The sequence below is a fragment of the Ostrea edulis genome, chromosome 7 (assembly GCF_947568905.1).
Source record: "Ostrea edulis chromosome 7, xbOstEdul1.1, whole genome shotgun sequence".
NCBI classification, from domain to species: Eukaryota; Metazoa; Mollusca; class Bivalvia; order Ostreida; family Ostreidae; genus Ostrea; species Ostrea edulis.
The window spans coordinates 35,389,200-35,454,243 of NC_079170.1; the positions used below are offsets into that span (position 1 = coordinate 35,389,200).

The following is a 65,044-nucleotide window of genomic DNA, read 5'->3' on the forward strand; positions in this document are numbered from 1 at the left end:
AATTTGTAAAATCCAGGAGCTTCCAGGGGCTTTACTCACCCCCTAGGGCTTCGCCCTGGACCTACTGGGGGCCTTAAGGCGGCTCCCAGCCCCCCCCCCCCCGCCTCATGGAGTTGCCCCCCCCCCCCCCCCCCCCTAACTGCAAAACCTGGATCCGCCAAAGGCGTGGGGGAGGGGGGGGGGGGGGCTAGTTGCAGGACACCCCTTTGAAGATGGGTGTACTCATTATTAACCGCATATAATAACAGACATGATTCAACTACGGTTATTTGATAATATATTAAAGAAAAACAATTAATAGTCTATAGACCTGGAATGATTTAAGCATTGAGTCAAGGTAGATTAAAAATACCTGTTCAAAGACCTTTTTGCTGATCATGCTTATCTCATCAATTATGAGCATTTGGCAGGTTTTAATCCGATATATTGTCTCCTCCGAAAGGATCTGTAGAAGATGTTGATATCCATACCTGCCGTCACCGAGTCCGGCCCAATGTAGTTAGAATAATCTAACTGTGTCTCGGGACAGGCCCTCACCACATCGGGTTAAATCGGGTCCGTAGGACATTATCATTTTAGCGATAGAACATTCTATCTAGGCCCAATGGTGAACAGTTGTCGCCTCCCCTAATGTACGTGCAGCTATTCCAGTACTGGCGGTCACGGCAATGTTCTTAGTAGGCTGGCTTCGAAGAATATATCTTATTAAAAAGGACTTCCCCGTGCCAGCCTGTCCTAGAACCACACAATTATGCCCATCCTTTATCATTTGCAGAGCTGCAAACTGCCCTGCATTTAGCGCCATTTTTGTTTTTCTTTTCCCGCACAAGCGTCAGAGAGACTAGACCAGAAAGGGAATTTCCATTTGCATAATGATGTCAACTTCCGTCCCTAGATCAGGAGTTATCGCATTTTGAGAAGCAGTAGACGATAGTTGATGCTTGATTAAATCTGATTAATGGACATTATTTCGAGTTTTCCATAACGATGCGAGAGATAATATATTGACAGAGTTGTTGCTAGATGGTAGGGTTCTAATTATTGTATTATATCGAACTTTTCGCCGAAATTTTCAAGCGATGCAGCTGGTAAAAACGAAACCCAAGATGGCGGCGTGGTATACCTTGTCAATATTATGTTTACAGGAAGACAATTTTTTTTTATTATAGATATTTAAAACGTCAAGTGCCTGTGAGTAAAACTGTAGTCAGGTTTATTACCTGTCTGTCAGTGCTAGGAGACATCTATTTGATGTATTAAAATCTAAATCTGCTAACATTGGGTTACCTGTGAAAGTGTGGTTTTCTCCTGCCTTGTTTCGTTTCATCTGTTCTAATAGAAAACAATCTATGAAATCCCTTATATCCCTTTCGTCAAAACTTGCCCTGTGTTCATCAACGATCATTTTCTGAATCTCGAAGACTCGGGCAAAGTCACGCATAAATTTCTTGCATCCGAACAAATCACCAGAAAGATACTTCAGTATGGGGAAAGAGTTAATCGGAGACTGCAAGGTGTCCCCCTCAATAAAACCATTTAACAACCGAATAAGTTCCGAGGAAGTGGGATCCGAATGTTCGAACCTCTTACCAAATACAACCGTAGAAATACCGTTACCAATAGCCTTAGATATCAGAGGCCGGATATCAAAAGGCTTTCCGGAAAATTTGTCCACCTCTGTTAGGAAATATTCAACCTCTTCGAGAATTCTGTTCTGCATGTTCCTTTTCCCGAAACCCAAATGTCTGAGCGATGTTAGCCCAAAATGTATATGCTCTTTCCATAGGCTCCTGAACTGAAAAAAAATGCCTGGAGCAAATTATGTAAGTTATCAACGACTAACTCGCCGCAGTACAAGCTACAATGCCTTAGATATACATACATATAAGAATTTTTGGTAGTAAATGATGTACTGAATGCATGATGTAAAATAGATTTTGAAAAAAAATGCAATTTAGCATAAGTCCTAAATCCCTTGATTTTCAAATACATGTGTATGTCTGAAGAAACGAAGAAATACAGCCGGTCACCCAGAATATCGCCTCTTTTTACGAGAAGTTCGCGCATTGTGTTGAAACCGCCAACAATGATCATGCGATGAGTTAAAATTCAAAGGCTGAATATGTCACCGTATTCCGTGTGTAGTTTCCTAAATAGAACAACGATCCATAGTAGACTGTTGATTAATGATTCACAATTAATCAATGATTCACAGTTAATTCAATATGATAGTCTAGAGATAAGAGCTATTCTGTGTAGGAGGTGCATGTAGTAGAACGTTGAATACGGGACAGAGTGGACCTACAGTCAATGAGGATGACAATAAAATGTATCAAACGCACCTTCTGTTTAAGTATATTAATAGCAATGTTTAGAATTATAGTATATTAATATCGGAAATACAAAATATTATCGAAAGAAGTATCAAAGTACATACATGTATGTACTAAAGTGAAAACATAAAAAGAATGTCAAATTAGACATGATCCGTACAAGCATCGGAATAATGTGATCTACCAAGAATTCCATATATTTAGTACACGGGCACTTGTTTCTGTAAATATAGAGGTCATAAGTCATTTAGAGAAAAAAGTGCCTGTGATTTAGTTACTCTATTTAATTACTCCTGAATACTTATAATTTACTTAGATTGTGTATCAATCGGATTTGGGTGATGAAACTGTTTATGCGAAACTAACTGAGCACATTCGCTTGTGCAGTGATGGATTGTTGTCCTACCTCCGCATGTAAACAGTTTGTGTTTCGCCCCTTACTGTGTATGAGAGTTCACTACAGGGAAATAACTGAGCGTATCTTGCATATAAATCAACGATCCACAATTAATTAATGATTCAAGTCAATCATGAATCATGAGGCAATAAGTAATTCGCATATATCCACAGTTGATAAGTGATTCATAATTAATTAATGATCCACAGGTAATTAATTATTCATAATTGATAAGTGGTTCCCAGTTAACCAATAACAGTGCGACATTTAACTCTGGACACGACAAAAGTCCGGAGTTTCGCCAACCCTTTTATTAAGGATACAAATAAACCCTTTACAAAAAAAGATGGGATTTTATGTCCACAAGACATGCACCAACATTTACACTTGTAACTATTGTAGTTTTTAAGATATTTCACCTGAAATCAAAAAATCCCATGGGATTTTGGAGGGATTTTTAATCCCACTTGGGGGATTTTCACTCCCACCAAAAATCCCATGGGAGAAAAAATATAATTTCTCCCATAGGATTTTAACTCCCATTTTTAAATTCAAAATGGGATACAATGTCCCATAGGAGGAAATGTCCCATAATGAACATGAAATGGCAGTGAATATCCTATTTGAGCATGAATGGGAATAAATATCCCAAATAAAACACAGGATGGGGACTTTTATCCCATGCATATAGTAATAAAGCAGAAAATTGTATCTTAAAGAGTGTTGTTTGTCATGATTCTTAAGAATGTACTTGCAAGCTAAGGAATGACATTAACTTTATATCTAGTAATTACACTCCTAAATTATGTAGACCTATGTACATGTGTTAATGGATAAATGTCTAAACAACATGAGAAATTAAATTATATTAGAGCTCTGCATTACTAAACTCTTTCCCATGCAATTTTAATTGTATACATATAACCCTATCACAAAAACATTAGAATAAAATTGAACGGTATTAAATTATGCAGTTAGAACACTAACTTATTTACATGCAGCTGTTCACATTCACTATTTACAACCCTTTACAGGTCGTCAGGTGTGAATATTCACAGGAACCGGTATTTTTGTCTGTAATAATAATAGTAGGCCCTATGGTACCATCCCCAATGAAAAAAATAACCCCAAAGGAACGGCACCATTTCTTACTCAAAATCCTAGATATTTAAAGTATTCGAAATGTTAACGTTGTTTATTTCAACTTTCAATATAGTTAGGAAGCTAATATTAAGTGAATAACGCTAAATATTACCGCAGATATCCATTGACTTCATTTACCTAATTAGTAGATCAACACCATACGTCTACCTAATAACTGGCGGTTCCGGGGGGGGGGGGGGGGGGGGGAGGGGGGGGGGGTTAAACTGCAATATCAATACTTTGCTCTTGAAGAAGAAGAAGAAGGGGGAAAAACCAAACAAATAAAAACTCTAAATAAGCAATGAAACATACGAGTAAAGATCATAGGAATTTATCACGTACAAAATCAACTCACGACTAAGTAGTGTCAGTGGCAACATTAACGGTCTGTATTCAATGATGAAGTTTGTTTATTAGAAATACACAATGACTGACCAGTGTTTTACGTTCAAGGGTAATGTCTATCTGGTCAAAATGGGCCGCTTGTCAATATTAGAAATTGAATTGTGCGAAGTAGGGGTGGGGTGTCGTTCTCGGTTATCCACCACTAAAGTTAATAAACACCATAACATCATATGATGAAGGCATGCCTTTATATATATATATATATATATATATATATATATATATATATATAGTATTCAAAATGTTTATATTATATCTACATTTATTTTAACTTTCAATAAGTTAGAATGATAGGTGAGTACATGTACCGCTGTTATAGGCATCACCAGAATTAATTTAGCTAGTGGCGGATCCAGGGGGTTATTATAAGAAGTAGGTATAAAATCGTTGTAACGGTACATGTACTTTGCTTTTTGAACACTGATAAATAAATCAGATAATCCTGATATATAAATGTCCGAAATCATAGAAATGTATCACAATACAAAATCGTTGACTAAGTAGTGTCAATGGATTGATTTAAGGTTTCATGTCCAACGAAGCGTAACGATTATGATTTACGAGGGTAGATTGTTAATTAATTGGGAGTACACAATGACTGAACAGTGCTTTACATTCAATAGTCGTGTATATCTGGTCATTAAGTGGCTGGGGAAATAATTAGTACTATGCGTGAGGGATGGGAATGGGACGGGGGATCCGACCATTCGCCACTAAAGTTATAATTTGAAAAATAAACATCGTATAGTTAAATTCTTTTGCGTATACAAGGTATTCAAAATATTAACGTCATCTATTTTATCATCCAATGAAATTAAAATGATAAGACTGTTGTAACCACACAACTTGTGTAACTAATTAGTGGCGGATCTCGGGGTTAATACATTTGTAAGTAGACCTAAAAATTTGCGATAACATTGCTTTGCTTTATGAGTAAAATAGTCTACAATATTCATAAAACATTGATACACAAATGTCGAAAACCATAGAAGTTTATCACTATAAAATCGCTCGAGATGTTTAGAACACTTAGAGCCGAACTTCCCTAGAGTCGAGACGTCTGTTAACCGTTTATTCGGACACGCCTGTCATTGAAGTCTTTTCGACGCTTAAGGTAATGATAGCAATCGGAGAAAGTACTTTGACTTGAGAATGAATACGATTGTAGAAGGGGGCTTGGTGTAAAAAGCGGAGGATGGAGGCTCCAAAATGGAGTGTCAAAGAGTGCAAGGGGTGGAGCCTCTTATGTCAATTTCAGCACATTTGCCTATTTTATCTGTCATTCAGTTTAAGACCCTAAAACCTACTCTCCATCTGTAATAAAGTGCCTGTCAGAATTAATTGCTGGATCTGCTGTCCCCAAAAAATCATTGCAAATAATTATGTGATGCATAACATTGACTAACTTCATCTGCAAATATATTTACATTGTAAAGCCTGTAATCGCACAATACATAGGGTATTTGAAAACAAAAACAAAAAAAACAAAACAAAAAAACCCAAAAAAAAAACAAAAACAAAAAAAAAACAAAAAAACAGAAAGAGATTCAGGAAAAAATAAATAATGTCCATTAGATATATCAAGAGCAGAGGGGTCAGAACATGGTTCACCTCAAAAATAAGTTTAGATGATCTCTCCCTTAGCAGTTAATTGTTCGCTTTTCAGCTATTTGATACCTAATTAAATCTGTCAAGACTTCATGGGTTACTGTGGGATAGCAGCAGTGGGACATAAATCTTATCAAGTTTAGATGTTAACATCTGTTGTCTAACAAGCACACATTGTACGTTCCCTTTTGTTTTTGATATCTAAAGGTTATTATTTTTTTTGCTGAATCTCATGTTGATGTTTCTTGATCTTTTCTTTCTCTTTTCATTTTTTTGGAGAAAAATGATAACAAATGCTCTGATGTATTGATAAGGTTATTTACTGAATCTATAGAGTTGTTATTTTTAATTTTTCTTATGGTCTACACAAAAATTGAGTATGGGGATAAAATAGAGATTCATTCAGTGAACTTCAAAGGAATTACTTTTTAATTGTTTGGATAATGTGACATTCTAACGAATTCTCACGGAATATCGGGAAATTGGGATGACAGATCTGATAAGCAAGTGCTAAAATTTCAACATGATGCTCCACCTCTTGCATCATCTGACTCAACAGGCTCCACCCCTTGCACTCTTTGACACTCCATTTTGGAGCCTCCATCCTCCACATTTTACACCAAGCCGTAGAAGGGAGGGAAAGATGGACCGAAGCATGCATTTTGTAAAACGATTCTTGTGTAGTTAAATAATCGAGAATCTTATTTGAGATGTCTGATTCGGTTCACTAAACAACTTAGCATCACCTAGCAGAGTTCATCTTTCACCGTAAGCACTTAACACTAATTTTAGAACATGTAAACAAGTTGTAAGCTAGGCCTATTCTGTAATTCAACAACATATCACAGGAACTTTTAATTTAATATGTAGTAATAATACTGCTACCCTTTATAAAACCACAAGGATGGTGGGTGACGTTAATTTTAAGAACTTTTTTGAAACGAAGTTTTGAGTGAAGTATCAGCCCTTGTAGGTTCCTCCCCCCCCCCCTCCATAGCAGCTGATTAGGGGATGGTACGGTATATGGTATATACCCACACTATTATTAATACACTGACAAAATTAACGGTTCCTGTGAACATATTTTAACACCTGACGACATATGAAGGGTTGTGAATAGTGAATGTGAGCAACTGCATGTGAATGCACGGGCAATGGAAGTTGATGTAAATAGATACATGTAGTATCATGTGCATGTGTATATATTTATACATGCACATACTATATATTTACATTAACTTACAGTGCCCGTGTGTGAATGAGTATTTCATAGTGTTCTTGTCTGCTTGTTGCAATAATATAGTCCCGTCCAATTTTATATGAATATTTTTGTGCAAGGGTTATATGTATACAATTAAAATTGCATGGGGAAAAGTTTAGTAATGCAGAGCTCCAATATCCTTTATTATCTCTCATGTTTTTTAGACATTTATTCACAAACACATAGGCCTACACATAAGAGTTTATAATTACTATATATATTTAAAAATTAATGCCATGCCTTGGCTTTTAAGTACATTTTAAGAATCATGACAAACAACACTTTTTAAGATACAATTTTCTGTTTTATTGTTATATTCATGGAATAAAAATCCCATCCTGTGTTTTATTTGGGATATCTATTCCCATTCATGCTCAAATAGGATATTTACTGCCATTTCATGTTCATTATGGGACATTTCCTCCTATGGGACATTGTATCTCATATTAAGTTTAAATATGGGAGTTAAAATCCTATGGGAGAAATTATATTTTTTCTCCCATAGGATTTTTGGTGGGAGTGAAATCCCCCAAGTGGGATTAAAAATCCCTCCAAAATCCCATGGGATTTTTTGATTTCAGGTGAAATATCTTAAAAACTACAATAGGTACAAGTGTAAATGTTGGTGCATGTCTTGTGAACATAAAATCCCATCTTTTTTTGTAAAGGGTTTATTTGCATCCTTAATAAAAGGGTTGGCGAAACTCCGGACTTTTGTCGTGTCCAGAGTTAAATGTCGCACTGTTCAATGTTGTACATTTATTCAATGATTTACAATCAATTAATGATTCGAAGTTTACTAATGATTCAGTTATTTAATTATTCACAGTTAATCAATGATTTTGTTAATTGATTATTCAGAGTTAATTAACCATTCACATAGTTATAATTATAATGATATTATCATATACATGTATGATTCATAGTTATTCAATGATTCGCATTTCATTAATTATTAAAAGATAATCAATGGGACACACGACGTTCTACATGTACACAGTCCGGTAGAGATAGAACATTATCGGGAACTAACACGACGTTGTACAAAGTCCGGTAGAGATAGAACATTATCGGGAACTAACACGACGTTATACATGTACACAGTCCGGTAGAGATAGAACATTATCGGGAACTAACACGACGTTATACATGTACACAGTCCGGTAGAGATAGAACATTATCGGGAACTAACATGGCGTTCTACACAGTCCGGTAGAGATAGAACATTATCGGGAACTAACATGGCGTTCTACACAGTCCGGTAGAGATAGAACATTATCGGGAACTAACACGACATTCTACACAGTCCGGTAGAGATAGAACATTATCGGGAACTAACACGACGTTATACATGTACACAGTCCGGTAGAGATAGAACATTATCGGGAACTAACACGACGTTCTACATGTACACAGTCCGGTAGAGATAGAACATTATCGAGAACTAACACGACGTTCTACACAGTCCGGTAGAGATAGAACATTATCGGGAACTAACACGATATTCTACACAGTCCGGTACAGATAGAACATTATCGGGAACTAACATGACGTTCTACAAAGTCCGGTAGAGATAGAACATTATCGGGAACTAACACGATGTTCTACATGTACACAGTCCGGTAGAGATAGAACATTATCGGGAACTAACACGACGTTGTACACAGTCCGGTAGAGATAGAACATTATCGGGAACTAACACGACATTCTACACAGTCCGGTAGAGATAGAACATTATCGGGAACTAACACGACGTTCTACACAGTCCGGTAGAGATAGAACATTATCGGGAACTAACACGACGTTCTACACAGTCCGGTAGAGATAGAACATTATCGGGAACTAACACGACGTTCTACATGTACACAGTCCGGTAGAGATAGAACATTATCGGGAACTAACACGGCGTTCTACACAGTCCGGTAGAAATAGAACATTATCGGGAACTAATACGATATTCTACACAGTCCGGTAGATATAGAACATTATCGGGAACTAACATGGCGTTCTACAAAGTCCGGTAGAAATAGAACATTATCGGGAACTAACACGACGTTCTACATGTACACAGTCCGGTAGAGATAGAACATTATCGGGAACTAACACGGCGTTCTACACAGTCCGGTAGAGATAGAACATTATCGGGAACTAACACGACGTTCTACATGTACAGTCCGGTAGAGATAGAACATTATCGGGAACTAACACGACATTCTACACAGTCCGGTAGAGATAGAACATTATCGGGAACTAACACGACGTTCTACATGTACACAGTCCGGTAGAGATAGAACATTATCGGGAACTAACACGACATTCTACACAGTCCGGTAGAGATAGAACATTATCGGGAACTAACTTGGCGTTTTACAAAGTCCGGTAGAGATAGAACATTATCGAGAACTAACACGACGTTCTACATGTACACAGTCCGGTAGAAATAGAACATTATCGGGAACTAACACGGCGTTCTACACAGTCCGGTAGAGATAGAACATTATCGGGAACTAACACGACATTCTACACAGTCTAGTAGAGATAGAACATTATCGGGAACTAACACGATATTCTACACAGTCCGGTAGAGATAGAACATTATCGGGAACTAACACGACATTCTACACAGTCCGGTAGAGATAGAACATTATCGAGAACTAACACGACGTTCTACATGTACACAGTCCGGTAGAGATAGAACATTATCGGGAACTAACACGATATTCTACACAGTCCGGTAGAGATAGAACATTATCGAGAACTAACACGACGTTCTACATGTACACAGTTCGGTAGAGATAGAACATTATCGGGAACTAACACGGCGTTCTACACAGTCCGGTAGAGATAGAACATTATCGGGAACTAACACGACATTCTACACAGTCCGGTAGAGATATAACATTATCGGGAACTAACATGGCGTTTTACAAAGTCCGGTAGAGATAGAACATTATCGAGAACTAACACGACGTTCTACATGTACACAGTCCGGTAGAGATAGAACATTATCGGGAACTAACACGGCGTTCTACACAGTCCGGTAGAGATAGAACATTATCGGGAACTAACACGACATTCTACACAGTCCGGTAGAGATAGAACATTATCGGGAACTAGCACGATATTCTACACAGTCCGGTAGAGATAGAACATTATCGGGAACTAACACGACATTCTACACAGTCCGGTAGAGATAGAACATTATCGGGAACTAACACGATGTTCTACACAGTCCGGTAGAGATAGAACATTATCGGGAACTAACACGACATTCTACACAGTCCGGTAGAGATAGAACATTATCGGGAACTAACACGATGTTCTACATGTACACAGTCCGGTAGAGATAGAACATTATCGGGAACTAACACGATATTCTACACAGTCCGGTAGAGATAGAACATTATCGAGAACTAACACGATGTTCTACATGTACACAGTCCGGTAGAGATAGAACATTATCGGGAACTAACACGGCGTTCTACACAGTCCGGTAGAGATAGAACATTATCGGCAACTAATTGCAACAAAATGTTTCATAACAGAAAAATGTACCTTGATGCATCAAATGCAAAGACTGCAAATAACCATTCCAAATGTGAGACTTCTTTCACATTCGAAAACTAAATAGATAAATTCGATTTTACTTCGTGAATGTACTACACGTACTTACTGAAAACATGGAAACATAAAACACCCAGTGATTTTGAAATCCATAATAGTTTAATTACTATTCGCACACGTACACAACAACCGCGATGAAAATAACAGACATGGTTATAAAAGCAAACTTTTCTTTCGAGTTTTTCAAATTAATGTTTTTAAATTGCTTAATGAAGATAATTTTTTTTCTTCATAAAGGATGGGCAGAATCTATCGATGAAAAGGCTATCAACGCTTTTTTTTTTTTTTTTTGGTTTTGTGCAAATGCAATATTACATTCCTAAAACATGCTTGATTTCATAATGTAAAGTGCAAACAACCCACATTTTCCAATAAAATACATGAAATGTTTATGAAAAGCACCAGGAATGTTCTGTCTATTATCTTCTATGCACTTTTCATATATATCAGATGTTTCTGGTGTACAGTATGTCAGAGTGATATCCAAGCATCCAGATGTAGTATTCAATATACAGACGTATTCAGGAAGTGTAGATTCAAGATTGCTTACACCATCTTCCGTGGATCTTAGCGGGGCTACAAGGAGAGTTCGGAATTTCATAGAGGGCTATACTAGTATAACGTGGTTCCTTTAGATCCATCAATGTGCAGGATGTTAAACAACAGTACATGCAATCTTGCGTGTTCGCTTTCGACTTGATTTTCGGATTCAAGATGAGGCTACAATAAGGGACAGCTGTTCACAAAAGAATACGATAGGAACAGTCATTGAAAAATCATCTGATGTTAACTAGATTTGTTGTTGTTGTTGGTTGAATCAACCGAAGATTGCATTTCAAAGATAATGATTATTCTTAGGATAATACCTGACTGGTGCCTATCAGAAATCATACTTATATGTAGGTGCAAATCTTTATAATTCATATAGGTGGATATGCTCTTGAATGGAGTGCATTTAAAAGTTCACTGAAAATATAAGCAATAAAAACTTCCATCAAATAGGACCACGTACGGATGGGGAGGTTAATTCCTCTAAGTAGGTTGATGGTTCATTAATCGCCGTAGTCTAGTTGTTAGGTACGGAAGCCGATAGGTACCAGGGTATAGAATTAATATTCATTTAACTGGCGGCCGCCACTTAATTTTTGCCGCGGCTGCCACTTATTATCTGGCGGCTGCCACTTAATCCATCTGGCGATCGCCACTTAATTCATAAATGGCGACTGCTAATTTAGAAAATAACAACAAACAATTTTAATTCAAATTGCTGAGCGATTATTTTGGAAAGATTTAGAATAGTACGCAAACACGTAGCATCGTGTTTCAAAGTGTAGGGACAGTCGGAGGAGAAATTGTCTTCTACAATCGTTGACAACCAGAAAAGGAACCTAAAAATGTCTCTTTTACCCAAACTTCGTACTCCTAAATTGGAGGGAAGGGTTCCGTTCATCCTTCAATTCATCAGTTCATTCATTATTACGTTTTTACCACTCATTACTACATGTACCACCAAAAGATTGGTATGGGGGCCAATCCGCCAATTAATCTTATTTCACATGTGGAAATAACTTACGTTTGCCTATGGAAATAACAGAAATAAACGTTGTCAAAAAAGTGGAGGATCAGTCCCCTGCTTCTACGTTCTACGCCATATAAATAGTTTAAATTGAGTGGCGGCCGCCATATGAATTATATGGCGGCCGCCAGATAAATTAACTGGCGACAGTCTTATGAATGAAGTGGCGGCCGCCAGTTAATTCATCTGACGGCCGCCACTTAATTCATATGGCGGCCGTCACATAAATTAACTAGCGGCCGCCATATAATAAGTGGCGGCCGCCAGTTATATGAATATCAATTCTATACCCTGGTGCCTATCGGCTTTCGTAGCTGAGTGATTATTTTGGAAAGATTTAGAATAGTACACAAGGAATGAGAGTACCAAACCCCCGCAAATGTAACCCTGACGCAGTTTACCCAAGATTGGGCGGAGGTATAAATGTCTAGGTGTTGCGTGATTGGCTAATATCAAGAGTGAAATTATTCGGAATTGAAAGAAATATTATAGAGGTTCATATTAATTGTGAGGATGAAAAATTATCGCCCAAAGTCGAGAAATGACTTAGGAAATTACCATGGTAGGGGTGTGCTTAAAATGAAGGGTGTGATTTACTGCAGATTGCTATGTATTGTAAAAAAAAAAGTACAAATATGGCCTATAAAAGGCACGGGACCCTATATAATTTTTGTCGTTTTTCATCAACACTTGGAATGAACTTTGAAATGTTTGCGGTCATTTGTTTAAAATTAATATAGTTAATTAGTGAGAGGGCCAAAGATTAGCATTGAGGTATATGGGAAATGAATTGGTACTCTTTTCCCACAAACACGTAGGGTCATTTTACTACGGAAGCCGAAAGGTGGCAGAGTATAGAATTAGTATTCATTTTAACTGGCGGTCGCCACTTAATCCATCTAGCGACCGGCACGGCCGCCATATTAATTAGCTGGCGGTCGCCAGCTAATTCATCTGGCCGTCGTCATTTCATCTATGTGGCGGCCGCCACTTAATTTAACTGGCGACCGCCACTTATTATCTGGTGGCTGCCAGTTAATTTATAAGGCGGTCGCCAGACTATAAGTGGCAGTCGCCAGTTAAATTAAGTGGTGACTGCCACATACATAAAATGGCGGCCGCCACATGGATTATAAATTAACTGGCGGCCGACATATTTGACATACTAAACTAACCAGCTTAGCGATTAGATTTGAAAGTACTATACTGCTGGTATTTACATTTTCAATCATGCTTCAAAAGGAAGTCAACCATTTTGGCGAAGCCGTGTCTCCCCCCCTTAAAACAGAGACTTCTTACATTTATCACGTAGGTGTTGGCATGAGAAATTTAAAAAAAAAGACCAACTGCTACAGTCTGCAGTCATGCATAAGTCTACACTTGTAGCATTTCACCTACAGCTGGTGACTTTTCTAATTAATTAAAAAGTCCCGAAATGGACGTAATATTTATCTGTTGGTTACTCATCTTGAAGAAATTATATCCACGGGCAATTTCATAACGTTATTTAAATACCATTAGTTTAAAAAAAAATCAGCTTCCGAAATGTCGCGTAGAATATGCTATGTTACAAGTTAATATTCGTGGAGTTACATTCTTAAGTCCCGTGAGGATCCGGGATAGAATAGGTCCTCGGTGTCCCTTGCTTGTCGCAAGAGTAGTCAAAAACCGAGGCCCCGTGTCACAGCAGGTGTGTATCGAAAATGATTCCTCCCTGCTCATAGGGCGAAAGCACCAAGTATAGGCCCGAATTTTGCAGCCCTTCACCGGCAATGGTGACGTTTCCATATGAGTTAAAATTTCTCGAGCGGGACGTTAAACAATATAAAATCAATCAGTCATTGTGCATATCATTATATATAATATGTATCATCAAAGTTGTGATTGATTGATCGATGGTGATATGTAAACCACTCATTGAATATTTACAGAGAACATGAATATCACTGATTATTGATTGAAAATCTTAGCCCTAATGAAACATAAAAAAGATCCATGAGAATGGTAAAGTACTTTTATTGCATCATAATATTGCTAGCAGACATACCCTTCCGTCATACAGTGAACCAATAAAATATTGGACAAGTGGAGATGATTTTTAAATCCCCCTTTAAATTTAGTAAAAATTCGTTTTCGACCAATTTTCTTTTCAAATTCATTTATTGTTTAAGAAATCCAAAATTCACAAAAGAGTTACGCTTGATAATCTGCCAAACTGTAGTGGGTTTACAGCGTCCGTGCCTGTTTGTTTCGAAGCGAAAAAAATAAATAAAAATGATACGCCATTGGCACTAAGAATTCAAATTTGAAATTTAAAAAATCCTCAAATGAGACCAAACTACAATATTAGTAAATCTGAGTATTTTGCAAGTTAATGCTGGACATAACAGACTCCTTAATCAAGAAACCTCTCAGAGAAAAGATTTTTATTCGTACAGACGAAACTATTTATTCATTTCTAATGAAGCGGGCGTCGTAGTGCTTGGGACTATAGACAAACCCCACAATTCCCTCCAAAGAAGGTAAGGGTTCCCCTCTCTCGTTTTCTATTTGGTAGCGTTGAACGAGTGACGTCATGAAGAGGAATAACTCCATTTTGGCCATCGATTCTCCCATACACACCCGACGACCTAAATTAATTTTACAAAAGTGAAATATCATACAATGATTGACGTTTTCTCTGTCAGAACGAGGCTTAGTTACTCAAGAATGAAAATATTCACCGAGCCCGGAGGCATACAGTACATCAGACAACGAATTGCAATATATTCTTTGAACCTATTATTTTTCTGCAATTGTAATTCGAATACAACCAATTCTAAACCTTTTTACAGTAAAAATCTCCCATTTCCAGGAACATAAAAATCCATACATACCCAGCGAAAATGAGCCTATCTTATCTGTTCCAAAAAGTTGCCCATGTTCATCAATGAATCGGTCAGGTTTAAAGGTAAGGGGGTCAGAAAATGACTCAGGATCCACATTTATTGAATATAGATCTATATATAGTGTGGCACTTTTAGGAATTACATATCCGTTGAGCTCTACGTCATGTTTCACGGCGTGTGGTGCAGTGGTAGGAGCTACATTTCCGAGTCTCAGGATCTCAAAGCAGACGGCCTCACAGTAAGGAAGTTCCAGTTTGTCCTCTAGTGTTGGAAACCTTCCGGAAGTGATAACGCTGTTGATTTCTTTCCGCATGCGACTCTGTACCTCTGGGTTGTGCATCAGGAATAAAATTCCCCATCGAATTGCTGTGGATGTAGTTTCCATACCAGCGGCAAAGAACTCTGAGATCATGACCAGAAGCTGTTTGTCTACATTTGTCAGTAAGAAATAAAAATATGAATTTCAGGGGATCTAAAAATTTCCACATTATAACAATTTAATAATCATATATAGCACATATAATTTTCTTCTAATTATAATTGTGAAAATGATGCACTAGCTAAGATATTTAGAGAAATTTATGCTGATTTTAAAACTTTGAGAAGTGTTGACATATACAAATGTATATGTAAATTGAAATTAGATTATGACAGGCTAAATCACTTAAAAGGTTACGAATATTTTTGGCATTGCTAACTACCTTCATCATCCGATAAAATGACAAAGGAAAAACCCAAAACCTATGGGTTTTTTTTTTAAATCTTGTATTTATTGCCACAACCTGTTGTCGAACTTATGCTTCTATTTCCGAAACAAACACTATCTAACAGTATGATCACACTTAAATTGAAAAAAAAAATGAGGAAAATTAGAGTAAGGTTGAAATTCATATCCCTTCTGGTAGCCATTGCAGATAACACTGGTCGCAAAAAATAAACCTCATAATATTTCTTCACGATTGAATAAAGAAGTGAAGATAATAAACAGTAATCAATCTCATACGTATTACAAATAATACAAATCTAAGAGTAGGGTAAGCACGTGCACGTTTGGATATTTCTTCAAATAACATTCATAATGGAGCTCTTTTTATACCTTGTTCTCTCTTACAGAAGTAGGACTCATTAAAAATGATTTCTTATTCACCAAAAGCGCTACATGTTCAAATGAATTAATGTAACAGAGATTAGCTTACCTGTAAACGTGTTGTTCTCAGATGAACCATTGTGCTTTTTCTGTTCTTGCAGGAAACAGTCAATAAAATCTCGAATGTTATTTTCATCAAACGTCGATCGATGCTCGTCCAATATGTTGTTTAAAATTTCATGTATTCTATCAAATCGTCGTCTGAAGTCTTTATAGGCGAATAGGTCCCCGGGCAAATACTTCAAAAATGGAAAGAGGTTGATCGGCGACTGCATGGGAATAGTGAGGAAAAATTTGTTCCACAGTTGGAAAAGTTCGGTGAAGGTTGGGTCTGCAAACTCAAACCTCTTACCGAAAACCAGCACAGATATAACATTCACGATGCTGTTAGATATCAGTGGTTTGATATCAAAAGGTTTTCCTTCATATCTATCGATTTCTGCATGGAAATATTCGACTTCCTCAATTATTCTCGTTTGTAGATTCCTCTTTCCAAATCCGAAACTTCTCAAAGACGCTACACCGAAAGCTCTCCGTTCTTTCCACGGTGTTCCCGCACTTGCGAACACACCTGTAATAGAATGAAATAAAGAAGACCTTGTCTTGTTTTAATTTTATGTTTTAATCTAATGGTCGACATTCTAAAAATGAAGTGTTTCTGCTCTTCTATGGCTTACAAATTCGGCCCTTTTCTGTAAAATATCAAAAAGACATTGTAAACACTTACCACAATTTTCAAATACTTCTGATCCGAGAAAAAAATAAGGTTTTTCTCCTAATATATCCCCCTTTTTGATAAGAAATTCACGAGTTGTCCTGTGTCCTCCGATAAAGATTATGTGATGGTGAAAAAGTCTTATGCTGAAGACATCTCCGTATTGATGGTGGAATTTCCTTGAACACATGGAAACAAATTTTGAATATATATAAAACTCTAAACACTTTCCAGAAATATTTCGATCGTGTTACCGGTCTTCTTCAGTCGTGTTTTTCTGCCCTAGAATACATACACAAAAAGTACTATGACGTCACAGTAAGTACTATGTGTATACATATATACTTTATATAGTGCCACATATAATACCGTGTAAAGCTCGGATAGGCCTTCGGCCCGTCCGCGAAGCAAGGCTCTAAAGGTAACACGTATGTAAAAGAAAAAAAAACATGAGAAAATCAGCAAAAGAATACCGATAATCTCTACATACGTTCACTGAAAATATTGTGATCCTTAAATATGATTTAATTATCACTTGGGACACGCCAATGACCATTTCATGCTTCACTCGGTCCAACGGTCACACCGTATACGTATCAAAATCTATTTCAATTAGCTATTTTGTTCTTTTTTTTTTTTTTTTTTTTTTTACAACTTTTTAATTTAATTCTTTTATTTTTACCGTAAATGCCTGATGTTCGTGGAGCCTTATCGAAAAACCACATTGTCAACATCTACTAGAATAACTATAATTATAATCTGTCTGTATTACCTCAGTACGGTTAACATGTCTTCAGTTTTGAGGGTGGTGAGATTTCCTAACAGCGGTACACCTGGTGGACCTGGGGGTACATTTTTCCTGCTTCGTGACAGGTATGCAATCAGCAGAATCATGGCCGGGATTACAAGCAGGATAACCGAAGCGTCCATCGTCCGATGCCTGGAAGTTCTAACGTGTGTATGCAAATAATCTTAAATATGAAAAACAAATCAGGACATCATTCCATTTGTTTCCACTGTTTACACGTTATGAAAGCTCGTTCACCAAAGTGATTGGATTGAATTATACTTTACCATTCAAAACAAAACCCAGAAAAAAAAAAACTATTTTGTCAAGTGAAAATCAGATATTAGCTGGTATACATGTTTTTACTTACTTCGTCTGTCGAATTTCACTTTGAACTTGAAAGTCCGTGTCAATCACTTATCAGATGTGTTCATGAACCCTCTGAATGAAAGCCCACACCGTTCCAGATGTACATTATTATAGATCTGAATATTTCAAAACACTGTCTGTGCTCGTGAACAATGGATTTTACCTGTAGGTAAACTTATTCATCAATCACAAGTAATACAAAAATTAAAATCTAACCAAATCTTTAACAGGCATGTGATGAGATTTACGATGAATAGGAGTCAGCATAAAGGGATCATTATCTGAGAAGTCAAAAACAGTAGGTTTAATGTTTCCTTTGGCCTCTAAATTTTTTTTGGCCTCAACCAAAATATTTTTTCAAATTCAAAATTTTGATTGATTTTATTGATTTATTATTGATTTTAGCTTTTCAAAGTCATAGCATATAAGTGATATGCTTCTGTTGTTTTGTAAATGTGCACTTTAAAATAATCATGAACTACCACCAATCTGATTGATTTTATTGAATATCTATTGATCAGTTTATTGAATAAATCATTTTCTTTTCCCTTCATATTTGTATGTACTAGTACACACCAAAACAGACTGCACAACTAATGAAACAATTGGCATATTGATTTTGTTTCAGAATTATGATTAATTTCATTGATTTATTATTGGTTTTAGTTTTTCAAAGTTGTAGAAATAAAATTATATATGTACATTAGAATAAACATGAAATACTACGAATCTGATTGATTTTATTGATTATCTATTAATTAGTTTATTGACAAAATTATTTGCTTTTCCTTCCTAACTTATGTACTAGTACACCAAAAAGTATACTGATGAAATGATTGATTTATTGATATATTTTGTATTAAATAGAATTCAATTTGATATCAATTTACATATTATGAAAGTGTTACAATTGTGTTGTCATTATAATGAATTCGATTTTAAGAGCAGTGCACATTCAGAACAAAGCATGTGGTCTTAATGTTTTCAATGTGCAGATACCACGCATTTAGTGTTACATGTTTGATTTCCAATGCATGATAAATGACATTTTAAAAAAATCAAAATAAACACAGTGAAGTGTTTGCTAGCATAATGATAATAGCCAATGAACTAAGGATTTTAGATTTCCTTAAATTTGTATTTTAGTGTTCATTTATCTATACTTTACGTAGAATGAACAATATAGATTAAAACGGATATAATGTATCATAAATATTGCTTTCTTGATTTTATAATTAAGTTTCAATATTCATTGCAAAAGTAACAAGTTCCCATGCTCTGAAGGCCTGCCCTGTCAGGATAAAGGGAATATCTATCACCATATTAAAGGATGGTGATGAAAACTTTTGCTGAAGTTGGAAATTCCATTATACAGAAACAATGGAGCAGTCCAACATTTGCAAATAGGGTGTGTTTGATACAACAAAAATATTTTAATTAGTAACTCATCTTATGATTGTGCCTAAACTAAATACGGTATACAAAATTGTCTGTCTGAATTTTCAAAATTGTGAATTTTTTTCTGGTTTTGTGATAAAGCAACAGTAAAACAGAACAAATTACAATTATTAAATTAAATCTGTCAACCGGCCCTCTTCTTATCAAAGCCTGCATTAGTTAACCAAAAAAAAAAAAAAAACAAAAAAAAAAAAAATCGTTTGTACCTCTATCTAACCACTGCAGCAGCTATATCTAAGCAAATATCAGATACATGTAATGCTCATAATATTGTCTTATAATGGAGAAAAAAAGTGTATGCATCTAGAAGTTCACAAAGTGCAGCTTTAATTTTGTTCTTAATGTTTTAGACTGTCATCAAAATCATCTTTCATTCTGATAATTATTGAAAATAAACGTTCGGTGCAGAGCTGTGTGACATTTCAAACCATATATCATAGATTAACCTCAACCTTGACTTCCTGTCAAAACCGGTGCTGTAGAACTGATATCCCATTACAGTACAAGTGTCACATGTTTATTTCAAATAGTTTAAACAGATATGAACATCCTTAATTCATCAAAAGTTGTAGTTTCAATCTGTATGATTTATGGTAGTATTTTTATTCCTAGATATAAAACTCATTGTTCTCATCAATGAGAGCGATTAAGGCGGTACACTATACTTTGCAGTATGTGAAGTGTGATGATTCATCATTAAACTAGTGTGAATTTGTTTTTTTAAATTCATTATCAATAAGTGAAGTGGATCATTAGTAAAATGAGAGTTTCAATGTGCATATTTACAAAACAATACAAACATATAATTTATGTTCAACAAATATAAAAAATCAAAACCAATAATAAAACAATGAAATCAATAATAATTCTGAAAAAATCAATAAGCCAATTATTTCATTAGTTCCGTATACTTTTTCGGTGTGTACTAGTACATATGTTAGGAAGGGAAAAATTATTTAATCAATAAACTCATCAATAGATATTCAATAAAATCAATCAGATTGGTGATACTTCATGGTTATTTTAATGTGCACATTCAAAAAATAACACAAACATATCATTCATGTTCAACAATTTTGAAAAAACAAAACCAATAATAAATCAATGAAATCACTCATAATTCTGGGGAAAAAATCACTATGCCAATCTTTCATTAGTTGTGTATACGTTTTCTGGTGTATACTAGTGCATACAGATATGAAGGGAAAAGAAAATGATTTGATCAATAAACTGATCAATAGATATTCGATAAAATCAATCAGATTGGTGGTAGTTCATGATTATTTTAAAGTGCACATTTACAAAACAAAAGAAACATGTCATTTATGTGCTATGGCTTTGAAAAACTAAAACCAATAATAAATTTAAAAAAATCAATCAAAACTTTGAATTAAAATTTTTTTTTTGGGAGGCCAAAAAAATTTTTAGAGGCCAAATTTGAGGCCAGGCTAACTTTTGAGGCCAGGCCAAAATTTGGAATGGAGCACATTATTAGAGGCCAAAATTGGGGTCAGGCCAATTTTGAGGCCAGGCCAATGCGACCAGGCCAGGTTTGATAGTATGCCGTTTATCACAGGACTGGCTAATTGTAACAGCGTTGTAGGTAAAGAAAATAACTCCTGTGTGGGTTCAGGGAATTTAATAACACAGTGCGGGATATTATAATATACATATGCACAACCCAGAAATGCACGAGAAATTAATTATGATATCACAAAGAACATTAACTAGCAATTGACAATATTATGTAAATGACTTCAATCAAGATACAGTATTACTTATACCAACATTACAATTAAGGGGGATAACAATTAAAGTTACATATACTGGTTAGTACAGATAGTCATAAATTACATAATCATTAAAACTGACATCATATTGTGAATGTGTACATGGACTCTGTAATTTAGTAATTACAAATACAGTGTTTCGAAAAATACTTGCACTTTGAAGTCGAACTCAATTTTTTTTAACAATCAATGAAATACTCAATGATCAACTGATAATCGAATGATTATAAAAGACAATGTACCGTGGTAGATTCTCTGCTTTACTTTTGATAAATATACATAATTGATCAATGCAATCAATAAACTCGATACATGTAATAGAAATAGAAGAAAAAAATCTCTTTGTGTCCAGCTTGTCATTCAGCTACTAGTGAATTTCATTAAATTTGCAAATATATAGACTGGATATAATTTGCTGACATTTAGCAATGAAGATGATTAGTAATGAATTAATTCCAAAAATTAAGAAACATCTAATTTACAATGCCTCCGTCGAGATCTGAAAATGTAGTCTTTCCTCTCTCAAAACAAGAGAAAGAGTGTTCAACTTTGGCGGTGAGAAAGAATGACCACAACAGGAAAACCAACCAAAAGCAATTTCACAAAACACAACCAGTGAAGTTCAAGAACACTATTTGACCTTTGACATACGTCTTAAGGTGATTACTACTTATTTGATTAGGTTTATGCAAGGTAAGTGTTGAAGAAATAAAGAGTGAATCTAAGTGTTTTAAAATATAAAATACATTTAAGCATAAACTTTGTCAAGCACAAATCAAATACAAAATTTATTTCTTAATCCAAAAACTCGATTGATTGATTGTATCTTGTTTAATGTCCCTCTCAAAATTTGTTCACTCATATGGAGACGTCACCAAAGCCGGTGGACGGCTGCAAGCTCGGCACTTTGGGCCATTGAACAGTGAGGTTTCTTTAGCGTGCCACACCTACTGTGACACGGGGTATTCGTTTTTAAGGTGATCTCCGAGGACCAGAGACATTCACACCTGATGCTGAGTGTTTTGCGATGGAACTGTCACTACCTGTTTTAATGTTTTAATGTCGTGGCCGAGATTCGAATCCCGACCTTCCGGATGCGGGGCGATTAAAAACTCGAAACCGGATCGAAACCAAAAAAGTCCTGTTCGATCATGTTTCTATAATTCTGACTTCAGTTTGTGATAGAAGTAATCCTTTATCTAGAATTTTAATGTAAGGCGTAGTAGAAAGTAAGAAATGAGGAAAGCATTATATTTGGGAACGTTTGCATAGTTAGCATTGGAGATTATATAAAACAGTGACCCTGACCTTTTGATTCCAAATAAAGCTAGTAATTTGAATGCTGATTTATTGAACAACTATTTGACTGATGATCCACAATGTTTGCATTGTGGCTACGAATTGGAAAGAAATGTACATTGTTTTCTCGAATGTCCAACATATATTAAGCAATTTCGTGACATTGGTATCCCTTTTCAGATGATACATAACCTAAATAGTATTTCAGAGTATTTATATGATTTGAATTGCAAAATTGTTTCTTATGTTCATAACTACAATAAATTTCCTAAGCGCTTTTTTTTACATGTTAATTTCTGCACCATTTTTTCTCTTCTCTCTTTTCGTTTCTTCTAACGGGCTGGATTGATCTATATTATATGTATGTGTGTCAATTTAGGTGGATGGTTTTGTAAATGTATATGTACGTGTGTAGAACATACTGATCTATAAAAAAAAAAACACCATCGGAAACCCATGGCCATTCGCACTTCTTTTACAGGTAACAGAAGTGTGACCGACCGTGGGTTTCCGACGATGTAAAACATCATTTCATAGCAAAATTCAGAAAAATACTCATATTACACCGTGCACAACGTCACAATCGAGGAGTCGTCACTGTGGCTCACAAAGGCTTGACTCCGAAGCGGAGCAAACGCATTATCACCGAGTATGAGATCGATTTTCTCATAAAATACACACTATTTCTGCAAAGATCATATTGCATAGAGTGTCGTAAATATATCTTGCTCAATCAATTCAGAAGCCCGTACTTACCTCAAACACTTCGTTCGTGTTTCACAAGTAACTCTACAATGTTGAAATTGATGATTTAAACCCATGCATTTCGGTCATTTCATCTCTCTGCCTACTTAATTTGTTTGATAGAGAGTATGTATATCCCGGTACCATGATTGTTGATGAGTATATCGCCCTTTTTCTTACAATTCATATGTAATTTGCACAAAGTCGTACCGATTTGTAATGTGTCGCACGAGGGCTATAATCTGGCATCCCGCGAGGACTATGTTTTTTACTGTATTGTGAGGCTTTAAAGTTTGACTTTTGAGCTTCTATTTAAACATGGATTTTATTATGATCCTTATGATATAACATATGTGTCAGTTTGTCAGTTTCAGAATAAAATATGATGCGAAATCTTTCCATGAGTATGATGAAAAAGTGGGCTATCCGCAAAACTATAACTTATAAGCCACATACTGTACCTACATGTAACCATCGACTCCATGTCCTGTACACAAATCTCCCTCATCTGTTAAAAAGCATAGTCGTTCACCCTTGAAAGGACTAACGCCAACAATAAAAAAATATATATACCAAGTATACATGTACCCACACCTTAACGAATCATTCCTAATATTATCAATCTCTTCGTGATGAAACAAATCATTGTCAACCGCAAAACAATATCTCTTTACTTTTTCCCATCGCCAACTGAATATATACCCTGCAAAAATAAAACCGGATACACGTATATACACTGTACATATCGTTAGTGTATGTTAGCATCTAGTCATTTGTGTGGGAAAGACAAGTTTATCACCTTTACTGGAATTCTTTATTACATCCACATTCTCTAAAGATAGTTGGGTATATTGTTATTATCCTGATCTGTCAGTCACACTTTCTTCTTCCTCAGACACCTCTTATTTGGAATATAAAAGGCGGTGTCCTCTAGATGTGCAATAAACATTCGGAATTTTCATTTTTATCCTGGGGCAAATGGTGTGTGTGTGTGTGTGTGTGTGTGTCCGGGCTAGAATAGTCGTCAGTACCCTATGTCTGTCGTAAAAGGCGACTAAATGGGGCGGTCCTTCAGATAAGACCGCGAAAACCGAGTACAGCAAGTGTAGCACGATAAAGATTCCTCCCTGCTCAAAGGCCGTAAGCGCTGCACATAGGCCTAAATTTTGCAACCCTTCACCGGCAATGGTGACGTCTCCATATGAGTGGAAAATTCTAGAGAGGGACGTTGAATATAAACTCAATCAATCTTTTTCCTTTGAGGGGTAAAAAGGGGTGGAAAAACGATGAACAAAACCTGGTGCTCAGTGCAGCAAGAAAATTTATTTACAATAGGGGTTGTAATTTCAACCATTTTAAAGATATTTGAATAGACAGTTGTTGAGAGTTGGGATGATCCCTGGATACTTGCCCATCAGAAATTTTAATGCATCGTGATATATGAGGCAGAGATATACATGTATATGGTTTAGGGGCCAGGCCGTCAATTGTTTTAAATATATTTCAACAATTATGAAATAGGGTTTCATAGGTGGATCCAGGAATTGTGAAAGGTGGGGTGTAGCACTTCATCTTTTAGCTACTTTTCACAATCTCCACCCCACCCGATTGACACCTTTTGCTTGTGTACTTAACATCTTAGGGGGATCTTGAGACAGTTTATACATAAGAATGTTTGTTAATTTACTATATGTTTTCCGAGTTATAGTAATTGTTATCGCTATACTCAGATCTGATTTTGAATTTGTTTTTGAAAAAAGGCTGATTTAAAGATTACTCCCGATAAGCCAGGAGTCTGCGGTAAATGGTGCAAAATTCTGCATTCTAAGCATTCCCTGGCACTTCTTTTTCCCTTTTAAATTGTCTGCTTCTTAAACAAAACTTTTATGTTACTTACATATTTTTTTTTTTTTTTTTTTTTTTTTTAGAATTTTTGTATCTAACAAAAATATCGTAAATAATGTTTCGTCTTATTTATCGTATAAGTAAATGATATACTGGTGTTGATAAATTTGAATGATGCAATTACATGTAAGTATCCACCTTTCATATCATTTTAACTCAAAGTGTCGTTAAAATTGAATAACTTAAAGTTTTTGGTCCGAAAAGGGGGGGGGGGGGGCAGGACTCCTTGGACCGCCCCTCTGGATCCGCCCTTGGGTTTTGGATGATCCCTGAGCACTTACCTAACAATATACCTAATGCATCTTGACATATGCAGCAATTATATATACTTAACGGTACATGTATATGGTATAGGATATGAAAAGGTGATAATAACGAACAGTGATCAATCTCATAACTCCTATGGGGAATACAAAATTCAGAGTTGGCAAACAAGGACCCGTGTTATATGGTAACTTTTGCAATAAACAGTAAACAAAGCACGCATTACTTATTTGGTAGTTATACAAGTACGACGGAGTCTATGTTGTCACATTGTAGTATTTATATAAGGTGATGGTGTCTCGTGGAGATTCGGATTAGAATATGTCCTCAGTAACCCTTGCTTGTCGTAAAAGGCGCCTAAATGGAGAGGGTCCTTCCGGACGAGACCGCAAAATAAAAACTAAGGTCCCGTGTAGCAGCAAGTGTGACACGATAAAGCTCCCTCCCTGCCCAAAGGCCGTACCCGCCGATCATAGGCCAACATTTTGCAGCCCTTCACGGACAATGGTGAAGTCTCCATATTAGTGAAAAATTCTCGAGAGTTACGTTAAACAAGATACAATTAATCATGTAAGGAGATGGGGGATAACTAAAGTAGTCATAGTGCCATAGTAACCCTGGGAACCAATATTAGCATTTTCAAGAAGCATTGCAATGCTACTAATATATGTTACAGTATGTAAAAATCAAAAGAATTCATTGGTTATTTATATCTCGGGGGAGGGGTGAAAGTATGTCTAATATGGAGAATAATTGGTTTCTAAAATGAGCTAAGCTACTAATAAGCAGCCGTGCTTTTAGTTCACATGGAAGTTCATGGAGATTTTAATGTAAACCATCAATTATGTAATGCATGCCTTATATTATCTTTAATGTAAAATTTGTACCATTCCCCTTATTGTATCAATTTTAAACACTATCTGAAAAATCTGTACTAATTGTTACGGAAGGTTGATAAAGGGGATTACTATGACAACCGTAGCATAATATTTACCATGAAAGTCTTATATGATAGTTTCATAATGAGTTGCAGCTACTATTGACTACGACACGAGTATGTAAAAAATCAAAAATATATATAGATTCATCAATTTTCAATGACCCATGCAGTCACTACCTTAATTATCTCTGGAAACATTTTAAAATATGATGAAAATAATTGATTTTGTTGAATCTTGAAATATATAAGTGTTTTTGAGTAAGTTCAATAGTTGGAAAAGCTGAAGATATTTTGTGGGATGTTTAGTTATTTGTCTTTATGCATTGTTATTACTTTTTATTTCAATTCTGTTTGCTCCAAAGCCTTATCCATCATTTCTAATATGAATTCATAATCTCCTTCTGCTGTAACTGACCCAGTGAACAACAGCAATGTGTCTCATCTATGGCAGAGCACCAGATGCATGCTTGGAAATAATGGATGACCTCCATAGACCTTTAATTTAGAATGTTTAATTGATCAAATCTTGTAATAGAACAAGCAAATTAGTTTCAGGTCACACTATTTAGTTTCAGGAGGTCTTTTAAGTTTACTAAGCAACAACTAGAAGTATTTTTTTTTTCATGTTCACTTTCCTTAAGGTACACAACGTATTCCATGTATAACGAAAGGATATTGAACAATTTTGAAGGATTTAAATCAACTAAATGTTTATTGTTAAATAATGATGAAATTGAAGTAGATGGAATTCACATGACTGGTAAATGATTAGAAATCGACCTTTTTGCACTTGAGACTTTTTTGAAGAGTTATCTGCCCTTTCTGAAAATAAGGAAAATCTAACTTTCTAGAAATGTGTGTGGTGAATGATTACTTTTATTTCATATAAAGAGAAAGTATATGTAACTTTCTACCAAGAGATTTGTATAAAGATATAATTTCTTTGAAAAATAATTTAATAAAACACGCTCTTCCCATACACTTCAATGTAAAATTCTAAGTGAAATGAATCGAGCAGGAATTTTTTTTTGAAATATCCTATGGTGGTTTATTTTCCTTGGATGAACCTACAAAATGCTATCATGATTACAAAAATCTCACAATCCATTACCTAGATATGGAATATCGTTTTACATCGAATCTTCATCTTTCATTGAATACCTTACATGTAAGTAGTTTCCAGACTTTGTTTAATATACAATTTTTATAGACTATGCAATTGGCACTTAAAAATAAAGCGTTATCATGCCTCAATTTATATGCGTATATCTTACATATAAAGCGGATGCTTACTCCTGGGCATGATCCATCTAACCATACCTCTAACTCTTCCAGGGTTCCGTGTTTGTCCTCTCAACTTTGAATTCTTGATGGGATTTACGATATTGATCACTGTTAATTTCATCTTCTTTCTTCTTTCATAGAGCCAAAATTCATGATTATATACTTGTACTGTAGAAAGGAATAATTTTAATGTCAATTATGCATTTTTAATTTTACATTACCACGGTAACATCAATTAGAACTAGAAACCTTAAGTAACATATATATGCCGGTTTTGTCATTGAAATTGCGTTACTACGTATGACAGATAACTCGTGCATCCTCGACATGGGTGCACTCAGCATAACCAATATTCAAAGATGGGTGTTTACTCTGCGCTAATGAGGTTTCACTTCCTGCGCACTGTAGGCTTCTTAACCAGATGACACCAATTCCTCCGGTAGGAGGAGTTCCATCAAGTGCTTGTGAAGGCCTGAAGGCAAAATATGGAGGTACTCAGACATCAACATATACATATTGCACCTGAAACTTTATTCTTAAAATCCAACAATCCTATTCATTATTATCCCAATTATCATAACACACTGTCCCCCAACCTTCTCCAAAATTTACTTCTACTCTCCCGTTCATCGATGAAGATCCGCCATGCAGCCAAACGTACGTCCACTGAAATTTAATGCACAGCATACATTAGTCTGTTTTATTCTTAGAAATGCGCGATAAGAATCTAACTTGTTGACATTGTGGAGAAATTTCTCATATATATAATTATGCACTTCGATAGCCGAGTTTTGCACTCAGGAGACTCGTGATAAATTCTTAATTCTGGCAGCCGATCAAATCTTACACGTTTAATATAGGTATATGTAATGCCTGTCCCATCACCAGACGTCGGATATTACAATTGAATGTCTATAGTGTCTTTCGAATATGACTATTAAAACGAAAATTCCGTGTCGCTGTAGGCGTTGACATGATACATAATCTTCACTGTTATGAGCAAAGAGTCCCTCCCATACGTTCTGAGACATTTCAAATACAGTCGGTGACATCTAAAAATTTTCGATTTAGATTTCAAACAGACAATCAATCCACCAATCATAAAGCACGACCAAACCGATTTCGAGTTGTTTTACATACACAAATTAATATCAAAACCAAACATTTCATATCACATGTACTAAGTACTCTAAATTTTTTTTATATTGAACTCGATGGTGATGAGAAAAAATTGAGATGACATGGGTGTTCGAGATATTGAGGTTAAAACACATACAGAAAATGTAGTTGGGACTTCCAACTCATTTTATTGTATCCACGGTATTCGAAATATCGATGTTCGAAAATACTTTGGTTTAACTTGTAAATACACTTACTACACGCGACTCCAGCATCATTCTTATGTTCATAAAGAGGATTGAGATCGATAGAATGGCGTGTGCTTTCATAGAGGGAATTTTCCCTTCCATTGCATTGTAAATCATACAGACTCATATCAATGTGTCCTGTTCCTCTCCCAAAGTTATAGCGGGATGTACCGAGAATAGCAGCAGCACTTCTCCTAAAAATACGAATATGTAGATCCAATTACGTCTGTATCACAGTACTTGTTCTGTGTGTACGATTTGAAAAAAAACAAACAAAAAAAAACAACACCAACATTTAGATGCATTGAATATCCATCGACCTATCATCCATTATGACACCGAGTTGACAGTTTTGTAATCTCCGGTTTAACGAAGTTTAGATATTATCAGCATTTACGTAAACTTCAAAGTTTTAAAAGTTGAATATACTCTGAATACTAAGGATATGGCTGATCTGAATATATGAACATATATAGCATGTACATGTAATACTTACGTTGGATACGACACACAACCTGGGCAGCCCTGTCGTCAAATGTTGGACCAGAACGCATATTACCGGGAACTGTGGCCCATGAACCGTTATAGGACACCTCCACTCTACCAATCCACGACGTTGGTCCACCAACTAATCTGATTCTACCTATAAGTCAAATTGCCGCGCAGTTGTTTTAAATTCATTTTACCTTGAATGTACTTATAGTCTAGTTTATACATACATATGCAATTTTTTCCGCAGTTGGAAATTTAATACAAAATTTTATTTAGCTCTTTAAAGCCCACTGTGTTAGTAAATATGACCACATGTCCCAGTGTAGAAAATATGATTGCAATGTGATTAGTAAAACAGTTTTTCGCACTTGCCGTCGATGCTTCTTGGTTAGAATGATGACTCAATAAAGTGATATTGAAAATATTAATTTGGCGCATGTTTTAATGAAGCAAGTCTTAACGGTGCTTCGCGATGATTGAATATAAATTGAAATTTAAGGTTTTTTATGGAACAAATTATTCCTACCTGGGATGATTTTGTCATACTCTTACGCTAGTACACGTTCCGAAGTATTTTTCCATAGTACATCCATGGACGCTTCATGATTAGATATCTGTGGTACTGAAGTCGATAACGAGGCAAGCCGTTGGTCAATAGCATTTAGCTTTGCTTTTGAGGCTTTTTCATTCAAGGCGAAAGTAAATTGTCGTACAGAATGTTCAACATTGTGCAGTTTAGATAAAATATCAGTGAAATTCCCATTATTCAAGGAGTGTTGCCGGTCGCTCAATACATTTTCAATGGTAAATTTCAAAACTGCTATTTCCGAATGAAGTTTGTTGATTTCATTAGAGCTACTGATATTTGTTAAGGCGTTTATTTGATTGGCTTGATGTAACAACATTGCCGATTGGTTGGTGACGACACCTTGCAAAACGTTCATGCCATTCTTCATCTGCATCACTTCTTGCATGAGAAAAATGAGAGTCCCTGGACGAGGTGCTGCTGTAGTCTGTGGATGGTTTGCGATGTTCTCCAAAAGGATGCACTGAACTACTATCATATTTACAGCGACAACACAGAATATTCGACCGATGATTTCCATTTTGTCTTTTACTATAACTATGTGTTGATCAAGAAACTACCGCTTAAATATTTTTTTTTATCTAAGGGTGTTTACAAAGCCATCCTATGAATATGAAATATGATAAGTAGAGGGTCTTCAATTTGGGAAAAACAAATATACAGTGACGAAAATGATTATTGAATTAGGTTAATGTTGATACTATCAATACTATTTGGGCTTTTAAGACTTGACAACAAAGATATGTATCAAACTTTTACCATTTTATGACAATTCCCACTCTCTTTATCTTACTGGAAATTAAATTTTATTTCCCCAACGTAACCGTTTGTAAATACATGTACCTTAGTACAGGCTACTAGTACTTGCCCCATCTATCATGCGCTTCTTTTATTTGCTGATCCTATTGGTGTTATGATAAGAAGAGGAATTCTCTTTTACGATAGTTTACACGCTTAGGGATGAGAGCAAAACTTCAATGTCTGACAAAAAAAAAAAAAAACCCACCACAACCACCCCCCCCCAAAAAAAACCCCAACTACATGCACATAATTTTCACCAAGACCCACCCCACCTTGTCTTTTTTTCTATTAAAGTGTAATCGATGTCGGATGACAGAAACTCACGCATGGTTTTACTCTCTCTCCCCTTAACTATTTAAATCTAGATTTTTATCCAACATCGATCTTTTGACCTCGCCCCTTACACTGATGATAGACGCTCTACATTAGTTAGACTAAATCAGAGGGGCCATCTAGCAATTTGAGGCGACCACTGGTAATTAGACAAGAAATTCAAGGATGTTCGGGGTTTCCAACTGATCCACAACCGGTATAATTGTAACAATAGTGATTGTTTATTACATTATGCCAAATTTCCTTTCAGTGTCAATCACATTCAACAGCTTGCATTTATAAACTGAGGTACAAAGTATTAAAGAATGATAAATGCTTGCGGACAATTATTACATGCAATACATATCACAGGAATTATTTTCTATTAGATTACGCCTTCACATATTCTGTACTTAAACCAAAAATTGACTAATTAAAATGCACTTTATTTGACATAAAAACAGATGTTGATGTATAGTTTTTGGTAAAGGACATTTCAAAATGAAATGAAATTTGTACACCACTGATATTCATTCTTTTGATAAATATTTATAGGTGAGATGAATTGTTTGATTTCAATAAATGTAAGAAGATTCCAGATCTTATTTTCCATTTTTGTTTACATTGTGAAAAACTGCTGCCTGTACCCCGTGTATGCATTGGTGCTATATTGCTCGAATCAATTAGCACATCTGCACGCTCTTTTCTATATTTTAGATCATTACTTATTCCGAAATATTTAAATTAATTAAATATTTGCACAAAGAGTGTGTTGTAACAGAGGAAATAAGCTTGCAAACCTGATTGATCTTCTGAAGATGTAGTGCTTGTGTCACACGTTGCTATTTCACATCACGAAGTTTAACATGCAACACAATACCACGAGTTTCAAATAACCTTATAACTTTCTTCTAATCTTGAAGATTATGTCAAGATACACTCGTAATTACTATGAAAAATGAAGATAACGAACATAATTCATCTTGGACATTATGTCAGGATACGCTCGTAAGTATTACATGTATGAAAAGTGAAGATAACGAACAGTGATCTATCGCATAACTTCTATAAGGAATTTAAGATACTTTGAATAAAGAGTTGGGCAAATACAGACCACTGGGCATACCAGAGGTGGGATTAGGTGCCTAGGACAAGTATGTACACCCTGTCTACCGGTTACACCTGCCATGAAACCTATGTTTTGATCAGGTAAACAGAGTAATCCGTAGACAAAATCAGTGTGCAAAGAACGGCCTAAAGATCAGTATGAAACACGTCAGACAACATTTGACCAAATGATAGGTTGTATTGACGAACTACATCGTTATAACGACCGTAGAACTTGCGAAATGCTGACTTTAAAGGAGACTGATGATACCCCTTTATAATCAACTCGTTTGTCAGTAGCCTGCCTTGATTTAAAAACTGCAGAACAAGCTCTTGCGCAACGAATTAGTTGATAGATATAAACACCATATGTATGTGCTAATTGAATATTAAATATATGAAGTTGACGATGGAGAAGCTGAAATCATCCCATTTGTGACAAAGTTGAGTTCTCAGTTTGTCGCTAATGTTCGTTTTCAATAAGTTATTTAAGTAAAAAGAATGTGTTGAGGACTCTGTGGTCTCTTTTTTCACAGGGATATATCGAATCGACTTTTGAGTGAAATAGATAAAACATCGTCGATACCTCTAAATGTCAAGTTGAAAAGATTTTTTCTTTTCATTTAGAACATTCAGAATATACTCTGCTTCATAAGGGCATAAAACAGGTCAACTATCAAAGGAGAACAATTCGTGCCCATGGAAATTGAAACATACTGTTTGAAGACCTTATCGCCAACGACTACAAATATATGTCAATTAGGAACTCTAGTATATTTTTATTGCAACTTTAAAGTACTCGTGCGTGGAATCATGGTGGTGTTTAAAGAAAGTAATGTTTGGATGACTTGGCACTGAATACTAATTTTTCCGTTTTTCTATTTTTGTTGAAGAAGCAACTGTCTACGATGTCAAAAGTATAGTCTTGAATTTATCGTGAGAAATGGTTGTATAAAGTATTGAAAGTGCATACATGTACGTTCTGATGTTGATTTTGTGTAAATTGTTAATTCGTTCTTTACGCATTGATTTCGAGTGCGGATTATTCAGCTTTAATGATGAAGATCTAGGGCTCACCGTGGTTGTGACCGGTCGACATGGGGTGCTTACTCCTAGGCACCTGATCCAGCCTTTGGTGTGTCTAAGGATCCGTGTTTACCTAACTATTTCCCCTTATAGCAGTTATGAGATTGATCATTGTATGTTATTCTCATTTTCATATCGGAATATGCAGAAAATCAATTAAAACAAAATCTTCTAAAAAGTAACAGGGACACATTAAATCATACCTAAATGCAAATGATCCTTAGCTATATGAATTCAAGATTTTTTTACTGCTTCTGTGACTCATGTTCGTGGGCATATTGCTTTTGTCCTGTCTGTCTGTCTGTCTGAAATTTCAACGTTGCTCTGGGACTATCATATTTAATATATGCATTCATAGCAATATTTTTTTCACCTGGTAACCTTGATCTTAGAGTTTGACCTACTTTTACAAAATCCTAACCTATTCAATGAAAGATGAAGAGCACAAACAGTGATCAATCTTATAACTCCAATAATGAATACAAAATAGAGAGTTGGGCAAATACAGATATATGGATCTGGATATACCAGAGATGGAATCAAGTTCCCAGGAGGAGTAAACACCTTCTGTCACAGCCGTGAGTGCTATATATTTTTAACTATCTAAAATAGATGCATTGATGTCCCGCGTTGTATATAGATATCTTATATGAAGATATTTTATTTCATACTCCGACCCTGTGAACTTAAAGTTCTCCAGAACAAGGGGAATTGGTATTGAGACATTCCTATATTGGGTGAATTCAAGTTTGGTTATATCATGACTCTTGGAATAGGTTGGAGTAAAAATATCCATGGGAATAAAGATTGAATAATATTCTTTAAAAATCATAATAGCAGGGCCAAGGTGACTCATATGAGCGAGTTTGTGCATGGGCCTCTCGTTTTCCTTTGAAATCGTAGAAAATTCTGCCAAGAATTACAATTGTTAAAGATGCAATGGGGACAATTTCTCTCAAAGAACACTACTGAGATTGTTGTTGCCACACCCAGATTTCAACATTCTAGATTATGTGATTTTCTAGAGGAATTCTTAGACAATTTTAGAAACCGATCTGACAGAAGTTCTCCTAAGAAAGATTCATATCACTGTATAGATTCTAACTCGTTTTGGCTGTCTTCACAATATACAGAAGAGGGGTAAAAATTTCGTTAAGCATTGCTATGAATGTATCAACATTTACATGCACATTGTAGTACATGATATTCAGATGCTCACAGACGTTCAATGTTAATGCTGATTTGGTACCTCTTCTCCCGATGACTTGTTGCATTCTTTTTACTTGCATTTTCTTCTTGATTCATTTGATATTTTTATGTAAAACTTTCTTGTGACTGTTTTATTAATGTTGATTTGTCAATGATTCTTAATTTTGTAGACTGTGCTCTGTCGTGTTGGTAGATATAGTATTTTTACATTAGTAGTAAAACTACATTTATGTAAAAGCTTGGTAAATTGAATGAACATGTATCCTACTAGTATGCTGTATATATTAAGGAAAGGCCGTACTTTTACGTATCTGGTTTTAAATGTTTGAGGTCGAGATCGATATTGATGACATTGATCCAGAGCCTCTTATGATTTCTCCAGAGAGAAGCTGCTTGCTGTATTTTGATTTAAAAACTACTGAACCTAGTAAGATCTTATCTCTAGTTTACCTTTGCCCTGTTCACAGTTATTATATTCTTATAAATATTCTTTTATTTTCTTTGGACTAAAATATAATTCTTAGTTTTGCTTTCAGGTAGATCATTTGACATCATACATATTGCTGCAGTTTGTGAAGATAGGACCATCAATATTTATCTCAACCCAAGTGTACCAGTCTGTAAAGAAGCATCAGCTGCAGCAGGTCTCAGATGTGACATGGGACAACTCACTCTACATAGGGAGAATGCGACTTCAACAGATCAAGTCAATGGTTTGACCCAGTTTGTAGACTTTATAACAGATTTTCCTTCAAAACCTGTTATTATGGGCTTCAATATTCAGAACTTTGATCTACCAATTTTTTCAATACCATTTGCAGAGACTTGGCCTTCTTAAAAGATTTGGAGACAATGTTTTAGGTTTCTTAGATACATATAAACATGCACAAAAAGTGTTTGACAAGAAAATAAGTGTGAAATTTCGAACAAGAAAACTTGGTCGGATTATGTCTTGGGAAAAGTTATGATGTACACACTGCTTTGTTTAACATTTGCAGTTTACGAAAACTGCATGAGTCAAATTTAGCATTAAAATGTGAATCTTCAGATATATTTACCATGGATTATTTTAGTGTCAAGTCCTCACTAGCTCCAATGCTACAAAGCAATGTAATATCTACACTGATCTCTAAAAGGCTCATATCTTGCAATCTAAGCCTGAACAAGTTAAACATCTTACATAGGCGTGACCCCCACAGTGGAATTCAGACTGTTTTAGTGAGTTTGTGTCTGATTAAAGGAAACCCAGAATTACAAAATCTCAGCAAAGTTGTTGAATATTTGAATTCCTGTAAGTTCTTCATAAATATGGGTAATTCCAGCCCACAAAAATCCACGGGTAACTCAAACCCACATAAAATTATGAGTAATTTTGACCCGATTGAAAATTAAAATGAGTATAAAAACTAATTCAGAAGATTACCATGTATAGGTACGTAGTAACTGACCCAGAAAGATTCGATATGCATTGAATTTAAATTACTGCTAGAATTCTATTGGACTGTAACAAAATTGAGACATGCATAAATATATTGCATAAGACGCATTTAAATGTCATTATACATATGCCTTGTTTGTTGGGCAGAAAGCAAATAGTACCTGCATGTGGATGTTGAACATGATAATTACAAGAGTCAATCAATAGAGCATAGGTACCATATTACAAATATGTCAAATACAACTCAACAGATTTTGATTTGATATGTACCTCTGCGTAAGAGTGGTTTCCTTGAAATTATAAAGGTCAGTATATTAATATATTCTATTATACACTAAATTTAAAAATTATACTGGCCTAAGGAATGTTGGAGCCTGTATTACTGCATTTCTTATACTCCGAAGATATCTCCTCATAGGCTGGCCGTGGGAAAGGGGTTCTATCTAGGTGTAAAACATCTGGCCCACGATAAGAGAGGGAAGCCCAGAAACCACGAGGACGCCAAAATACCACTTCCGATAAGAGTTTGTCATCATATCCAGCTGGATGCTGATCCGTATCACCATTTCGTTGTATCCCGGACAGGTGGCAAACGGGAGTCTACAAATTGGCAAACATAAACTAAGACACCTAGCACCAAATATTCCGCCAAGGAAACAATATCTTTGGCCAGTTGAGCATAGTTTGTAAATCCTGAGATGTCATTACCCCCTAATTGCATGAAAACCAAGTCGGGGACCTCGTCAAAACGAAGCAATACATGCCTTGATCCGCCCGCTAAATGTCCAATATGACGTACACGAAGCTCCCCTTTTCAACGAAAGTTTATCGAACAAAATTGTTCTTGTAACCTTAGATTTAACATGTCCTTCATCTCACAGAATTCCTCTATTATCAAGAGTCTCCGATAATACATATATTTAGTGGTTTGTTGATATCCATTATAGCTTGCGTCCCCTGCATTGACCGACTTTCCCCAGCACATGCACACAAATTGACAAGTCAACAAAGAAAATTATTTTTCACACTTACTGCTTGAAAACTACACAAGCTTGAGAAAACGTTGTTATGATCATTAACAATCACATTAATTTCCAAGGTTTTTAAAAAAATATATATATCACACCTTATTTGCAACCAAGTCTGCCTACATGCAGATCTAATTTGTAGCCACGTGATTAATTACTGAATGTTGATTGGATGATATAGAAAAATAGTGAGTCTGGGAGATTAGTAACAAATATCTAATGTACGTTATGCAAAAATAAGCTTGAAAACATGGAAGTATGCATTTAAACCATAAATGCAATTGTTTTAATAATTATTGTTTAGGTAACAAGAATGGCCGAATATGGAACAGTTGACCGCCGATGCTAACATTCAAATGCGCAAGTAATTCCACTATGACCGAAACTGACTATAAGACAATGGGGAAAATATGAACATGCATACGTAGGACTGCACACGAGTTTCCAAGCAGGGTTATATGTACTAACAATTTAGAGCAGGCAAAGCAATTCTAAAATAATGCCATTCACGATAGTACATGTATATATATATTCCTATGTAGATTAATTAACATATACCTCCTAAATATCAGAGATGGTTGTGGACAGGAATCTCCTTCCTTTCTATATTTTTCAATGTTGAATACCTTGGGTATTTAGTTAATAATTTCACTGGATAGTTGTTATATTAGGAATTCAACAACTCCCACATAGGAACAAGTATTTAGATATCAAAGAACTGATCATAATATCTAAAATACAGGGGGAGTTCTGTATAAAAGCACCTGAAATTCGGGGAGGGAGTGTTTATTGACAACGAATATTTTGCGTTATCTGCATTGGATATAAAGTGTTGGGTAACTGTGTTCCCTAAATATTTGTTTTATAGTAGAAGAATGAAAAGCGCATAGTCTTGAAATTATGCATTAAATGAGCTCGAACTTATACAAAAAGGGATGAGCGTTCCAACCCCCTAACCCCCATGAAAATCAATCAGTCCCTGGTCCTGCTAACAGATGCCACGAGTGAGTCATTGTTGCAGAGTGCTAACGGCATTTCAAAATATATCGTTTAATCAAATAATGAAATGATTATATCAACAAAGGCATAATAAAAGCTCGCAAAAGATTGAAAGAGAAAGCGAAACAATAAAGAAAGAAAAGGGGAAAAGAATAATACATATCAAGTGGACATTAACAGATCACAGTAACCCGAGAGTTGCACATAATAACATGAAATGAAACTCTTAAAATGAAAGTTGTTAAAGACTGACATTTAAGAATAACCAGGTTTTAGCTGGCATAAAGTTTTATTTCATCTGGGATTTGTAATCGTCAGATAACAGTTCCATTCTATGGAGGAAAATCGATCATGGTAATTTATTTACATCCTATTTCTAGCTAATTTCAACATTTTAGCATTTGTTATGGCTGTTTTATTTTTTCTCATAGTTCTGCATTTACATTACGCAATCGTTGTTGAGAACAATTGTTAATTAGAACAATTATCTTTCACAAATATCTGTCTTACATCTGCTTACGCGCCGATCCAGTATAGTTCACAACTTTCGCCAGAACTCAAACACTTCTGTTAATTTCAAATACCCGGACTAGCTGATCCACATCTAATTATATTGTGCAGAAAAACCTCCCAACTGGCATGGAACATACGAGTTATACACAGAACATTGTATCATGCAGTCATTCTCGATAAAGATCTGCGCAAGCTAACTTTCAATTCCGCCTACATTTCCAACTCGTGTATTTTAAAAAGGTTTGGAATTTTGCTAATGATGTATTTTGATGCAAAGTAGAATCCACTACTAATTGATTATTAACTTTAATACCAGTGTTAGTTAATGTCTGTTAATTCCAACTCCTTTTGATTAGGGGTTGAAAATTATGTTCCTTGAATAACCATTTAATTTGGCAAACTTACTTATATTATTGTAGAATGCTTTTCGTTTACTGGGTACCATGCTATTTCAAATTCAAAACGCGAGTTTGCTTTATTCCAAGGTAACATTTCTATCATTAAACAGCGAATGTAAGAATACTGAAGTAATCAAAGACGGAGATTAAAAGACAAAATTTCGAATACCCTGTTTTGACATAAATATACATATAGTGTTTGATATCGTTGTAATCGTCTCAGTTAGATGAAAATCAATATACATATCAAAGAAGAAAAAAAGGGAAAAAAGATTGCTTTAAAAAAACCTTCATTACATGTATTTAGCCTGCGGCGCATTTTCACACCTCCTGATAGCCAGAGCTTTTCTCAGCTGTTTGTAGTACCGACAGTACTTTCTTCTGCACTTATGAGTAAATATCAGAACCCCCAATGCAAACCACAATAGACGTATTATAAATTCTTAGCATCAACATAAATTCTCAGTACCAACAGTAAAACTATCAGTGATTATCAGAACTTATCAGTACCAACAGCACGATAACAGCAATTATCAGCAAATATCAGCAACAAATGGCACTGTCAGTACATGTTCCGTCCATTAGTGTCTGTAACTCTAGAATGTAAAACTTATACGGTACCAATTTTGTTGCACCAGATGCGCATTTCTACGAATAATGTCTCTTTTCCCCTAAAATAGTTTTTACTAGTTTATCATTTCGGATTTCAATAGTTTCGGTTGAGCATCACTGAAGAGAAATTATTTGTCGAAATACTCATCTGGTGCATCAAAATTCTAACCGTATAACATTTACATAATGTCTCTAGAAGAAATCTTTTGAAGTTTATTGGCAAATTATTTCAACAATCTCGATTGAAGTCAGCATTTCGCAAATTTTATGGTCGTTATAACGATCTAGTTCGTCAATACAACCTCGCATTGGGTCAAATGCTGTCTGACGTGTTTCATACCGATTGTTAAGCCGTTCTTGGCACACTGATTTTGACTGCGGATAACTCCGTTTACCTGATCAGGATATCGGGCTTACGGCGGGTGTGACCGGTCAACAGGGGATGCTTACTCCTCCTAGGCACCTGATCTCACCTCTGGTGTGTCCAGGGATCCGCGTTTGCCCAACTATCTACTTTGTATTGTTTAAAGGAGTTATGAGATTGATCACTGTTCGTTATCTTCACCTTTCATTGTAAGTGTATTTTTAAACAGTAAAATGCTTTCTCGAAGGCGGATTATGCATTTTTTCTGCTATAATTACTATCTTCATCACTCAATGAAAAAAAAAATAAAGACATGTATTGCCTATACGAGTATTTATATTTTATGTATTATTTGAAACATAAACTAGATTTGAGATCTAAGTTATCATATGGTTTAGCCATTTGTTACGCTAAATGAAACAGTCAATGCATACTATGACCTTGATGACACTCCATATTTGATAATGATTTTGCAGACAGGTGGTGATAAAAAACCGGAATGAAGCAGTTTGCAAGAAACATGTACATTTGTATTTCTTCCATGATGAAAGCAATGCCAATTGCATGTAAAACGCAAGTCTAAAAACTTAATTATCAAATTGATTGATTGCCGAACATTTTAACAACCAGGCAAGTTGTGACCTTAAAGTGAAGTGTAATCCTTATTTATTAATTCAGCAGTTTTATAGAAAGTTTGAATCAATAATTATCTCCCTCTTTCTAGTTAAATGACGAGATGTCCTGATATGTTCTTCCATGCAATTGTCTGACCGTTATTAGCTATGAGAGTCGTAAACTTACCATCCACATATCCCCCAACGTAGGTAATGGATCCTCTGTTTGTATTGTAGACCGCAAACTACATGTTTTGTTTTTGTTTTTTGTTTTTGTTTTAGGCTTGTGTAAATGCGATGTAAATACGTTTGTAGTTTTGTGTAGTTGTAGTGTTAGGTATATATATATATATGTGTGTGTGTGTGTGTGTGTGTGTGTGTGTGTGTGTGTGTGTGATTTTTGTTGTTTTATTATTATTCTCAGTTAATATTGGCCACGTTATGTAATTCTTTTTGTTTGTCTTGAATAATGGAAAGATGGTCCCGAAAATTTGACAATGAAAAGTGAAGAAAACGAACAGTGATCAATCTCAAAACTTCTATAAGCAACACAAAATAGATAGTTGGGCAAACACGGACGCTTGGACACACCGGAGGCTGGGGGGAGTAAGCATCCCCTGTCAACCAGTCACACCCGCCCTGATCCCTATATCCTGATCAGAGAAACTGAGCTATCCCTAGTCAAAATCAGTGTGTCAAGAACAGTCTAACAATCTCTATGAAACACGTCAGACAGCATTTGACCCAATGATAGGTTGTATTAAAGAACTATATCGTTATAACGACCATATAATCTGCGAAATTCCGACTTCAATCGAGATTGTTGAAACCCCATGTACCATCAACTTGTTTGTCAGTGGCTTGCTTTGATTTAAAAACTTACCATACGCATAAAAAACTTTTGCGTATTGAATCAGTTGAGAGATATAAACACGATATGCAAGTGATAATTGAATATTGCTACATAAATATGGGAAGTTGACGATGGAGAAGCTGAAATCATCCGTTTGTCACACAATTGAGATGTGTCCGTTTGCCGTTAATGTCTACTTTCAATAAAATATCTAAGTATGACACAGGCGTAGATGACTCTATGGTGTCTTTGATTTCGAGTTCATGGAGATATATTAAATCGACATATGAATGGAAGTTAATATTGTTAATGGACGAAATGTCGTCGATATATCTAAATTTCGAATTGAAGGTCACAGCAAGAGATTTTTTCTTCTAACGTAGAAGTTTCTTAATAAATTTTGCTTCATATGAATATAAAAACAGGTCATCTAACAAAGGAGCACATTTCGTGCCCATGGGAATTACAACAGACTGTTGGAAGACCTGATCACCAAATACCACGAATATATTGTCGACGAGGAGCATATTTTTTATTTCAACTTCATAAAACTTATGCATGGAATCAGAATGTTGTTTAACAAATTATTTATTTTAATGACTAATCACTAGATATGAATATTTCTGTTTTCCACTTTTGTTGACGAAGCAACTGCCTATGATGTCAAAAAGTCTAATCTTTAATTTATCGTGAGGAATGGTCGTGTAAAATGTTAAAAAGTCAGGTTTTGATGTTGTTGATTTGGGAAAACATTTGCGATAGTTCACTAAAAATCCTTTAAATTTTATTTGGAATCAATAGTTGATTTACACAACTTCTATCATATGTAGCGGTACAATACCTTTGAACTTTCTTCTTTACAGATATTTAAATTTTCGTGAGGAGGAAAGAAAGAGATGCTCGGTAGAACACTTATTGGATCCAGCAATATATTTCTGTAAGGGTGTTTATGAAGGTTAAGAATTCGGTAACAATACGGTAACTCATATTAATCCGGTCCATTGACTGGGAATTTAAATGTATCTAAAGCTGAAGCATAGTTTTGAAGAATTTCAACAAAGGCAATTGGAGTATAAGTACAATTAATTACCAAGAGTGGAATTAATGCAAAGTTCGTTTAAAATACATTTGTAAAAATGAGCCTTACAAACCAAGATAATGTTGATACAAACTTTGTCACCTGCAACGAAAGCATATTCCTCATGTAACGTATCTAGTCCTTTCATCACTTCAGGTTTACTAAACACAGAAGGATATGCACTTGAGCCCACCTCTGGCCAACCCAGGGGTCAGTGTTTTCCTAAAACTCTCCTTTGTATTGCTTGTAGGATATATGAGATTGACCACTTTTCGTTATTTTCACCTTTCGTAGTACGTACTTTTAATGTATCTAATGCAGGATTTTAATATTCCTCTGATACTTATAATCCATTCTGATAATGTATCAAGTTCTACGTTTTCATATTGAACCCATCTTCAACGAAATTCATACTAGAGGTGAAGTGTTGGTGCCGGTTGAAAGATCAAGGTTTTTGTGTTTTGGACCTTTTGGAATAAGTGATTTGGGGTTCTCGTTTTCAACTTTATCAACTTCGCCAATATTGACATGTTGAGCTGGAATATAGTTGAAAGAAGACAAAGAAAACAGTGTTCGATTAAGTGTAAGATGGTCTATATCTAGACTTTGCAAAGTTCGTTTATAATTAGAAAGTTTGGATGTGATAGTTGAGGTATATCTGTATGAAATACAGGGTGTAAACGTGAACTTGAAGTAAGTTGGAATACAAGACTGGGCTCTGTTGTGACAAAGAATGTTGAATATGCTGTCAGCATTTATTCCTTTGGAAAATTACGAGTAAATTAAGGAACTGACGGCATGGTTTGGAAGGAATTTCACCCAAGACCAGCGTAAATATAACGAGTTTGTGTGTTTTGCAGAAATTACGAATCACAGGACTTCACAATAAGCACCGGTTATACTATCCATTCATTTTCACATTCCGTAGTGTAGACTTTAGTTTCAATAGCCAATTGCAAAGTTACTGTTACATATGAAAACGAGTACACCAAGCTCTAAATTAGGACAGAAAAAAATGAACCATGAAAAGAGGTAGAATAAAAGTAGAAAGGGCGTCTAACATGCAGCAAACGTGAATCGACCGAACCCCACCCCTACGTTTGGTAGAACTATGCATATGTTTGTCTATTGGTGTGCACTATTAGTTATAGTGAATAAGAACAGTATGTTGTAGTATAGTTTGGACGTCTCGGGAAAAATGCATGAGATTAAATTAATTGCGCAAATATTTTTTTCTTTGGATCCGCACATATACACGCTCAGACGATAGCACTGTCAACATATCATAATGATGCATATGTTTCTTGGAAAACTATACTTATCTAAACACTGTACACATACCGTCATCGTTCCAGGATTCATTTTACTAGTATAATTTTGACATCTAGAGTATATTTTTACAGGAGTCTATTTTGTCTATGTCATCATTCGAACGAGTACATTTCGATATGATAATCAAGTCTAAAATTTACAAACAAAACCAAGAATAGTTATCAATATGATTTATGACCGATAGTTTTAACAACCAGACAATTTGTAGCCGGAAAGGAAAGTGTATCCACCACTTAGCCATTGGATATTTCCAATGGCAACTTGAATCCAGAATTGTTTCCCTTTTGTTAGTTTAACGACGAGGTGGCCTGACGTGCTCTTCCAGGAACTTGCCTGACCGTAAATTCCAATATATACAGTCTGTTTACCATCCACATATCCACCCACGTAAGCAACGGATCCTTTGTTTGTATGGTAGGTCCACGAAAACGAGTAGACGCCGTCTGTAGGAGCAGTGAATTTACCTGTTGTTGGATTGTATCCTCCTCCTTCGTTTGTTTGGACACTGCCAAGTTTCAATATTGTGTTTTTTGGTACATTTTGCAGATCGTTAGTGAGAACAGCATGAAAAGCAACAACCTTTCCAAAATAACCTAGAATCAAAAGACAATGATATCAAAATTACTAAATCCTCTGACCAAATAACACTGATTTTATTTTTTACTAGTGTTGTAAGTCACTTTTCAAATCTCTGCAGCAGGTCAATTTAATAATCATGTTACTAATGAAAATGTTGGTTTTCATTTAATTAGGAGATATCATTTGTCAATCCGATAGTCTCTAGTAGTGTTGTGTCTGCTATGTGATAAATACTAGACTAAAACGATGCTAAAATGCTCAAGGAAATAGAACGTTCTCATTCTATATCCTTTGGACATGGAGACAAACTTTACATGGAATCAATCATTTTGGGTCATTGTTGGGATGTGAGAACTAATTTTCAAAATAAACAATGACTATTGAAATTAAATTGAAAATGCATCTGTCTTCACAATCATTCATTTGCAGTCCTTTGTTTTTCTTATCCCATTTTACATTAAACCATGCATTTCATATGTCTATGGCTACGTTAAGTTAACTGTTCATACGAGTATTTAGAAATGTGGTTAATAAAATCCACGGATTATATTTATTAACTTTTGATCAGCCTGTCAATTTACTTTGTTTATAAGTACATGAACTACCTGTGCGTAAATGTTGATAAGTCTATGAGTTACCTATGAGTAAGTGTGTTTGACTACCAGTCAATAGATATATCAAAAATATATAATCTACCTTTAGGCGGTTGCTTGTTGCATCTTGGTTCCCAATCCATTTCACGACAGACATTTTTGTAGCTGGTATAGTCTTGGAGAAAGACTTTCGGTTTCCGGGAGTCAGCGTCCGTAAATATCACAACACACAGGAGCATAGCGAACATCAGCAGTCCCTTTGTATTCATTCTTGTAGTGCTGCAATTAATGTAGAAAATCATTTACAATAGCGGGATACGTTAATCAAGTCCTATCTTTTAAAACTGAATAACGAAGAGAAAAAACTCAAGAGAAGATACCTTCGCTTAGGATTCTGAATCAGCAGAGTCAGTGTTTGTTTGTTTGATTTAGATGGATATTTATAGGCTAAGTGTGGCGAATCAGAATTTATGAATGCTGATATACCAATTGAAATGAAACGTTAGAAAACAGGATGAGTTTCATTTTCATTTTAATTAGTATCAAATATCAATCACAGACACACAACATGTGCCATAGACACGCAAAGTTTTTAACCTTTATATGCCATCACCTATTGTAGTTTGATTTTCCGTGAATGTGTCTCTGTCTCCGCAATATTGCTAGAAATGCGGATCAATAAGATATTCAGTGAGAGGAATATACTATTAAGCAAGCTTTATTTTTACGAAAGGTGAGACAGAAATGCCAACATTAGTTAATGGAAACATTTTAAGAAATTTTAAACATACATTAAATTCATCATCGATAATAACGGAAATTTTCTTTAACTTTACTTTCGAAACAGTTTAACTTTATGTATACATTGTTTGAATTAAAAGAGATCTGTTATTTGTTTCATCTGAAACCTTAGAAGTGTGCACCATGGAATCAGGAACCAGGTAGTGAGTTTATCAGTGCAATTGTGATAAATTGTTTTAATCATTACCTTTGCAGCAACTTCAATGGCTAAATTAAAGGTGAAGATAACAAACAGTGATCAATCTCATAGCTCCTACAAGCAATACAAAATAGATAGTTGGGCAAAAACGGACCCCTGGAAACACCAGAGGTGGGATCAGGTGCTAGGAGGAGTAAGCATCCCCTGTCGACAGGTCACACCCGTCGTGAGCCCTATACCCTGATCAGGTCAACGGAGTTATCTGCAGTCAAAATCAGTGTGCCAAGAACGGCTTAACAATCGGTATATAAAACGCGTCGGAAAACATTTGACTCAATGATAGGTTGTATTGACGAACTAGATCGTTATAACGACCATAGAATTTGCGAAATACTGACTTCAATCGAGACTGTTGAAACCCCTGTACCATCAACTTGTTTGTCAGTAGCTTACCTCGATTTAAAAACGGACTATACCCAGAACAAGCTCTTGCATATCGAATCAGTTGAGATATATAAACACCATATACAGGTGATAATGGAATATTGCTACATAAATATGGGAAGTTGACGGTGGAGAAGCTGAAATCATCCCGTTTGTCATACAGTTGAGTTGTCAGTTTGCCGTTAATGTTTACTTTCAATAAAATATCTAAGTATGAAGCAGAAGTGGACGACTCTGTGGTGTCCTTTATTTTGAGCTCACAGGGATATATCAAATCGACATATGAATGAAAGTTATTATTGTTAATAGACAAAACGTCATCGATATATCGAAATGTCGAATTGAAGGCCACAGCGAGATATTTTTTCTTCTCACGTAGACGGTTTTTGAATAAATTCTGCTTCATATAAACATAGAAACAGGTCAGCTAACAAATGAGCACAATTCGTGCCCATGGGAATTACAACAGACCGTTAGAAGACCTGATCACCAAAGACCACGAAGATATTGTAATAACCATGCACTAGTTATAAACGGTCTGTTTGTATTACAATGAAGCATTGAAGTCTTCGGGTTGATATTTGGGTTAATATATAATACCTAATTGAAGCCATATGCTAAAGTCTTACTTAGTTAACTAGTATTTGTAATAATTTTTCTTTTATTAACTTTTAATTTATCATCAACTATTTACAGATATTTCTCTCAATATATTTTTCTCCAATATTGAATTAGTCATAAACCAGATCAAAGAACGATAACTTTTACAACAGTCCAGAGACAAGTTCGACATAATTTACTGTTATTACTTTTCCTTTGACATATTACACTAACTTAAGAGACAGCACGAAATCAACTCAACGTATGTATGACAGGATTTTTCATATAAAACTACATAAGGAGGGTAAATACGGATTTTTTAAACTCTCTTGGCCTTGGGTCAATTTCTATTTCTATTTCTTGTAATATTCGACCTGTCGTAATTAATGGAAGGTGAGGGTATATTTTATGACACTTATTTGAAAATAAACGATCATGATAGTCAAAAACTCCAAACAAAAATTCGTCATCATTATTATGCAAGCTAAGGTTTGATTAGCTCAAAATAAAGTAAAAATGTAAATACAACTGTTATTTAGAATCACGCACATTTGACAAGTGTAACATATACACCAAAAAAAAAATCAATGCTAATTATTGTGACAGCCTTTCCATTTTGGCAAGAATTGAAAACTAATAGTTTAAACATTTTTTTGTACTACATGTATTAAGTATTTGTAAAATAGATATGTGGAAGTTCATGGTGTTTACAAAGTCGCAATATTTATCGTAACCTCAAAATTTTATTCCGGAGATCTCCTCCAATCGTCAATATGTGTGAATGAACTTACATAGATATATACATAACTTTTTTCCCGATATTCTGGAAATCGCATTGTCATCACAGCAATATAGAGTTGAATCAGTGAGTTTCTCGAGAAATCACGTGCATCATCAGCAGTAATTATTTTATAGGGTTATTGAACTTATATTGGTGAATATTGGCACTCGTTGGCTGTCAAAATGCAATAGCTTGCGAGTACATTTGACAGCCAACGAGTGCCAATATCCACCAATATAAGTTCAATAACCCTTTTATTATGAAGCTAAAGTATATAGTTCTTAAATTACATCCCTTTTCACTCAAAATACTCCAAAATAGAGGGTAATTCATCAATATTGACATCTAAGGTGAAAGTGTGCAATATCAGCATGCATTTCTTAATTGTTCAATATTAAACCCGTCATTACGGTTTGTTTACGTCGTTACGGTAAGGTCAATATTGAACGCTCATACTCGGAATGTTTCGGACGCACATAATTTACCCAATGTAAAGTTAGCGTTCAATACATTTTCTGGATATTGAACGCTAACATTCTCTAGATTTTACGCAAATTTTATAATAGACTATTTATTAGCTTTATAATGAATTCATTTACTACCGTACATGCATTTTTTTTGTGCTTTGTTTAAATTTATCCCGAAATCCAAATAGGATATATTTCAATTTCATCTATGTCAAAATAAACATATGTCTTCCTATTTCATCCACTCATTTGGCATATTGTTTCAATGTCTCGGTTTAGGTATATATATACTACAATCAAATTTGACAGCATTGTGGGAAAATTTCAAACAACATTTATCAAATTTCCAATTTAACTTCGAATTCACAGTTTACCAATTTGTGAAAAAAACAGAGCGTTTAGAGGCAATGTCCCACCTCTGAAAAAAAATCTACTAAGGCAGTCGTTTTTTGAAATATCTCTGAAAATCGTAAACTTTTTCTCAATATCTATTTACAACGTTTATTCTGTGATAATCCTTTGAAACTCCACTGTGTTAATTTCTCAATAACTTAGGCAACTGGATGTAAATGATTCAGTTCATGCAAATTGAGGAATAGTGAGTAGGTCTATAGACATTAACATGTAATGACATGTATATTTCAAACTTCTATAAGGCAGTATTTTTATGTATCTTTAAAGGCATCAGGTCTAAAATATTTGGTTCCAATATAATCTTAGCCACCTTGGCCCTGCCGTTGTTTAAAGTCAACACCAAAATATAACAAGGTCTTGCCATAAAGAATTTATATTCAAAATATGAAAGGTCTACCTTAAACATGTTAAATAGTTCAAGAGCTATTACAAAGGTTAGTTTATTTTAATAGTACACGTAGATCAACTCCAAAGTCAAAAGACCAAATATCATTGTGTCACAATGTTCTGCCATAAAGAATCTTTACACAAAATATGAAAGCTCTATCTAAATTAGTTCCTGATATACTTATCAGTATATGTTTTCTTAAAAGTACGTTAAACTTAGAATTCAAGTTCACAAGGTCAAAGGACATGCTGTGAAATGAAAGATCTTGAAATAGGAAATTTATATAAAAGATATGAAATATCTACTTTAGATAGTTCAGGAAAGTTTGAATAGTCAAATTGAGGGTTAGTGGGTAGGTCTATAGAAATTAGCATGGAAGGACATGTATATTTCAAAGTTCTTAAGGCAGCATTTTTATGTATCTTTAAATTTTCATTTTTTGGGTTCACATACATATATTGTGATTCTCTGTTTAGTTTGGTGGGTATGAGAGGTGGTTAATAATCAATAAAAACGTGATAGTTTTGCCGTTATGCAAATCATAACATTTTGAGTGCAGATATATACGTATCATCTCGTGTATCCGACAAACTAGACAGTGACTCCTTCTTTATAAACCATTGCTGCTTCACTGCTATTCCTCAATGTAAAATATGTAACGTTCCAGTAACCTTACAACTTGATTTAAAAGTATGTAGACACACAAGAAAAGATTTGCTTTCGCAAAAATAAGATAAAATAAATGTTTTCTCTGTATGAGGGAGATATCATTAAAGCAAGCAGGGATGATTGTTTCATCGATTCTAAAAATTACACTACCCCCAACCCCACAGGTTTCCCTCACCTGCATCCTCCCACAACAAAAACAACCCAGACATTCATTGAAGAAATCATCTACGATGGATTGGGACTATACACTCCGAAAAGATCAATATTATCAAAACGTATGATAGTATCGTATAATGTTGAACTCCAGATTTTTTAAAGTTTTATTTTCTAACACCCGTTTTTTGTTTCGATATTGCAGTTTTGAAAGTTAATTAGGTCTTGCATAAGTATGAAGAGCTAACAATGATTAGCAAATACACCTCACACCTAAATCTTTTGTCTATCAAATAACACCAAGATTGTTCTCTGACGAAGAAAAACCGTTTATAAAGTTAATCTAAGGTTTAGCTAATGCTATGGTAAGATAATCAAATGAATAGCAATAGATAGATATTTTCTTTACTACACATATTTTCACAGTATTTACACAAAAATCCTTACGCACACTATGTTGTTTTAGTATTGATCGATCTGAGTATTACAGCTGTCACCATTTTCACATTATTGAACTTGAACTTCTTTTTTATTATATATCTGTAGACTATTACACTGTTGCAATGATAATAACCTAAGATGGAGGAATCAACCCGAAACCGGATAGGGGGCTCAATGCTTTGCGATAATCGTTATAATGTACTAATTACATCTTGTAACACCTAATAACAATTGCACTCCTGCTATACACTACATTTGATATCGTGAGTGTAAGAAAACAAATATAAGGCAAAATGTGCATATTTTTAAACATTTATTTTTTTCTTTTTCTTGTTAATTTGTTTGAGACATCAATATATTTACGGTACATAACTTTTAAACGCGTAATCTATAGAAAGAGATTCATGTGCTTATCCAAATCGACAACCACGCTATCGTTTTCAAATTGAATGCATTATTTGCCAAACTCTCCATACAAACCATAAATTTGATGCCTAGTACGTAATATGTCTTGTACAATATATCGTTGAGTTCACTTTCGTGAAGAATACTATTCTTTTACAGTGCATGTTTATACAAATGTTTACAGTGTTTATACCAATGTCTGTAATGTGTTTATACAAATGTTTACAGTGTTCATACCAATGTCTGTAATGTTTATACAAATGTTTACAGTTTTATACCAATGTCTGTAATGTTTCTACAAATGTTTACAGTTTTATACCAATGTCTGTAATGTGTATACAAATGTTTACAGTTTTATACCAATGTCTGTAATGTTTCTACAAATGTTTACAGTTTTATACCAATGTCTGTAATGTTTCTACAAATGTTTACAGTTTTATACCAATGTCTGTAATGTTTATATAAATGTTTACAGTTTTATACCAATGTCTGTAATGTTTATACAAATGTTTACAGTTTTATACCAATGTCTGTAATGTTTATATAAATGTTTACAGTGTTTATACCAATGTCTGTAATGTGTTTATACAAATGTTTACAGTGTTCATAGTAAACAATTTAAACCTTTTGCTAAACACTGTAAATAAAGTTGGCTAGTGCTTTTGAGCTAAGGATGATAAATGTTTATATTTACAGTGTAGGTACAATACTTACTGTGATTAAACAATGTTTCCAGACTTTAGATATTGGAAATTATCATCAAAATGTTTTCAGTGTTTATCAAAACTTTTACAGTGTTTGAAATAGTTACAGTGTTTAGCAAAAGGTTTAAATTGTTTACTAACATGTTTAAAGTGTTTATCAAAATGTTAACAGCGTTTATAATACAGCTGTTTTCCGTGTACAGGACTTACAGAGTCATAGTAGGAATAGAGACATGTTGTCTGATAGAAGTCGCCATGTTTATCACTTTTATTGCTGTATGCTGTAGCGCCACCAACCGACCACACTATCACAGCACCGTCCTCTTGGTCAATCGACTAGACCGCTCCGGTACCACCCCAGTACACAGAAGCCGCACCATCACCAAAATACTGAGCGAAGACATGAAAACTGACACTTAATAACCCGAAAATATATATAACCATCCAGTTTATCGTTTGTATAGCTACCAATTCTTTATTTACAATCAACGTCCTCGAGTGATATCAGTTTAACACACACAAACACATGATAAAGTGTATGATTGACAAACACGATGCATGCAAAATGTTTCTTGTGAAAACATTTTATTCTGTTTTGAAATATTTAAGTTCAAATTATCGTAATGAATCAATTTGATCTTTGAGTCGGGCAGTGTGGTGTTATTTGATACAAAATTGGACAATGTTTAATATTTAAATGTCAACAATAAAAATCACATGGGGATTTTTCTGAGAATATAAGATCCATATGTAATGTGAAAAACTATGTTTCAAAGCTACTTTCAACAACGATTATATGCAGATTGAAGGGTACATTTCAACTAAAATTTTTATCTCTAATTAAATCAAAATTTACAATGCATTGTAGGAATATAGTGAATATTTGAAATTCATTTCCAAGTTTAAATGAAATATATTCAAATATTCTAATACTTAACGTATCAGGATTAAATCATATAGTTCCACCGAAATTGATAAGTTCGCATAATGCGATATGCAGTAGTCATCCACCAAATGACCTTTATTCAAATGTTTGTTAAATTTCCACGTAAAAAGACCTCCTCCCAGCCATATTTACATACCAGGAAGCAACTCTAAAGTTCTTTATATATATTAAAAACTGTACCTGTACAGATTTTTTCCCAGGATAATTAAAGAATGATAGGAGCAGGTGCTCCAAGTAGAGTTCATGCAGGGGAGACACTGTTGATGATGCAGTAGTTAGGGACATATAAGGACGGTGGCTATCAGCATGAATAGCTCAGTGGATAGAGTACCTGATTGGTAATGCAGGAGTCCTGCGTGAGTTTGATTGAATTCCCGGTCTAGCCATATATTTTCTCCTCTCCTGTGCTACAATATGTAGATTACAAAAGCCGGACAGGCTCATTTTTGAAATATCAAAAAAATCTCATTCGTTATGACGAGTTAGTTATATTGTTATATCGAATCAGTTATCTCGTTATATAGCGAGTAAGTTATTTCGATATAACGAGTTAGTTTCTTCGTTATAACGAGTTAGTTATTTTGATACAACCAGTTAATTTTCTCGTTATATAGAGCTAGTTATCTCGTTATAACGAGTTTAGTATCTCTTTATAACGATTTAGTATTCCGTTATAACGAGTTAATCATATCGTTATAACGAGTAAATTATCTCGTTACAACAAACGATTTTGCACCTCGTTATAAGGAGTTAGCTATCTCAAGATAATTATTTCGTTATAACGAGATACCTCAATAACCACATATCTATGGAAACGTTATAAGACCTTCTCTTGTTCCAAAAATCTAAGATTAGTGTTAAAACAAATCGTAGCAATAATACAAATATATGTACTCAAACAAATACAAAAAATCAATAGTATACAAGAACTTTAAAATGTTTTCTTAATCTAGAATTTCCCAAGTTAAAAACACAAGTCAATTTCGTAATTGTTTGTAAAAATAAAAGTCCTGTAATATAAATCAGCAAAGTAAATCAGTCTGCAAATATTAGTAAGTTATACATAAAATGGGTTATCACAAAAAAAAAACCAAAACTGTTTTAATATATATTGAGGAAACAAATATGATTTTCAGAGATACTACAGAAAACAACTGCTTTGGTAGATTGTCTTAGAGGTGGGACATTACCTCTTAACGTTTTGCTTTTCACAAACTGTGAATTCGCTTTTCGCGAGTTTGTAACCTTTCCTCAAAATAAAGGTGATGGATATTTATACATGACATACTATTGCTTTCTAGAACTACAAGACATAATTTTCATATGCTAAAGAGGACAAAAAGAGTTTCATTATTGTGACCTGGTGTTTAGCCATTTCCAAACTAGAACGTACTTTCAATCTGCGCCTCCTTCCAACCAAAACTCAGCTTACCGACTTTTGGTTTGGATTTTCGCTCACTGTTCGCATTCTGAGTTGAACTCAAGTCTCTCTAACACATCACATCGGGGGTTTGTTTTAAAATGACTGCGGGATTATCTATACGCCTTTGTTGGTGCCGAAATGGGTACCGTTTCCCTCGGGCAGGATACATACAGGGCCATTATATCAAATAAAGAGCGTAGGAGAATGATCCAAATGCTCCATTAGAATAATACATCCGGGTACTTTAACGTGAGGAAGACATTAGTAAAAATAAGGGAATATATCATTGGAATGACCTCACGCCTTAAAACATACTCAGGATACTGTCTCTAATTGAACCATACAAATAACTAATCATGGATATGTGTGATAAATTCATGAAAATTGGTATACAGTAAAACTCAAATATAGCAAACATGGATATAGCGAAATTACGGCTATAGCGAAGTGAAATCTATTTCCCCTGCATATAATTTATACATGTATATCTTATATAAAAATCTGCGTTTATAACGAACACGGATATAGCGAATGTACGGATACAACAAAGTAAATTCATATTCCCCTTGAATTTAAAATGAACGTAAAAATAACTTTTTATAACGATATTTTTTTTTCATTTTAAACTCGTTGTGATATTTACAAACGCTTATTACGAAATTTCTGGGTTTTTTTTTTTTTTTTTTGCTTTTTTTTCAAAAGAGTTTGTTAACGCAAAACAATACCTACACATAAATTTACCGTTTTAGTAAATATATTTTCGGTATTGTTTACTATTTTCGTTAATTAAATTTGACGTTTGATTGCATTTATTTTATCGTACACTCGTTTATTTGTGTAAATGACAAGTAAATAACAACTGCGATAGACTGTTAGTATGTATTGCACATAATTTTATTAACACTTTTTTTTTCGACGTGTTCTTGCGTGACTTAATAATCCCTCAAAACAAATTATCATATAGAAATCAATGTGTATATTTCTTGCATAAGATATTTCTTCTCGAAAATACATAGGCTTAATTTCTCTTAAAGACAATACAAACACAAGTATATCAATTGCTGCTTTCTTATACCACTGATATACATGTAGAACAAATAAGTTTTATAACGAATTTGTTATATTTTAAATATGAATTCGCTATAAACGTATATCGCATTACGTTTATAGCGAATTTTTATAGAGTGTCCGCAGAAATTCGCTATATCAGGGTTTTACTGTATACTACTCTAGATAATTTTATTTGAATATAATGATAATGAGTTTTATGCCACTCCATAGGTTACCATAGAAATGAGTGAAACTTAGTTTTCCCTATTTTATTTTTAGATCTATTCACATCATAGACAATTGCTTATTCAACAAATATGGGGAAAAAGATATATTCATATCTAGTGATCAATCTTCAAAAAATAACTTTGTTAAACACCGCTCTGATTCCATGCACAAATACTCTTCATAGATGATAGCTTCGTAGTCTTTGCTGATAAGATTTTCCAACAGTATTCTCATGGAAACGCATTGTGATCGTTTGATAGCTGACCTGTTTTATATTCTCATGAGGCCGAGTTTATTTAAAAGTTTATACATGAGAAGAAAAAATCTCATTCAGATATAAATTAGATACATCCCTTTGAATTCGACATAAAATTCACCACAGAGTCCCCAACATCTGCTTCGTACTGGTACTTAAAAAAACTATTGAATATGGATATTAACGGCAAACTAACAACTCAACTTTATGACAAACGGGGTAATTTCAGTTTAACTGATTATATTGAACCTATATGTGGTGAGGGGGGATCCCCATCCCTCTCTACAATCAAGGATTTTGAAGCTTGGACAAATCAATTTATTGGTTAGTCTTGTTTTTAAGAATGTTAGACAATTGAGGTTAGCTGCGCTACCCACCCTCCCAATACACACAATTTGAAAAGCAATGTCACGCTTTTGCCAATATTGATATATTAAATCGAGCGTTTTGAGTTTTGATAGTGATATTTTGAGTTTTGATCGTGATGTTCCGAAAATTCTTCAATCCATGTCTCCGAATCCTAAATCGTCTAGGCGAGGCGGTGAAAAGATAAAGTATTTTAAAATTCTATATTGTAGGAGAATTAGGAAACTGAAAAGAAAACCTGGGGTCACTACGCTTGTTACCGGTCGACAGTGGATGCCTATTCCTTAATGATTTTGAGGTCACATGGTCAAAGGTCAAACTGGACATAGGAAAATGTTGACCACTCAATATCTTGAGAACTTTTTGCTTGACAGACATCAAACTTGGTACACTGGTACATTTTAAGAAGTAGATGACCTGTAGTAATTTTGAGGTCACATGGTCAAAGGTCAAACTGGACATAGAAAGATACTAACCACTCAATATCTTGAGAACCCTTTGCTTGACATACATCAAACTTGGCACACTGGTACATCTTAAGAAGAAGATGATCCCTAGTTATTTTGAGGTCACATGATCAAAGGTCAATACACTCTGCAGGGCTTGAAGCTAACGTTTTATGTCTTCAGTCCAGCTGAATGTGTGTATAGGATTTCACAAGTATATTTTCCAAAATAATGCTTTAGAAAATTAACCAGTTTCAGTCTGTCCGCCAGGCTTTTAACCAGTCACAGACTGACGGGCATATGCTAAATTTGAACCCTGCTCTGGACATAACTCAATATCTCAAGAACCCTTTGCTTGACAGTCATTAAACTTAGTACACTGGTACATCGTAAGGAGTAAATGCCTTTTGATTTTGGTACACATTGTCAATGGTCAAACAGGACATAGTAGTATATTGTTTCCTTTATATTGTGAGACTTATTTGCACGACAAACATCACGCTTACTATACTGGTACATCCTAAGGAGTAAATGATCCTTGTTGAATTTGAGGTCACATGATCAAGGATTAATCCACTCTGGACATGGACACATAGTGTATGCGCAATATGTTTGAATTGTTTTGGCACTACATCACTTTTATCAATTAAATGATACATGTTTGTACCTTTTTTCAATTTTGCACCATGGAGGCATACATGTCTCTGAATATTTTCTTCTTTAGACTTGTACTATTGTGCATGTCCTATATTGTTCAACCAAGCTTAAGATTGTTCATGTTATTATTCAATAATCTTTAAATAAGTTTTTGAATCTTTAATAAAAGCATTGCATTGTATAAAAAAATGTTTGTGGTTTGTTTTAATCTGTGGTTGGTAATATCTCAGATTTTAAACATTTTATTCAAATAATAGACAATTGGTTTGCATAAACCTTTGCTGAATTATTTGTAAAGTTCGGGAGCACAATATATATACTGATATTAAAGTGTGACTGTGTGTACATAGCTTTGATTCAATTATGTCATATTTTAGAGAAGAGTAGGCTATTCATGTTAATAAGTTTCAAGAGGTTTCCGCACTGCGTAAACCTAAATTGTGAAGTATTTTCAGTAGTGCGTAATATGTGCGGAAACCTAGGGTGGCGACTAGTTTCAGTAGTGTGGAAACAGTGCAGAGGTGTCCGCAAGTTTCTGCTGCGTAAACCACCTGGAATCGGGGACGGCCTAGGTTTATGCACTCCGTAAACCCTTGTAAACTTGAAGTTTCCAAACCGAAACCCTGCGTAAACCATTTGTTTTCTTAAGTTTCCGCATAGTTTATGCAAAGTTTCCTCATCATGGAAACCATAGTTTTCATGCAGTGTACATGATTTTTTTTAATTGCGTAACAAAGTAAAGTGCTATAACACAGGGGCTAAGCCCGTTTTGGGCTCGATCTCTGTGTTACCATAAATATAGATCACAGAGTTCGGGCCTAAACGGGCTTGGCCCAGGAATTATGGTTACGAGGGGCGCCACTTTATGAGGCAAGGGGTCTTGAGGCCCTGATGTGGGCCCAGGGGGCAAAGCCCCCGGATGCTCCTGGATTTTACAGGTTTTATAGAGCTTGAAATATATCTCGTATTTAGTCATTTGTACTATTTTAGGTGAAATTAATAAAAAAATAATAAAAATGACGCAAATTTTAAGGGTCTTTGGAAAACATTAAGTTCTCCCAATAAAGTAGTTCAAGAAATCAAAAGATTTTGTCATTTATTTCTCCGGGAGTGAAAGGAATTAATGCTTCTTTTATCAAATAGTACATTTTTCTAAACAAGATACCACGATTTACCTTAAATTTGAACATTTTAGGGGGGGGGGGCAAAAATCTGCCACTGTATCTAGGTTATTACCATTATATATCTTATATTGTCTAACATGATTGACATTGTATGCCAACATGCTTGGTGAATCAATAAATTGAACAATTCTAGGAGCTCAAAAGCAACGTCCTATAGATGTGCAATAAGGTTTCGGAATTTTCATTTTCACCTAGGGGCCAAAAGGGGAACGAAACCGACGTGTTTTATTTTATATAAACTCATCTTACATTTTATGTGACAGTCAAATCATATTGTAGCTACTTTGCCACACACACACACACACACAGATATTATTGAAGGATTAAACATTCTTTTTGAAGAATTTATCGATGTGTAAACTCCGGACATTTTACTCACAAACTGAATAAAAGTGCGAAGCAGTTTTATGTTAAGTTTGTGAGTAAAATGACCGGAGTTTAAACATCGATAAATTCTTCAAAAAGAATGTTTGATTCTTATAATTCCAATTCATTCACTTCATTAACAATAGCAACACTCGGGGAAATTACGGAAGACAAACACACATCAACAACACTGACGGTCAACAGTGGAGAACACCCCGGAACAACAATCAACTAGACCAGATAAACAACAATTTGATTCACCAAAATATAAACCTAAACCAAGGAGGTAGTGGTTCTTTTTTGTGGAAAGGCCAGTTTCGCAAGCGGCGCATGAAGATATTCCGCTTCAAACACCTCTAGAAAAAGCGTCAAAGATCGACCCCAAAATAATTAATTTATCTCAAAGAGATTTCTCTACACATGAAATAGAGCTATTAAAAAGGGGTCTTAAATTTATTCTTACACCTAAAAGGAACGACATAGATGTGATCAAAGACACTGAGGAATTTTGTCGAAAGCTCAGACTCAGAGAATATTTTTAAAATTCAGACAACAATGATGAATCCCTAGTCAGAAACAAAAGTAATTTTAGGCCAAATCCAAACAGAAACAAACACCTAGATGATTATATAAATTGTTAAAAAAAATCAGCATACAACAATCATATTGATTTCCATGTGCAAGAAAACATTTCAACAAATGAGAGAACAGCATTAAAAAATCTCATTAGTGATGATACCATTATCATAAAGGAGTCTGACAAAGGCGGAGCAATTGTTATTATGGAAAACGACCACTACAAGGAAATGGTCCTAGAACAATTAGATAATATAAACTTCTATCGAGAACTACCTTCGAATGGAGATAATAAAACTATGTCTACACTGTAAAACATGTGTTTACAGTTCAAACACTTTTCTAAACACTTTGTTGTCACACTTTTGTTAACATGTTTAGATCCTAAACATGTTAAATTTATGAGAAAGTGTTTAGAAATTAAACATTTGTATGCTTAGAAATTAAATATGTCTAAACACATAAATGGAAGTGTTTAGATTCTAAACACATAAGTGTTTAACAGCTAAATACTTCACTACTACCTCCTTTTACCTCCAGAAAAAATACTCTTGTCAATTTTGGTGCAAACAGAAACTTATACATTTTATTGATCAATACACATAATCATATATCAAACATTTTTAAGCATATCAGCGATATATATTATAAAGACATTGAATGCTGATATAAGTACATGAACATGTGTGTTCAACTTATGTCACATAGAAATTAAGGTATATAAAAATAATACTAGTGTGTCAATGTATGTGAAAAAGCATGAACATGTGTGCTCTGACAACTTCACACAGAAAGTAAGGTAATACAAAGAGCAAACCGGTGTGGATTTATATGAAAAGTCATGACTTCAAACAGAATATACTCTACATCAAAAAGAAGTGTGTTCCATATGTCAAAAATCATGAACAAATGTGCTCAACGTCTCACAGAAATAAAAGTACATCTAAATGTAATGTGTTCATGTATGTAAAAAATCATAAACATATGTGCTAGACTTAATTTTAAAAAAGAGCATTGAATAGTAATGTATGTGCAATACCATAAGTTTCATGTGTCCAGCTTCACATCCCAAAACATGTGCTCGACTTCACAAAAGGTATTGTGTGAGGTATGTTTGTACTTGTTTACATCTCTATGAACTTAAAGTGTGAAATGTACTATAAAAAGGTTCAAGACATTCAAAATACTATCTGCTAAAATATAAACTTATGTGTAAAATTTTTACTAGTATATTATTCTATCAATTCAATTTCCTTAAATGCACAGTTATACATTTAAAGATTTCCTTGAAACTGTGCAAAAACCAGATTTAATGAAACTTGTATAAACAAACATCACATGTAATTCACTTGCATTGAGATAAAAAAAAATATTCTAAAGGAAATGTCATGCATGTCCTTAACTTAATTCCAGGAAAATAATTCTACGAAACATTTTGGAATCTACATAGATATGCTATTATGCTTGCAGTAAAATCATTTCAAATCCTCAAAGATGTTCACAAATTTCAAAATAATTTAGACTCATGACAAACCTATTTTTCGCGTCTTCAATATTATAGTTGGAGGAATCCAAGAAGTTGAAATTGTTTTAGGCAGGCCAAGTCTCATACACAGTAACAAAACACGAGCAATGACAATGAGCTCTTAATACGATATGTTGGGAGGTTCCATTTTTATGTCTCCTGCAAAAAGTAGATATATGTATTGCATATTCCTTGGTCCCCGGTGAAAAGCTATTCTTGGTGGTTCATCACTCTTTGGAGTTACTCCCTTGAATTCACTCAGCTGCAAATTCATTGAAATATAGCTTAGAATATATGATATTGCTATATCAATCTTTGAAATGTCATAAACTCAAATTTTTAAATTGGAATATTTAAAAAAAAATCAACATCAGGGCATGATTACTCATATCAATATGTAAGCAATAATGTGGCCCTTGGGCCTCTGGTTCTTTTTTGCAACACAAATTTTAAGATAAATATGTTTACATCATTCTTCAACTTAGTGTACGTAATTAATATATATATATATATTCACCTTAACAATGGCAATGAGCTGGCGGTCCTGTTTTCCCTTCAAGTTGAATTTGAGTTAAATCCACTCCCCCGAAAATCCAACCACAGATATGTCTGACATCCTATGCGAAAAGAAAGTGGTGCCTTCATTACCTTCATTGAAAACTATTTCTATAGTGGCATCTTTTCACTTCAAAATAGGAATTAGTAATATATATCTACAGCTCGTTACATTTAGGTCAATCATTCAATATGATTCTACATGTACTTAAAATACACATTCTATTGCCATGGTACTGTACCTTTAAAATTCCGTTGTACCCCTTCACTTATGGAAATTATCCCAATCTTCTTTAACCAATCTTGGACATCATGTCCAGAATATGATTCTCTTACATTACAAGGATGCGACATTTTGCTGCAAAAAGTAAGTCATTAAATGTTCACTGTTCTGTATTGTTTGAAACTGTTCACTGTTCTCAATCTCAATTCTTATTCTGTATCAAATTCAAACCATGTTTACGATATATTTGATATTTTGATTCTCGATCCCAAATGATGAATTGTAATACCGATCTCGACTTTGAACCTGAGTGTATAGCGTAAACTAAATATATTAACATATTAATGTTATATATAATGATTTTTATAAGCATCCAAATTGCAAATTTGTCATTCTTTGTAAATAATTCATCTCAAAATATATGTTTTTGTCCACCATGGCGGCATGAGAAGAGTCTAAGCTCAATTTTTTTAATATAAGGAGATTGTCAAACATTTATAACAGAATCATCAAGTATTTGGAGGAAACATATATCTCCTGTAGAATTTGATTATCAATACAACATTTAAAACTGTGAGAGGTATACATAAAAACACTTGCCTAGATCGTCAACACTGGTCCACCATGAGCACAGTCTGATCTGATCATTTCCTTTGTTTCTTATCTTTATGACGAGAAAACGGCGCGCAACGTAAAAGTAGCTTAAACGTGTTTAGATATTATACATGTCATGTTATATGCGTTTGCGCATTAAACACATATCTAAACACGTTTAGTGCTAAACACGTCTTTTATGTGTTTAAAATCTAAGCACATTTTTTACAGTGTAGGATAAGGAAATATATATCAAAATTCTCCGACAATTTAACGGAAAAAGAAACAGCATTCTTACTCAATTTTGAGGTAAAAACAAGTAATTTTTATGGACTACCAAAAATCCACAAGTCTAAGCAAATTCAAAACGGAATACAGAAATCATGTGAACCATACATCAAAATACCGCCCCCGACAGACCTTAAACTACGCCCAATCGTAGCTGGCCCTTCTTGTCCAACACAAAGACTTAGTAATTTCCTAGATATCATACTAAAACCCATCGGCAAATTAGTTTCGAGTTATATTCAGGACGACATTGATTTCTTAAACCACATTCCTAAAACCGTTGAAGAAAATACAAAATTGGTGAGTTTTGATGTCACTAGTTTGTAGACAAATATTCCACACAACTTGGATATAGAAGCCATTTCCTTCTGGATTGATAAACATCAAGGCGTATTGCAATCAATATTTTCAAAGGAATTTATCCTGGAAGGAATCAAATTAGTTTTGGAAAGTAATCATTTCTTTTTTTTATCACAAATACTTTCTTCAAACAAAAGGAACAGCCATGGGGCCACTTACGCAACTTTAGTTTTGGGCTTTCTTGAGGAGAAACTATTTACAGAATGCAAATCAGCTTTTGGAGAAGAATTTGGCCTGTATATTGAGAATAACTGGAAACACTATTTGGATGATTGCTTTATTTTTTGGACCAAATGTTTACAAGATCTACAACACTTCCACAACATGCTGAATTACCTACACAATAACATACGATTTACAATGGAAATTAACGAAAATGAATTATCATTTCTAGACATCCTGATTGTAAAGGAGGGGTTGAAAATCATAACATATCTCTAATACAAGAATACAGATTCCCATCAATATTTGATGTTTAACTCATGCCATGCATCTCACACCAAACGAAACATCCCTTTTAACATGGCCCGGAGAATTTGCACAATAGTAATAGATGAGGATCGCAGAAATACAAGATTATCTGAACTTAAAATATTTTTATGCAGACAGAAATACCCACCAAAATTAATTGAAACAGCTATACAAAAGGCTAAAGAAACTCCCATCACAGAATTGCGAACTACTAAACAACATGAAGAAACCGACAACAAAATTCCTTTCGTTCTTACACACAACCCGAAAAATCACAACATATTCAAAACAGCGAAGCAGTAATTCCCTATTCTTCAACAATCACAAACATTAAATGTCCTCATTCAGCCCACGGATATACTCCACAGCAAATTTGAAAAACATTCTCACTAAAGCCAAATTTACATCAAACCCCGAAAACCCACCAGTCTTCAAATGCAAGGATCCACGATGCAGTACTTGCCAATTTATACAAACCGGCCACTCCATAACTTTATATATATATATATATATATAAAGATATATATATATCTGCACTATATCATATCCCACGATTCGATGAAAATAAATATATGTATCACCCAGTGCTAATTAATTTTTTATTTAACATCTACATAAAAAAACGAAATGGCATACAAATTGGCAGTATGTTGAAAAACTACAATCCCCCCCCCCTCTAGATCCACCAATGAGATGGATAGTATATTTAAAGGCAACACTTGCGTGCGGGTATTACTGTCTTATGACAGCATCTAGTTTCGTCCGGTTTTTTTTTTTTTGTCAGGTTGAAATTTACCTATCATCCTCCAATGAGGACAAACTCAAAAAATAAATGAAAACAATGATTCATAGGGGCAAATTATCACATTCTACTTAAACATTTTGAGTTTGGTATATATTTCAAAACCAAATTTCATGTTAAGGGGGTAGGTTTTTCATGACTTCAGTCCATGCATCAAAGAACCCGTTACCGAGCATTTCAATGTCGCAGGACACAAATAGGAAGACTTGACAGTAGTGACTATAATAATAATAAATAATAAATTATTTTATTTAGACAGGATAGCACAATTAGTACAAATGACTAGTTTACGTTGTGGTCCTGTATAAAACATATTCACAGACAGATAAATGAGAGAATATAAAAATAGATAACACAATATAAAATATATACATAAAATACACACACGATATCACTGGGGGGAAATAAACATATCACTGTTCGTTATCTTCACCTTGCATACACACATATACACACACATACACATATATATATACATACACACACACACACACACACATATATATATATATATATATATATATATATATATATATATATACACATACATACACATACACACACACACACATACATATACATACACATACATATATACATTCACACACACACACACACACACACACACACACACACACACACACACACACACACACACACACACACACACACACACACACACACACACACACACACACACACACACATATATACACACATACACACACATACATACACATCATATCTATATATTACTTATTTGAGAAATAATGCTGCAAATATGCTGATTTAAAAGATGTAATAGAACCACAGCTTCTGAACATAATACTCACTGGACCGATGTGGGAAGAAAAAAAAACACGAGAAATTCTGGATGCATAGTCATTCCGCCCCAATGGCATGAAGAAACCAAATGATTTCACCATAATGAAAGTGGCCTAGTTTCCCTAGTTATTAATCAGTGTTGTTATACCCGCACTTTCTAAAGAAAGTTTATATTGTTGTTACCCTGTTCCGTCCGTCC

At 34.7% G+C, this 65,044-nt stretch overlaps 3 protein-coding genes and 1 pseudogene across 18 annotated transcripts; all 4 read right to left on the reverse strand.

The window, feature by feature from the left end:
- Positions 1-826, reverse strand: part of LOC125654169 (uncharacterized) — an 11,542-nt pseudogene extending 10,716 nt beyond the window's left edge.
- A 390-nt stretch (positions 827-1,216) lies between these two features.
- Positions 1,217-1,720, reverse strand: LOC130048653 (cytochrome P450 2F3-like). Its single transcript, XM_056145660.1, has one exon. The coding sequence runs from the start codon at positions 1,718-1,720 to the stop codon at positions 1,217-1,219; it is 504 nt and encodes a 167-aa protein (XP_056001635.1).
- A 12,623-nt stretch (positions 1,721-14,343) lies between these two features.
- LOC125654191 (cytochrome P450 2C11-like) lies at positions 14,344-37,522 on the reverse strand. 15 transcript variants are annotated; one of them, XM_056144157.1, is made up of 13 exons: positions 37,368-37,521; positions 30,323-36,935; positions 29,801-29,947; positions 29,314-29,498; positions 28,534-28,603; positions 28,309-28,409; positions 27,928-28,105; positions 18,255-18,416; positions 17,870-18,068; positions 17,110-17,276; positions 16,432-16,953; positions 15,224-15,664; positions 14,344-14,977 (listed from the first exon to the last, which is right to left on the reverse strand). In XM_056144157.1, exons 9-13 carry the CDS (start codon positions 18,025-18,027, stop codon positions 14,796-14,798), a joined length of 1,470 nt encoding a protein of 489 aa, XP_056000132.1. In that variant the 5' UTR covers positions 18,028-18,068; positions 18,255-18,416; positions 27,928-28,105; positions 28,309-28,409; positions 28,534-28,603; positions 29,314-29,498; positions 29,801-29,947; positions 30,323-36,935; positions 37,368-37,521; the 3' UTR covers positions 14,344-14,795. The 15 variants fall into 15 exon arrangements, with proteins under 15 accessions (XP_056000132.1, XP_056000124.1, XP_056000127.1 ...); XM_056144149.1 differs by adding an exon at positions 27,434-27,475 and having other exon boundaries at positions 27,974-28,105; positions 28,550-28,603; positions 29,801-36,935; XM_056144152.1 differs by adding an exon at positions 27,434-27,475 and having other exon boundaries at positions 17,870-18,037; positions 28,550-28,603; positions 29,801-36,935.
- Positions 37,523-44,283: 6,761 nt separating this feature from the next.
- On the reverse strand, positions 44,284-45,748 carry LOC125654957 (complement C1q tumor necrosis factor-related protein 3-like). Of its 2 annotated transcripts, XM_056144175.1 has the most exons (3): positions 45,679-45,748; positions 45,402-45,577; positions 44,284-44,719 (listed from the first exon to the last, which is right to left on the reverse strand). In XM_056144175.1, exons 2-3 carry the CDS (start codon positions 45,565-45,567, stop codon positions 44,313-44,315), a joined length of 573 nt encoding a protein of 190 aa, XP_056000150.1. In that variant the 5' UTR covers positions 45,568-45,577; positions 45,679-45,748; the 3' UTR covers positions 44,284-44,312. The 2 variants fall into 2 exon arrangements, with proteins under 2 accessions (XP_056000150.1, XP_056000149.1); XM_056144174.1 differs by having other exon boundaries at positions 45,402-45,707.
- Between the last annotated feature and the right edge of the window lie 19,296 nt (positions 45,749-65,044).

What these genes read in the sequence shown, in the direction of transcription:
- LOC130048653 (XM_056145660.1), bottom strand. Translation starts at nt 1,720, where the DNA reads ATGCAGAACAGAATTCTCGAAGAGGTTGAATATTTCCTAACAGAGGTG.
- LOC125654191 (XM_056144158.1), bottom strand. Translation starts at nt 18,027, where the DNA reads ATGGACGCTTCGGTTATCCTGCTTGTAATCCCGGCCATGATTCTGCTG. An exon ending in TGAGAACAACACGTTTACAG is followed by an intron (nt 15,665 to 16,431) that starts GTAAGCTAATCT and finishes TGACAAATGTAG; the next exon opens with ACAAACAGCTTCTGGTCATG. An exon ending in GATAGGCTCATTTTCGCTGG is followed by an intron (nt 14,978 to 15,223) that starts GTATGTATGGAT and finishes AAATTAATTTAG; the next exon opens with GTCGTCGGGTGTGTATGGGA.
- LOC125654957 (XM_056144174.1), bottom strand. Translation starts at nt 45,600, where the DNA reads ATGATTTTCTACATTAATTGCAGCACTACAAGAATGAATACAAAGGGA. An exon ending in CAACAAGCAACCGCCTAAAG is followed by an intron (nt 44,720 to 45,401) that starts GTAGATTATATA and finishes TTTTGATTCTAG; the next exon opens with GTTATTTTGGAAAGGTTGTT.